Source organism: Mustela erminea, chromosome 9 (assembly GCF_009829155.1).
Source record: "Mustela erminea isolate mMusErm1 chromosome 9, mMusErm1.Pri, whole genome shotgun sequence".
NCBI classification, from domain to species: domain Eukaryota; kingdom Metazoa; phylum Chordata; class Mammalia; order Carnivora; family Mustelidae; genus Mustela; species Mustela erminea.
This window is the reverse complement of record NC_045622.1, coordinates 95,123,266-95,195,061: the sequence shown is the minus strand read 5'-3', so window position 1 is coordinate 95,195,061 and position 71,796 is coordinate 95,123,266. Positions and strand designations below refer to the sequence as shown.

Genomic DNA, 71,796 nt, shown 5'->3' with positions numbered 1-71,796 from the left:
AGGATGGTTGATTTAAATCAAAACACATTAGTGATTACATTAACTGTAAATGGCTTAATGCCCCAGTTAAATGGAGAGATGATCATTCTGGCTAGAAAATCAAGACTCAGTTATATGCTGCCTACAAGAAGATAATTTTGAATAAAGACTCAGATTCAAAGTAAAAGAATGAAAAGAGATATACTATACCAGTAACACGAGAAAGTTGGAACAAATATATCAGTACAAGGCAAAATAGACTTCTGACCGAGGAATAGTAACAGGCCAATTCAAAGAAGACATAGTAATCTTATATATGCATGTAATAAGAGAGCTCAAAATACCTGAAGTCAAAACTGATAGAATTGAAAGGGGGAAAAAATAAAATCTGTACTTATAGCTAAAGATTTTTATATTTCTAAGTAATTTATAGAGCAAGTAAACACAAAGTTAGTAAGGATATGGAAGACCTGAAAAACACTAGTAAAAGTTGACTTAGTTGACATTCACAGAGTACGCCACTCAACAATAGCATGATACAGACTCCTTTCAAGTGGCCATGGAATGTTCACCAACTCAACCATAAAACATGTTCCAATAAAATTAAGATGATTAAATCATCTGACCACACCTATAACAGATATAAATTAGAATTCAATGACAGAAATGTTTAAGAAAAATCTTCAATTGTTTGAAACTTTATTTTTTAAATTATTTTTTAAGATTTTATTTATTTGTCAGAGAGAGAGCACAAGTAGGGGGAGCAGCAGGCAGAGCAGGCAGAGGAAAAAGCAGGCTCCCTGCTGAGCAGGGAGCCCATGTCGAACTCAATCCCAGCACCCTGGCATCATGACCTGAGCCAAAGACAGACACTTAACTGACTGAGCCACCCAGGCATTCCATTTGTTTGGAACTTTAAAAAGAACACAGATCAAATCCACAGATCCAAAAAAAAAAAAAAAAAAAAAAAAAAAAAACAAGCAAAATTTAAAGTTACTTAAAATTGAATGAAAATGGGGGCTCTTGGGTTGCTCAGTGGGTTAAACCTCTGCCTTCGGCTGAGGTCATGATCTCAGGGTTCTGGGATTGAGCCCCACATCGGGCTTTCTGCTCAGAGGGGAGCCTGTTTCTCCCTCTCTCTCTGCCTGCCTCTCTGCCTACTTGTGATCTCTCTCTTTGTCAAACAAATAAAAAAAATCTTTTAAAAAAATGGAATGAAAATGAAAACGCTTAATGTCAATATTTATGGGATGTACCTAAAGCAATGCTTTGAGTGAAATTTAAGCAATAAATATTTATGTCACAAAACAAGAAAGGTCTCAAACCAGGGATCTAAGCTTCCAAGTTAAGGAACTAGGAAAAAAGGGCAAACTAAACATAAATAGGCAGATGTTAGAAGATAGTAAGGAGAAGAGCAGAAATTGAAGAAAACAGCAGAGAAAATCATTGAAATTGAAAGATTAATAAAATGACAAGCTTTTAGCCAGACTCATAAGGACAAAAAGAGAGAAGAGAGAGGACTAAATTAGCTACTACTAGAAGTGAAAAAGGGGACATCACTACAATCCTCATATACATTAAGAGGATAATAAGGGGGATATTATGAGCACTGGGGTTGGCAACTTAGATGAAATGGACAAATTCCTTGAAAGAAGTAAGTTACTAAAGCTCATTTGAGAACAAATAGCCAAATACCCCAAATAGCCCTATAGGTACTAAAAAAATTGAGTTTGTAGTTCATGACTTTCTTATGAAGAAATCTCCAGGCCTAGTATTCACTAATGAATTCTACCAAACATTTAATGAAGGCATAAAACAATTCTGCACAAACTTTTCCAGAAAACTGAATAGAAGGGAAGATTTCTCATTCTTTAAAAAAAAAAAAAAAAAAAAAAAAGATTTATTTATTTATTTATTTATTTATTTATTTATTTTAGGGAGAAAGAGAGGGAAAGGGTGAGAGAGCAAGTGGGGAGAGGGGCAGAAGGAGAGAGAATTTCCAACCAACTTCCCACTGACTGGAGAGCCCTATGCAGGGCTCAATCCCAAGTCCCTGAGATCATGACCTGAGCTGAAATTAAGAGTCAGACATTTAATCTACTGAGGCACCTGGGTACCCCAGACTTCCTATTCTTTTTATGAAGCCAGCATCACCCTGGTACCAAAATCAGATGAAGACATTACAAAAAATGAGAACTACAGACTGGTATGTCTCATTAAATTAGATGCAAAAATAACTCTATTGGGGTGCCTGGGTGGCTTGGTTGTTGAGTGTCTGCCTTCAGCTAGGGTGGTGATCCCAGGGTCTGGGGTTGAGCCCCAAGTCGGACTCCCTGCTCAGTGGGAGGCCTGCTTCTCCTTCTCCCACTCCCCCACTTGTTTCCCACTCTTGCAGCCTCTCTTGCAGTCTCTCCCTTTGTCAAATGAATAAATGAAATTTTAAAATTAATAAAATAAATAAACTATTTTATTTATGTAATATATAAATATATAATATGTACATAGATAAATATAAATATATAATATATAAAAAACTTCGAAAAATAACTATCGTGTCAAATCTGGCAATACATTAAAAAGATGATAAATCACGAAAAGTGGGCTTATCCAAGGAAACAACTTAAGTGTCATTCAATAGGCAAATGATTAAACAAACTGTGGTGCCCCCCATGATACTACTCAGTAACAAAAAAGAACAAACTATTGGTATATGCAACAATCTGAGATGACTCTCCAGAAAATTATGCTGAGTGGGGGCCAAAAAGTAACAAATAATACGTTTTGTATGATTCCATTTATATAACATTCTAAAAATAATAAAATTATGGAATTGGGAAACAAAGGTTAAGGAAGGAGTGGGGATGGGAGGGATGTGGGTATGGCTGTAAAAGGGCACCATGAGGGGTCGTGGTGGTGACAGAAATATCCTGCATCTTGACTGTATCATTGCTGCCATCCAGGCCATGAAATTGTGCTGTAGTTGTATAAGATGTTACACTGGGAGAAACAAAGCAGAGGGCACATGGGACCTTTGTATTATTTCTTAAAACTGCATGTGAATCTACAATTATCACAAAATTGAGTTTAATTTTTAAAAAAAGTGAAAAAGAAATGACCACACACAGTGTTGGCAAGGATGTATAACAAATGGAATAGTCATTCACTGCTGGTAAGAATGAAAAGTGGTGCAGCGATCTTGGAATATTTAGCAGTTTTGTAAATAAATGAACAGTTTGCACTTCTGCACCCAAGAGAAATGAAAACATGCTTTCATGCAAATTCTTTTTTTCATGCAAATTCTTATATGCAAATGTTAATAGCAGCTTTGTTTACATTAGCCCCAAACATTCATTAATAGGTGCATGGATAAATAAATGGTGGTATATCCATGAAATGGGATACTACTCAGCACTGAAAAGGAACAAATCACTGATACATACAATAACATAGATGAATCTCAAAAGTGCTATTTATGCTAAATGAAAACAGTTGGTCACAAAAGGGTATAGACAGTATGCTTTTATTTATATGATATTCAGAAAAAGGCAAAACTGTAGAGATAGATCAGTGGTTGCCATGGATTGGAGTTGAGGAGGAGATTGTAAAGGAGGAGGAGGGGAATTTTGGAGATAATGAAAATGATCTTGACTTAGGTGATAGTAGTTACATGACAATATTTGTTAAACTCATCAAATTGGACGCTTAAAATTAGTGAGTTTTATTATTTGTTCCCTATACCTCAACTATACTTGTTTTAAAATCCTATGATGGTGAATCTGGAAGAGATCTTGGAGATCAGCTAGTCTAACCACACTCATTTTAGAGGAAGTGAAAGTGACCAGGGATGTGGATGGGGTGGACTGTGTCAGGGAAGTCCCAGGTTGGGCACGTAGGCAGGGCAACAGAGGCACCTGTTTGGCTGGAGCAAGGTGAGTGGGACGTGAGGGGTGGGGCTGGGAGACGAGGCTTGTCACATGGGAGGGGAGACAGGATCCAGAACCCTGGAGTGCTGTTAGCTCTATGGCACCTTTGTGCAAATTAGGGGAAAAAGGCACCTTTTCTGGGTTGACCAATTAGGAAAAGAGAACCTGTGGGCGGATTAATCAGTGAAAAGAGCCAGAATGCAGAGCTGGGGAGCAGACTTCACTGCCACTCATAACCTTTCAGCTCAATGTCCCCATGCAGTGCTTGGTTGAGAGGCAGGCATGCCTGAATACCCAGTGACATTATCTGGGCTGGTGCCATCGGGTGGTGACAGCAATTTTCTTAGTGGTGTGCAATCATCCCATTTACATATTCTCAACTTTTGTTCCTCCCCTGGGGTACAGATTATAGCTGAACCCCTGTTCTTGCCCTCTAGCTGTTGGTATTCTAAATGTTCCTCATCAGTGCACCCAGGTAGGTTAGAGCATTTGGGGCAAACACAGAGCAGTGTGTGAACTCTGCAAGACCCTCTCCTGCCTGAGTCCATTACAGAGTCCTCCAGCACATCACGGGTCCCTCTGGGAACATAACAACATTCCTGGTCCTGTATCCCACCCTGGGCCTCATCCCCTGAGTACACCAGAGCATTCCTCCTACTGTATGCAGTGTAGCTGTTTCCGCCTCTGCCCCTTGACTTATACAGGCTGTAGTTTTCCCTACAATCTCCCTTCATGGCAGACATGGTCTTGTGAAAAGCCAGTGTGTCCAATCAATTGGTTTCCCATTTCAATCAAAGGTATTTATTCTTTTGAAAAAGCGACCAGTGCCTGGGTTTGCGCATCATTGCCAACACACATCTGGAGAGTCTCTTTCTCTTCCTTCAAGTCAGATCTCCTCAAAGATATCAGCCTCTGTTCCAGGATCCTAATCTTGGGGACAACAGAGGCCACAGAAACCCTCACTCTTACCCTGGACCCTGCTCCAGGGTCCTAGAGCTCGGGAGTGATACAAGCCCAGTCTCCAGAGTTCCCACTCTGTTTCTGCTGCCGTAGGGAGAGAAGGTACGGGATCACAAGCCTATGGGTAGATACTTATCAGAACCATGTAAACCAATTTTCCAGAATTTCCCCAGGTGGGCTTTCTAATGACTCCTAACAGGCAAGAAGGCCTTACTACAATCCCAGGCATTAAAAAACTCCTTGCCTGTTTCCTGTCAGTTTCCTGGGGAGAAGTGGGCCTTCTTAATGATAGCTGGGCCAGACTTTGTGGTCTGAAGATCAGACCAAGGGTGAATGATCTCTAGGAGTTGCCACATGTCCGCCTTATCAGGAGAGCCTATGGGAATTCATTTATTAATTCAATAAAGACTTACTGAGTACCTAGTATGTGCCAAAGACTAACTGAGTGCACAGTATGGTAGATTTTACATGTCAACTGGACTGGGCCATAGAATTCACAGATAGCTGGTTATGCATTATTTCTAGGTATGTCTCCATGTGCCAAGCAGTATTCAAGATGCAAGCATACAGTAGTGAGCAGAATATACAAAACGTCCCTGGATGCAAGGCACTTCCATTGTGATGAGGAAGAGAGGGAGGAATTGATAAATCAACATCTGTTAGTTGTCATAGCAGTTATGGAAAAAAATAGGTCAGGATGCTGGGGGAGGGTACTATTGTTCTCAACAGCAAGGCCAGAGATAGTCTCACCAAGGAGCTAACAGTTGAATGGGGTCTGAATTGAAGAAATGGTCCAAGCCAGTGTCTAAGGGAATAGTGTTTCAGGTAGAGGGACTAACAGTTGCAAAGACACTGGAGTCACAGCATGCTTGGAATGTTTGCAGGGCAGCAGGAAGGCCAGTGTGGCTAGAATGAAGTGAGTAAGGAAAAATGCAATTGTAGTCACTCCCTGTCTAACTCATCATCAACTCCACTGTCAGGAAAATGTTGTCAAGATCTGCTGAAATTTTGGGAGTTGCTTGCAATGAAGTATTATTGCAACAATGGCTGATTAATGCACTTGCCACTGTATTTATAACAAAGTCCAAACTCTATGTGGACTACCAGAGCTGCATGACCTTGTTCCACCCTGCCTACCTGCTATTCCTTCTCCCTTCCACATGGTGTTTTGCCCATGCAGTGTTCTCATTAGCTTTTGAACACACAACTGAATACTCCCCCCATCTCAAGCCTTTGTACATTAAGTTCTTTCTGCCTAGAAATCTCTTTTCCCAGATTCTGCATGGTTGACTCTTTCTGGCCTGCTCAAGTGTCTCTTTTCAGTTGTCTCCCTCTTCAAGTAAGCAATCACTCTACTTTCTTCTCACTGTTTACTGCAACTTACTGAAAACTTCTGCTTGCTGAAATCATGTTTTGAAAAATTATGTTGTTTTGTTTATTGACTCTTTTCCTCTTCTAATATGTAAAAACCATGGGACCAGTGACATTGATATGTCCAACTTTTATTCCCAGTACCTATAAAAATGACCTACGAAAGTTAGTTTTTTGAAAAGATTATTAAAATTGATAACCCCCTAGCAACACTGAATAAGAGAGAAAGTACATATTACTAGTGTCTGAAATGAAAAAAGGATATCACTGCACATCTTACAGACTAAAAAAATAAGAGGATATTATGATCAATGTAATGTCAACAAATGCAACGATCTTAAACAAATGGACAATTCCATGAAAAACACAACTAACTGAAAAGAAACAAAATCTGAATAGCACCGTATCTATTAAAGGTTGAATCTATACTTTAAAATTTTTCTACCATAAGGAAAATTATAGGCTCATATGGCTCCACTAACAAATTCTTCCAAACATTTAAGGAAGAAATAAACTCTTCCAGGGAATAGAAGAAAGAAAGCATTTTTTCAGCTTGTTTTTATGATGCCAGCATAACTTTTATACCCAAACCTGATAAGAACATTGTATAAAATCCATTGGGACATAAAGTGAGTAATATATCACAACCAAATTAATTTTATTCCAAGAGTACATCGATTGAGATGATTAAGGAGATTTTTTTTTTGTTCAATTGATGCTATAAATTATAAAGACTGGGTTATAAAGATTAAACCAACCTTGCATTCCTGGAATAAACCTGAACTCAGAGAAAAGTCCATTCTACATGGCTGCATGGGTTTTCTATCACCTCCTGGACCCCACCTCCTACTGTTCTCCCCCAGTTTGTTCTACTCCAGCTACATGGCCTCCTACTGCTCCACAAGCACCCAGGCACTTTCTTGCCTCAGAATCATCATATGTGCTATTCCTTTGCCTGAATCACCTTTCTTCTAGGCAATCACATGTCTAGCTCCCTCATTTTCTTTTCTCAAAAGTGACCTTCTCCATGAGGCTTTCCTGATTTCCCTATCTAAAATGTCTATTCCTCTCCCACCCCTGATGATTTCTAGCCCCTTTTCCTACTTCACTGTTTATCTTTAGCCTTTACTACTATACCTTTTATTTATTTACTTTGTGCAATGGTGAATTTTACATGTCAACTTGACTGGGCCACAGAATGCATGGAGATCTGGTTAAACGTTATTTCTGGGAATGTCTGTGAGGGTGTACTCAGAAGACATTAGCATTTGAATTGGTGGATTGGGTAAAGCTGATATTTCCTAGTGTGGGTGGGCATTTTCCAAATCACTGAGGCTTCAGACAGAACAAAAAGGCAGACACAAGTTAAATTCACTCTGTTTCTGACTGATGAGCTGGGGCATGGATCTTTTCTTGTCCTTGGAGCTCCTGGTTCTCAGGACTTCAGACCCAGACTGGCTTCTACACCACCAGCTTTCCTGGGTGTTGAGGATCAGATGCAGACTGGAAACTGTGGAACTTCTCAGTCTCCATAAATGCATGATCCAATACTATAATATATAGTGTATATATATATATAATATGTTACAGTATATATAATATATAATATGTTACACACACACACACATATATATATATATTATATATATAATGATATATATACATATTCTTTCTGTTCTATTTCTCTAGAGAACTCTGACTAATGCACTGCATATGTTGATTGTCTTCCCTAATTAGAGCAAAAGCTCCATGAGGTTAGGGATTTTTATTTGTTTTTGTACTGCTGTATCTCCAGCATCTAGAACAGTACTTGGCATATGGTAGACACTCTTTTTTTTTTTTTTTAAAGACTTTACTTATTTATTTGACACAGAGAGAGAAAGATCACAAGTAGTTAGAGAGAGGGGGAAGCAGGCTCCCTGCTAAGCAGAGAGCCCGATGTGGGACTCGATTCCAGGACTCTGAGATCATGACCTGAGCTGAAGGCAGAGGCTTAACCCACTGAGCCACCCAGGCGCCCTATGGTAGGCACTCTTAATAAATATTAGAGGTATGAGTGAATGTCCTCAGTGTCCTTCATAGTAGGACATACTTTCAGCAGTTCAGTAATGAAGGACCTACCATACCCCTAGGAGTGCTGGCAATGTAGAGATGAGTTAGGTCCCATCTCTGCCCTCCAGCATGTGGTATATTGGTGAGGGGCAGCATAGGGAAGATTCAGATACAGAAACTATTCAACTTAGTGAGTCAGATACAGTTGATTTTCATTGTTTGAAGCACTTATTCTCTATAAAGTCATTGTGACACTGAATTAAGAGTACCAAACTACTGCTCCTAGGGAAAATACAGGGTTAGTTTCCTGTGGGCCTCCAGTTACAATACTTTTGTCATCGAACCAATACATCACCTTGTTTTTTGTGTTTCTTCATACATATTGATGATTCACTAAAACTGAACTCACAACCAACAGAACTAGTATCCACGTCTTGATGAAACTTAGCTAACACATGCGTTTTCTTCATGAGGTGCACCACAGCCTTCTTGCACTTGGGAACATGAGACAGTAAAGGACAAAACTACCAAACAAATGCATAGAAAGATAGAAACAAAACAAAACAAAACAAAACAAAACAAAACAGGGCACAAAGTAGACCATGAAAGGACACGTTCACAGCCTGGGAGCTGGAGCAAGAAGGGAGAGCATTCTCAGCTGAGAATCCACGGGTGGAAGGACTCAAGCTTTTCACCACTCTGCACCAGTCTATGAGTGATGGTATTGATTTTGGGGTGAAGGCCTAGGGAGTAGTGAATTCACAGATATGGAATCTGCTAATAATGATGATCCACAGCATTTAATGGCACATCTGCAACTTACTGGCACCCTCACAGACCAAGAAGGGAGGTGAAAGAGAAGCAGTTGACAAGGTGGGGTGGGCCCTGCTGGAGACCTCGAGTCCAAAAAAGAGGAGCACATTCCCAAAGCTCCTCCCTGAGACAGTTTCCCCCATACCCTCCCCTCTGTCCCCTTTGGACAAACACATTTGCAATCTGCTAACCACGGCTGGTTTGAATGACTTGAGTTGTCAGGTCTGATTTTGTTCTCTGAAAGTCAATTTTTATTCTTAATACTTCCAGTCTCTCTGCAGAGCTGACAGCTCCCCGCAGTGTGTGTGCCACAGCCAGGGGAGATCTTGAGGGGGAAAAAAAAAGGCCCTCTTCAGGAATGAGGCTGCTTATGTGGATTTCCTGACAGCTTGGACGGATTGACTTTTCTTCTGCTCTCTGCACTAAGAGTATTTACGTAGGAACAACTCAGAGATTTTAAGTCTGCAAGTCCATTCCCAGGGCTGAGAGCATACCCGAAATCCTCATCTCCCATCAGTGATACCGCAGGGTTTCCAGAGCAACCATGGAGGGTGGCAGGGCATGGGGGAGGGGTTCAGGTGAGGAAATCACAACAGGAGTCCTCCTCAGTGTGAGCCCTTTCTCCAGCTACTCCCATGGCAGGAAGCAGATGCAAGGGAGGCAGGAAAAGTTGAGGAGGGTGTGTGTCCCATACAAAATGATCCCACTTGTTTTCCCTTTTTCAGTAGTGGGATCAGATGCTCGGGCTTTGTGGTCTGCAGGATGGCCAGATGTTTATAATGTTCAGAGAAGATGGGTGGTTTCTGCATTATTTATCTTTTTCTTCATTATTCCCAAGGTCTCATATCCATTAAAGCATTCAAACATCCTATCCATCAGTCAGCAAAACATTTACTGAACATCTACTATGTTCCCTAACCTATGCTAGGTATTGGCCACACAGAAGTGAACAGGTCAGATGTGGTTCCTGTTCCTGTTAAGCTAACGGTCCAGAAGTGGAGATACACAAATACTGACTCATGTTGCTTTAACTACAAACGAGTGAAGAGTACAAGGAGAAATTTAGGGAACAGAGGAGGATATTTTAAGAGAAACTAATTTAGTTTGGGGGTTCTGAGAAGGCTTTCTGGTGGAGATGGCATTTACATTGAGATTGGAAGTGGGAGTAGGAACTGGCCAGGTAGAACATGACGTTTCCTGACTGAGGGGAATAGCATGTACAAAGGTCCTATGATAAGAAGGCAAACTTGTAGACATCTTAAAGGTCATCTTGACCTCTTCCTTTCCCTATTTTATTGATGAAATACCTGAAGGGGAGTGAATTGCTCAATGTCACACACTGAATTAGAAGCAGCACAGGGGTTTGATCCTGAGAGCCTGTTCTCAGTATAGCTCTTTTCCCCTGGTTTCCATCAAGGCCTGTTGGCCCATCAGTTTCTCTCTTGGATCACAGGTGATCCACTTGACTTCTCTTCCTGAACCCATAGCCCTTGACACATTGACTTGGGGTAGGTCATTCAAGAATTGTGAAATAAGAGGAAATACATGTATGGTCCCTGGCCCCAATACCTGCCTGACATAGGGCTTCTAAAACCCTTGTAAACAGGGACACTTAGATCTTTTGCTCTAATATTTAATTTTTGACACAGAGACTGGCACAGTTACTGACACAGATCTCCTAAAGCTCTTGTACTTTTCTAAGTGATAAGAGTGTTAGGAACACCTTTTGTTCTACTATTTGGTCTTTGACTCTGGTTTCTAACACAGGGCTCCTAAGTCCCTTTGAATTTCCTTGGTATTAAGAGTTTCTTTTCTTCTAATGAGGTGACCCTGGCTGGCTCCTGGGTGGGGACTGGTCACTAGAAGGAACCAAGACATCATTAGAAATTTCAGATCTTCAGCCTCACCCTTCATTCTTTAGAGAGGGGAGAAGGCCTGGAAATGAAATTAATAATTGATTTTGCCCATGTCATGAAGCCTCTATAAAAATCCCAATGGTATGTGTTCAGAGAGCTTCCAAGTTGATGAACACATCTTCATACCAGGGGATGATGTGCCCCAACTCTAAAGGGATAGAGCCCCAGTACTTGGGACACTTCCAGACCTTGCCCTATGTACGTCTTCATCTGACAGTTCATTCATGTCCTTTATTATATAATCAACCTTTAAACATAAGTAAGTATTTCTTTGAGTTCTGTGAGCTGTTAGCAAATAATCAAATCCAAGGGGGAGGAGGTCATGGGAACTTCTTGCTTTGTACTCACAAGAAGTTGTGTGTAACCTGAGGACCTAGCACTTATGATTGGCATCTGACTTGGGGGTGCACAGCCTTGTGGGACTGAGCCCCTTACTTGTGGCATCTGATGTTATCTCCAGATATAGTTCAGATAGAGAGTATCTGAACTGAGTTAAATTGTAGGATACCCAGCTGGTGTCATAGAATTGCTTGGTGTGGGGACCCAGCCCCCAACATTTGATGTTGGAAGTTGTATGATAGTAGTGTGAAGGTAAAGGTGAAACACCCAGGCAGAGTGAGGTTTTTCTTACACAGTAATATATTGCAGGGCATAGTCAAGAGAGGAGAAACCTTTGTCCTTAGATACATGCTGCCCATGGCAGTACACAGTCCCCAGGCTGTTGATGTTGTAGAAAATGGGACCAAGGGTATGTGTGTGTGTCCTCACCAGCATCTGAACCAATGTCTTCCTGTCTTCTTCCACAGACATGCATGTGGCCCTGGGGTGGAGCAGGATACCCGGTGTCAATTTCCTCCAATAAGGAGTGTGCGCAGTGTGGAGTGTGGAGCTCCTTGGTTGGAGGCCTCGCCAGAACAGCCCCTACAGCACTTGGGAATCCCAGAGGGTGTAGGGACTCTAGTGAGGGACAGACCCAGATCGGAGCCATGAAACCCCTCAGGAGGCTCTGGTAGGGTTTAGACATCCCCCAGTCTTTCCTTGTTGTCCTATTGATGAGGCCCACAGAGGGAAAGAGATATATCCAAGTCCACACAACAACTCAGGGGCAGAGCAGCGGTCCTGTGACTCCTGAGAGCTCCAGGGCTCTCAGCACCTTTGAAGCAGAGGATTATGGAAACCTTTAAGACTCCATTGACCATGGAACTAAAGGTGATGTCACCTTCCCTCAATATTTGCAATAGCTAAAGACGGGCAATTCAGCATTTCGGTCAGATTCTGATGGCACTACAAGAGCAGACGAGGCAACAGAAAACAAGAGTTAGAACCTAGGAGAAAGGCCTACAGGCAACATCCTCACCTTTTCCTTATAAATGCAAATATCACTCAGAGACCAGGAAGCATCGAATCACCAGCTGTGTGTCCCAGGGTAAATCACTTACCAGAGGCTCAATTTTCTCATCTCTAAAATGTAAATAGCAATCCCTCTCTGATAGTGTGGCTCTGAGGATGAAATGAGATGTGAGCTTCCATTATTCCCCCCCCCGCCCCCGCAACTTTGGTCTATAGTTAGCAATGTCTTCTCTCTTCCTCCCCGTCTCTCCCTCTGTGATGATTAATTTTATGTCAGTTTGACTGGGTCATGGGGTACCCAGACATTTAGCCAAACATTTTGAGTCTGTGAGGATATTAGTGGATGAGACTAACATTTGAAAGGGTAGACTGAGTAAAGCAGATTACTCTCCTTAATGTGGTGGGCCTTGTCTAATCTGCTGAAGGTTTGAATGGAGCAAAAAGGTTGAGGGAGAGGGAACTCCTCCTGCCTGGCTGCCTTGAGCCAGGACATTGGTCTTTTTCCTGCCTTCAGACTTGATCTAGAGCATTGTCTTTTCCTGGGTCTCAAACCTGCTGGCTTTGGGAGTAGACTTTACATTACTGGCTCTCCTGGGTCTGTAGATTGCTACTTACAGACTTAGGACATCTTAGCCTCCATAATCTCATGAGCCAAATCTTTATAATGAATCTCTTTCTACAGTCAGCCCCACACACAGCTGAAAATCCACATAGAACTTTTTATTCTCCCCAAACTTAACTACAAATAGCCTACAGTCGACCAGAAGCCTACTGATAACATAAACAGTCGATCATCTCATATTTTGTATGTTCTAGTATTAAACACTGTGTCCTTACAATAAAGTAAACTTGAGAAGAGAAAGAAAATCATGAGAAAAAGAAACATCAGTACTTTACTGTCAAAATTCTCCATAGAAGTGGACCTGTACAAGTCAAACCCGTATTATTCAAGGGTCAACTGTATACGTATATATCCATCTTATTGGTTCTTTCTGAAAATTCTGATTAATACACCCTCCCTCTGCCCCTTCAGGTTCAGGGACTCAGAAGCTCTTGGACCTCCAGGTCTGATATCTGCAAAGAGTCTCTCCCCAGAGAGTCCCCGGCCCGACCCAAACCCTTCCCTGACTCCATCTCTGCCCTGGAAAATATCCTTTCACCTCACCCACAAGGGAATAAAAGATATGGTGAAGCATAACCAGTCCAGAATCCTCGGTTCAAGTTGTGTTGTTGCCACTTAATTCTCTAATCGAGAATGAGGACTGAGCCTTGCCGTCTTCATCTCCTAACAGGCTTGACGATCCCTCACTGCCCGCCCCACAGGATTATTCCTAAGGATGAAAGCAGAATTATGACTCTTCTCCCGCCCCATCCCTTTCTAAGGCTACAAGGTGTGTGTCTACAGGGTCTGTAGCTTTTTATTCCTATCCTAAGCCCCGGGCTTCGGACCTCGCTCCTGTAACGTTCCCCGTGACCAACTGAAGGAGCATTTGAAGAGTCCCTGTGTAATTACAGGAGACACCTGTCAGAGGCTCGAAGACCCGGAGATGTCCGAAGACATTCTATTAAATGAGATGGAAATTGAATGACAGACCAGGTCGGTGTGCTGGAGGCAGAGGACAGCACTCAGGAATCCAGGGGCGATGGCAGGCTCGATTCCAAGTACATTTTTGAGCGAGTGGTGGAGCCCAGTGAACCTTGGACATGAAGCTCTTTCCAAATGAGTCTTTAATAAAATTTAGTCTAATACAAATTGAGCCTAATTAAATTGTACCCGTTGAAAATGCACTGCTGTACATCCGAATGATGAAATCGGGATCAAAAAGCAATAGAGAATAGAAGCTAAGGTAATTTTCCACTTGTACTAAGCAAGCTGGGATCTCCAAATTGCAGTTGCGTTGAGCGCCCACCCCGGATTATTAAAGGGCCAGGCCTCCAGGTTTATGGGTTCTCAAGGTCAACACCATCTCACCCACTTCCTCCCTCTGGCTGCCTGCCCCTTGTCCTCTAGAGGAGAAGGCAGAGGAAGGCAGGAAGGGCTACCAGAATTCTCTCTGTCCCTGGAAACATGGAGCGTGCTCTGTCCTGGAGGTCTCTGCCCCTTCCTAGAAGGACTGTCGGGTAGGTGTTTATGTGGCTGACTCGTTTTCACCGTCTATGCGAGGGCTATGGACAAGCTTCCTTGGCAGCTTCCCATGCTCACCCACATCACCTTCTCCCCTGCTTTGTTCTGTTTGCTTCCAAGCTCGCACTCTGGGACGCATCCCTTGTCTTGGGTCCCTATTTTTCCATTTCTTCCCCCACCCCATCCCGCTATCAGGATGTAAACTCTGAGAGCTCAGGACTTTGTCTGTCCTGTTCTCTGCTCTCTCACCAAGACCTTGACACTGAACAGGTGCTAAGTGAGTCCTCATCAAATAAATGGGCATCAGAGCGTAGAGCGTCCTGAGGTCAAGTAGCCAACCCCATTTTAAAGCCCAGAGAGGGGAAGGGGCTTTCCAAGACCACCCAGCGGCTCTTGGTCAAGACACTCTTCTCATTGCTTGTCTGATCTACCAGTGTAGTGTAGGAGATTGCCCAGGTCACTGGAGGGTGTGGGCTCTGCAGGCAGACCACCTGGGTTCAAGCCCCTCCTCTGACTTCACTAGGTGTATGGACCCTGGGCCCGTTTCAGAACCCTGGTTTGCTCTTGTAGAAAATGGAAATGACAGCAGTACCCAGCTCCCTGGAGCGGTGCCATGAATCCTGCCAAGCGGTGGCACATGGCAGCCAAGAAGCCAAGGCTCAGAGGGTTCGGTGACTCGCTCAAAGTGACACAGCCAGCAGCAGCCGGGACAGGACTTCTGGACTCAGGTCTCTGCCCTTGACACTGCCCGAGGACTGCCAATCCCCACCCCCGGGAGCCCTTCCCTCCCCCGACCCCTCCCAGTCCTGATTGATGGGCCTGTGACCCCCCTTCTGCTCACCAACCTATCTCCTGACAAGGCTGCCTCCTGTCAGGTCTGGAAGCAAGTTTACAAGATAGATTTAAAAGCCTCCCGGACAGGGAAGCTGGTTCACATGCCTCCGGGGCCAGTTCAGCTCTCTCTGCTTCTAATGAAAACAGACTCCTGGGTCCCGAGTGGGCTCCGAAGAGGCTCGCCCCTGAGAGCAGGCGGGAATAGTTTGCTGCAAGGAGGCGCCCGGGGTCCTGAGTCTTGGGGACCTGGGGGTCCTCCCCTCAGGACCCCTTCTGTCATTTCCCTCCTCTTTATCTGTTCTGTCTCCCCTTTCCAGAAATGCGGCCCCAAGGCTCTCAAACGGGCAGGGGAGGTTAAGTAGGTTCTGGCCGGTAGACAAGACGGGATGACCCAAATAGTGATTTGTTTTTTTAAGAGAATTGAGCCAATATTTAAAAGCCAGAAGATTTCTTATTTAAAAAATTGGATTTTTACCTTCCTTGTAAAAATATCTGAAGATAGCAACCCCACCACACACGCGCCCTGCTCCCATGGCAACAGGGGACTGGGGCAGAGCAGCAGCCCCCTCTCTGAACAAAGCAAGTTTTTTTTTTTCCGCTTTCCCACCATTCCCACCTCTCCGATGCGCCTGGGCTCCTTCTCGTACTTGGATTCGCTGCTTGTTCCCTGTAGGCACCTCCGTTTGAGACCCCCATCATGCTGCACAGCCTGGTAGGGACTTAAGCCAGTGATGAGGACAGTGAGGTCCAGAGAGGGAAAGTGACTTGCCCAAGGTCCCCCCCGAAAAATGGATCACAAGCCAGGACTAGGTCCCAGGGTGCTCTCTCCCAGGGAATCCTGGGCAGCCCTGAGCAAGGCCTACACACTGGTTTTCTGGGGCTTTTCCCCTGTGGCATCTGAAAGCGGCTGCAGCCTCGCCCACATGGCTCCCGCCCCACAATGTGGCTGCCAGAAAGAGCTTTGAGAACTCAGATCTGATCTCATTATGTCACTCACTTCCCAGCTTTGAGAAGAAAGAACATTTTTACTAGTCTAGGGATGCAGCCAGCCTCCTTGGGATGACATTCAGGGCCCGCACTCCGTGGCCCGGCCTACCTTTCGGCCTCACCCTGCTGACCCTCTGCCCGGCCCTCCCTGGCAGCCACCATCCTGTTGGACCCTTCACTCTCCCCACAAACACCCCACTCCGCCCCTTCCTCAGGCTGCAGGCCATTTTCCTTCCCCAGAAGAAATTCTGCTCAGCCTTCAAGGACCCCCGCCTCCCGCATCACTCCCCACCAGAAGCCTTTCTTGACCCCGATCCCGCTCCAGGGTCCCCACGTCAGGGTTAATGACATCCTCCTCCTTCGCCAGTCTGTGCACTCCCCCACGGAGCATTGAAGGCTTCGGATTCCTGCCCTGAGGTGCCATATTTGCCCTAGTCATCTGCCTATTAATAGTACCATTTACAGAGCGCCTAGTGTGTGCCGGGATGAGCCTTTCAGCTCCTAAATCCAATGGTCTGTTTTCGTAGATAGATCTCCCTGCTTGTTCAGACAGAGAAACTGAGGGACAACAGAGTGAACTAGCATGTCTAAGGCTGCTCAGCCAGTAAGTGGCCACAGCAGGCCCCAGGTGGGATCTGGGGGGTCCCGTGCTGTGAGTGGGGGGTTCTGGGCAGCAGAGTGCATACCTTTCTCATCTAGGGCACTGTGCCTTTGTCAAATGAGCCCAGAGGGCGTCCTCAGGGTCAGGGCCAAGTGGGGCAGCGCCTGGGGCAATTTCCTTGGTTCTCAGTAGTTCAGGCCCATTGTCCAGCCCCCATTTCCTGCCCTGCCCAACTTCCCTCTTCTCCCTCTCCCTCTCTACCTGCACCCCTTCCTGTCATCAAAGCCCAGAAAGCAGCTTTCCTCGTGGGTCCACCACAGACCAGAATGAACTATTGGACTCTCCCCGCACTGTCCCCGGACACCAGGCCTCTTTACACAGCCTGTTCCCTCTGCCTCCCACACTCCTGGCCTCATTCCAGAACTCTGGCCTGTCCTTTTAGAGGTAACCACCCCAGCCCTCACCTGGCCACTGTCTCTCCGACCTCAGCCGCGGGCCGTCTTCTCCTTGCTGACTCTGCCTCAGCAGCACGGGCCTCCCTCTGTTCCTCACACAGGCCAAGTCCTTTCCTGCCTCCGGGGCCCTGCACTTGCTTCCCCTCTGCCTGGCATGCCTCTTCCTGCCTGGGCATCTTCTTGTCATTTAGGTCAGAGCTCAGATGTCCCCAGCTCGGGGTGACACGTGCTCTGTGTGCGCCTTCATAGCAACCCGGCGCTGTTTCTCATGTCTGTTGTCTGTTTCTGCTGCTTTTCAGCCCTGGGGTGGGGGAGGGTGGGGCAGAGGTCTCATCTGTCTTGCTCACCATATCCCCAGTACCCTGCACAAAGCCCAGCAAGAGATAGGTGCTCAATAAATATTTGAGTGAATGCGAGGAAAGGAAAAGGGAAAAGAGAAAGCCAGAGGAAGGGAGGGAAAATAAGGAAGGAGGGAGCAGGGATGGACAGAAGGAAGGATAGAAGGATGGGTGGAAGGAGAGGGAAAATAAGAACGAGAGCTTGGTTCCTGTGGCTCTGACCGAGTTGCCAGGTTGCACTCTGAAACTAACAAAGCATCTTGTCCCTGTCCCCTGGAAGAGGGGCATTGAGAACAAGAACAGGGACAGACATCTCTCTTCACCCTCCAATGGCAGCATCTGTGTGATGCCATCATTCTCCATTGTTCTGCCCCTGGGAGCCCCTCCCCCCTCCCTCCCCCAGAGAACAAAGGCAACAAACCAGGACAGGCAGGCTTATACGTCCTGTGCACTCGCAAGGGCCAGATAACGATCAGGTTCGGCCTGACCGGAGGCCAAATCCAGGACAAGAAAGATTAGAGTGCAAAGAAGACAGGTGTCCTAGGGAGGGCAGGGGGGAGGGGGAGCGGCCCCCAGGAGGCCCCAGGAGGGGCCTGAATGGCTGTCCACAGCCATGGCCATGAAGTGCAAGTGAATGGCCTCACTGCCACCTGATTAAATACGATGGTGACCCGGATCACAAATTCGAGCCAGGGGCCCGGATTAGCACTGGAATTAAGTACTATGAAAACTCAAGGGGAGAAAAATTCACATAAAATTTAATTTAAGGATTAAGCAATGATGCTTTCTGGTGGAGTCATTTTCCTGTGATTATTAAATCTCCTTGCACTTGAGCAAGATCTCCTCTGCAGGTCCCCGAGCTGGCAGTGGGTGGCACAGGGGGCAACACATGGTGCTGCCAGTCTCCGGGCCCCTGGGGAAGGAGTGGCTCTGCCTGCTTGACCCCTGCCCAGCAGTCCAGCCTCTAATCAACTTCCAGGTCATGAAGGAAAAGAAAGCAAGGAGGCGCAGTGGCAGGGCATGGGTGGGGGGCCCTCCAGGTCAGCCTATCACCCGCATGGGCAGTGGTGAGTCTCCCAACAGCACTTAGAGCGGGCAGGCTATATGCAGGATTGAAAGGTAACACCTCCAGGAGGCCTCAACGATTCTCAAGTCTACGCCTCCCGGGATGAGGAGAATGAGACCCAGAGAGTAGAGGGAGTCCTGTTAGGCCACTTAGTTAAATGTCAGGGCTGGAACAGGGCCCCACGGCCTCTTTACAGATGGGATTCATTCCTCAGTGACAGCACAGGCCTTTCAGGCACATAGTTAAAGCCAACCAGCATCTGCCCCAGGACTCTGACTGAAATTCTCAGAAACAAGGCATTTTTCTCCCCCTGAGGTTGCCTAGCTGGCAAGGGATCATTCTGGATCTGCTGGAGCTCATCTTTGTCATCAGTTGGGCAGAATTCCTTGAGGGTTAAGCCAGGGGAACCAAAACTAGGAGAAGGACAGAGATGAATCCAGATGACATCATTTGAGCACCTGGATCCAGCCATGCCTGAATGCATAAACATGGGTGGTCTCAGTTACCTGAGTCAGAACTTTCCAAGTCAAAGGCCATTTAAATCGGATTTCTATCATTTGAAACTATAAGAGTCCCAATTAGTACAATTTCCCTCTTCTGGAGCGAAGTATCCAGGCTTCTAAGAATGGCCCTCAAAGCTCATCAGGATTCAGCACACAGCTCCATATTCTTCCTCTGCATCCCTACAATATAAGCTTCTTATTTCAGCCACACCAAATGGCATGCTCGTTCCACCCAAGACTTGTGTCTCCATGGATGCCTTTGTCTAGAATGTATTTTCCACTTATGTGCCTGGAAGGCTCCTCTTTAGTTTCCAAAATCCTTCCCAATAATCACTTTTTTTTTTTCCCTCTCAGACTTCTGCAAACGGACTCTTTCTTCCTTGTGCCATGTCTAACTTGTGATATATGAGGTGTGCTTTTTCTCCTGGTTTGGAATGGGCTACTTATTCGTTTGCTTCTCCTAGAGGTAAGGAGCTGGTTCTCAAATGTCTTGATGTCTCCAGTGCTTAGCACAACACTTGGTACCCAGGGTGGAGCTGATAAGATGTTGCAGAACTGAGCAGAATGCAAAATGGAAAGGCACTAAACAGATATGATTGGCTGATATCTCTCAAAGCCAACCATAGGAGTGCCCATCTCCAAATACCTCCTCAAGCCCTCTGCCAAAACTGGCCAGAAAAGGTGATCAGAAAGATGAGCCTTTGCATATGTTTCCTTCAATTCCTGACTTGCCCAAGAGCCTTGGTTCTAGAATCTTATCACTTGGGCTCAAAGCTTGACTCGGTCTCTTCCTACCCATGTGTCTGCAGGAAGGGCCCTTAACATCTCTGGGCCCCAGGCTTCTTTTTGGTCTTTGGGATGCAGTTAGTGACACGGTATCTGTAAAGAGCTTGAAACAGCGTCTGGCACTTTGTAAGCACCCAATAAATGTTAGGTGTTATTATTCACTGCAGAGAAAACGAGGCGAAAATTAACAAGAACTTTGACGAGGACCTCTTGTACCTTTCACTACGACTCTGTTTCATATTAAACGGTATTTTATGTGAGTACTTACTATGTCACCCTGTTTAATTGATTTAGAAGCACTTCTGAAAGCTTGCTCCTGCTCAGAGCACAGGTATGCTGTTTAAATGTGATTAACAAAGATGTTTGTGGTCATTTTATAAAATGTTGAGCATCAGGTCTTTAGTGAGGAACATCATTACTTCATTTCCACGGGAGAATTAGATTAGATTTAGATCATTTCAACTAATAAATGCATTTTACAAGCCCAGGCTCTCCCAAGCTGGGGGGGAGAATTAGTTCAGAAATGGAGGAACTCACTAGGGATCAGCCTCCAGAACTAGGCGGAGAAGTTTCAGGTACACACCCTCGTGTAGCCAGATAACACCCTCAGCTCACGAGAAAGGAGCGTGGCCCCGATAGGACTCTTCCTAATGATTTAAGGGCTTACCTAAAAGGGCTCTGGGCTCCCCTTATCACAAAGTGTTCAGAGGGATGAGAGGGGCTTGGTGAAATCTCGGTTATGGCAAGCCTCCTGGGTGCCAGGCAATATCTCATTCAAACTCACAGCATCTGTGAGAAAGCAGATATGATTAGATCCATTTTACAAATGAGAAAACAAAACCCAGTGAGGCATGCTGACTTGCCCAAAGTCACCCAGCTCCGTAACATGGGGTAGAGGCCAGATGATTTCACCCCAAGGCCTGTGCTCCTCCCATGCCTCAACCTCTGGGTCCCAGGGTCTTGTGTCTGGGAGATTTTCCCCAGCCTGATGCTGGGCTGGCATCTGCTTTAGTCCTACTGTACCCTACTGATTCCTACGTCCAGCCCTGGTGGAAAATTTCAGCACAGGCTATCTCTCAGGGAATGCAGAAATGACCACTCCTTGCAGTTCTTAAGCTACTGAAGTCAGCTTCTGATGGGGTCTCTTTCATGAATACGACAGCCCATCCGGGGAAGAATAGATCACAGTTCATATCCTACTGTGACTTATTCCAAGGTTATGACAGATGACAGGTGAGCTATATGACCCCTGGAACATTCCTCCAAGAGCATTATTAGATGAACTCGGGTTGTGGGTTCAGAGAGGCCAAGGGGGCCTGGCCATCTCGGGGTTGGCTGCCTATCTGGGATTTGTCTCGCTTTATGGGGAAGAAGGACTCTGTTTCCATCAGGATGTCGGGAGAGCCTCTGGGAACTCCAAAGAGTGAAGCCATAGGCTGACTCAGGCCCCTTCTCCACCACCCATCAGCCAGGAAGGTCAGCCCCTCTGTCCTGACTCCTTTCCCCCTGCATGCGGAACACCTCATAAAAGAGGCAACCCCCTGGGCTGGCCTCTTAAGATGACATCAGCATCCTCTCCTTCCCGGACTCTCTTCTAGAGGGAGAGGACTTCAAAGACCTTGAGGAGAGCAGAGCTATGAGAAAGAGGGCTCCCGGCTCCCTGAGTTGCATGGATCAGTGCTCATGTTCTTCTCCCGACCTGCTTTGGACTGATGACATGAATGATAAACAAAATTTTCAGGAATCCATGACTGGGATTTGGAGATGTTTGTTACAGCAGTTATCCTATACTGACTGATACACTTTCCCTTTAAGACTCAGGCCCGAACCTCTTCCTCAAGTGCCTCCTCCCACTGAGTCTAAGTTTTTGCCATCTGTTTCCTGGTTTCCAAGCTCCCTCATCCTGGAGAAATTCTCGTCCTACCCTGATGGCCGTGCTAGGGATTGGTACTCCTCTTGGATGCTTCTAGGCCTCCTGGGAGGTAGCTGCTTCCCTCCAAAGATCAAGTGTTGGAGGAAAAAGCAGACTAAAGTCTCTGGACTGAGAGCTGAGTTTTTGAGGCCAATCTGAGCTCCTTCACACACCTGCTACATGACTGTGGATAAGTCATTTTCCTTCTCAGGGTTTCAGTTGCTCCATCTACATAATACAGAAAATAGATGTTTAAATTTTCATCCTGCCAGCCAAGTTGGATTCGATTGCCAAAGAAGATTCACAGGACCCCAGATGACAACACTCATGAATCCACAGTTTGTTACAGGAAAAGGATGCACAGCGTGACAGTGTGGAAGCCAGGCTATGCTTCCCAGCTGGGGTCGTGGTGTGACCAAGTGAAGGCTCCTACCAGCCTCCCTCTCTAAGGCCATTGGCACAGAACCCCTCCCACCTCGGGGCGAGTCTTGGTTTAGGTATTTTCTTATTTGCTGGTCAGGTAAGCATTTCCCTGCTACATAACCAGTTTCCTGGGCAGTCCTTCAGGGGGCTCACCAAGACCAGGTGGGAATCATTGATCTCACTGTTCCCCATTAGCAATGCTCACAGGCTAGACGGGGCTGCTCTGAACCCCCACCATCACCCGGCTATAGAGTGACACGATTGCCCCCGCGTGTTTACTGCCCGGCCTTTGGTCCCTGTAGACCCACGCAGGGGCACTGGCAGAACAGCTCACAGAGGAGCCTGCCCTTTTGTCCCACAGGCCAGGTCTTTTTATGACAAAACTACCATAGTTTGACAGCAATTAAAATGCTCAGACATCAAACATCGGTGATACCCAGTGAGGGCATGGGGACAGATTTAAACAAACTGAATTATCCAATAATACTGGCACAGATTTTTTCATAGTTTTGTGATTTTATTTTGCCTCCCTGATCTATGGCCACTTAATGGTATGTTTGTTGAGTGATTAACTGTAATCCATCTATTGGTTTTTTTTTTTATCTTTTCCGAGAGAGAGAGTGAGTGAGCAGGGGAAGAGGGAGAGAGAGAATCCCAAGCAGACTCCACACTCACTGTGGAGCCCAACGCTGGGCTCGATCCCACAACCCCGAGATCATGACCTGAGCTGAAACCAAGAGTTGGAAGCTCCACCGACTGGGTCACCCACGGACCCCCAATAATCCTCCTATTATTAACCAAATCTCAATCTTCAGGCCAATTCTCCTCCACATGCATAACATCCTGAAGATGTTTCGATTCCCTCACCCAAGGCATTTGATCACAAGCCTCCTTATGAATTCTATTAGCTTCTACAATATTAGCTCTACCTCCAAGTCCCTATTACACCAGAGAGCAGTACCCTGTGCCATCCTGGACATGGGGTTATGGCACAAATAAGACATCACACAGTATAATTACTTTATCCCTCCCGACAAAGCCTACATTTTCCCATAAACTACATATTACTTCTTGCAGGAGTTTAAGTTACAGACCATGTCTCTATTACTTCACGACTCCAAACCTCTTGAGGACACCACAAAACTCCTTTTCTCAGGTTGTGTCATTTGATAGACACTGGTTCCCAGGGAGAGGGATCCCCAGAGGGCTCATTTATCCCTCAGGATGGGAGTAGGAAAAGTCCTTGGGTCATTGTCCTGGGCTCTACTGTTCTTGAATGCTTTGACTGGAAGAGAGGAAAGATTCTGGCTTGGGTGGGTGCCCAGTGAGTTAAATCAGTAGATTGGGCATGCCGCTATTCAGATCTCAGAAGAGCAATTATTCCCTCCTCTTTTTGTGCAAGAGGCCTTGGATCATAAACACATTGATTTCCTATCAGGCAGACAAGCTGGGCTGTGGCATGAACAAGCTTCTCAGCAGAAAGGGGAGGCCTAGCTAAGCCCCCTGGTTTTGCTGAATCATCTTGGAAAATGCTAATGCTGGCCCCAGGAAAGGCCTCATTTGGCTCAGAGCCCAGAGCCCCCACTGCCTCCCCAAGGTGGGCTGTGCCACAGTCCCCTGCTCCTTGAGCCAGTACCAGGACACCTGGTACTCTTGCCCTTGGCGTTCTTTTGGCTTAAACCCTGCCCTGAACAGCGTTCTCAGAACACCTGCTGTGTGCTGGCCCTTCCACCTGCACTTCACCGCATTCAGTTCTCACATCTCGCCCCAGGGGAGGCAAGACCGTTTATGCTCTATGGAAGGCGTGTCTGAGACCCGGGAAAGAACAGTAACTGACCCAAGGCACTGACCTTGCAGGAGCTGTGGTGGAGACTCCAGCTCAGGTCACTGACTCTACCGTAAGCTCCCCATTCTTCCTGCTTTCCCAGATCCGACGGTCTATGAGGCTGGGGTCTGCCCCTGGCATCTGCGCAGCCTGAGTCAGAGGGTTAATGGCCATCCAGGGCCCGGGAGAACTGCGAGCTGGCAGAACGAGTTTCTGAGAAAGTTACCATGCCCTTCTCATGCTGGATGGCTCTTTTTGATGTCTGCCATCGGTTGACAAAGGCCTTTCCCAGAACAGTAATGTTTGCAGCAGGATGAGTGCCCATTTTACAGACGAACAGATTGAGGCTGCAGGAGGTGATGACTTCACCATGAACCAAGGTCAGGTCCAGGGCTCTTCAGGGTGATTTCCCCAATGCTTGGCATAGCACATTAGTAGGCCCCAATTCTTGTTGTGAAAAGAGTAAGTGAACAAAGTACACATTTCCCATTTCTTTACAGAGTTTTGGGGCTTCTAAAATGGTGACATCAACGACTATTGTGCATTAGAGCACAAAGAGGTTGTACAGATCATCCAAACCCCTTACTGATGAAGAAGCCCGAGGCTTAGAGAGGCCTAGTGACTTGCCCACCATCACCCAGCCAGTCAGAGGGAAAGCAGGCAGTAGATTCCTTGTTTGGGCTTAGTGACCTGATTGATCTCAAAGGCTTCCTATACAGGGAACAGTAAAGGACCAATAGAAACACCTTTGCAAACGGCCCCTCTGGGTGGTGAGCAGGCTGGGAGAGGGGATGCTTTCCTTCTCGGAGACGCTATAATGAAAGGAGGGTCAGGCCCGGGGCTGGGAAGCAGCAAGTTTTTCTGCGACTCCAGGGGAGAGTGAAGGGGGAGCGGAAGGCCTCCCAGGGGCTTCACGAAGGACTTTGCAGGGTCTCAGAGCCAGAAGGATCCTGGTACCAGGAATCAGGCCACCCAGTTCACGTCTGCAGAAATCACAGGGGGAAAACATGGGGCCTCACCCTCATGGACCTTGTGGTCTTGCCCACTGCCCATCGGTGAGAAACAGTGGGAGGGCAGATTCCCCTGAGGAGGGTGGGTTGCTCCAGCTCCCAGCTGGTCTGCTTTCTGTCTTCTATCCCCTGCCCGCCCCCAGTCTGCTTTGCTTCCCTTTATCTCCTATTGTCTCCCCTTCCAGAACCCTCCCTCCTTGCTCCGACCTCCAGGGTTCTAACCAGCAGCCTCCTCTTGCCTGCAGCGCTCTGTCCATCCCTCTCTCTCTCCCTCTCTCCCTCTCATCTCCACCACGTGGGGCCCTCGGCTGGGCCAGGGCACCGTCCGAAGTCTCCACAGGACGCCCCTTCTCCCTTTCTCTCTGACCTCGGCCTGATGGCCTATCTCTGCCTCTGCCGGTTCTCTCTACCCCGCTACCACCGTCCCGGTGCCGGCTAGCCTACTCTGGAGGAGCCCTCCCCGCGGCCAGCCAGCGGGCTGTGAAAACACCCGGGCCTCATAACCCGAAGGGCAGGATTGATGAGAAAATAAATTCCTGATTAGTGTTTTAATTTTAAGGATCTTTAGAGGGGACTAAACAGCAAGGGAGACTGGTGGAGAAAGTCTGCATTATTAAAACCATAAATCCTCTGTGGGAGGGATGGAGGGGAGGGGCAGAAAGGAAAGCAGAGGGGAGCCGACAGGGCTTCCTTTGGGATGGGGGATTGAGGGGTTATGGGAGGCGGAGGCCAAGGGTGGAGATGGTGTTCCCTTCCTCCTCCACCCAAAGAGTCTTCCCTAGGATGGGGGATGGGGGTGGGGGGTGACAGACCCTCTGGGTAGGCCACAGGGTGACTGCCAGCTCCTGGGGGTCGGTAAGTGGGAACCGTGTTGGCTCAACCCTCTTTCCAACTGACCTGCGCAGCCTGAGCCCCAAAAGCCTGAACCAGCGGGAGAAGGGAGAGGGCGGAGAGGGAAAGTGCAAGGACGGGGTGTGACTCCCCACCTGAAATCCTGGCTCCGCTCCCGGCCTCGGCTTCCCCATCCCTTGGGAGGGGAAGATCCCAGCCCCCTGCCATCCACGTGGGTGACAATGAAATGAAATAATGTGCTTACGGTGTGGGCTCCCGGCCAATGTTTAGCTTTGGTTCTTAGTGCTGGCAGAGACCATGTTCCCCTCCACCATTTCAATTCGAGTCTCACTCCCTTTTACAGATGGACAAACTGAGGTCCAGAGGGCCCAGCCCCTTGTTCTAGGTCACAGGGACCACAGCCCAGCTCTGAAGCCAAGTCCGCTTTGGGTGTCCCTGGGTCTGCCTTCACAAGGGGTTGTACTCTATATGGAAGGAGACATGGTCCAGCTGGCAGCCCTGCTGTGCAGGTGGGGAAAGCAACACCAGCAAGTGAGACCGCTTGCTTTCAGGGACCGAGGGGGCCACAGGGCATGCTGGAGGCAGGGGATGGTCTACCCTCTTCCCTGCCCCCACCCAGAGAAAAAAAAAAAGCCTTTGGCCCTGGGCCAGAAGCCGGGCTGCAGGCTGTGTAAGTGTGGCCAGCAGCCCCTGGAACATCTGCGCATCCTCTACCCCTCGCCCCGGGTTCTTCTCCTCCATTTGACCCCTCAGACTCTCCATCCTCCCCTGGGTCACCTTGAACTCCCAGGGCAATCACTGTCCTAAAGGACCGCACACCTTGCCTTGCACCTCTGGGGCCAGTGTTCCCATGGTGTAGAATGTCATGCAGGGAGGGCTGGGTGCCCTACACGGTAGCGAGGAAGCAGCCCCTCCATGAGATTTTCTTCCCAAGTCTTCAGGCCCTGCTTTAGAGAGAGGAGGGCTATTCTTCCAGAGAAGGGAGCCTGGAGAGCAGGGCCCCCTGTGGATAATTCAGAGGAAGGGGCTTGGGGGCCTTCTCGGGGGAAGAGGCACGGGTGGTCTCCAGGCTTGAAGGCGGGGTGAGCTGGTGAGCCCAGCCATGGGACATGAGGAAGGCTATGGCCTGCTGTGCCAAGAGGAGGGGAAAGAATCCAGCCAGCCAGCCAAGGAAGCCTCTGGGGGACTGGGGTGGCCTCTCCCCTCCCCTTTCACGGCAAGACCGTTCTCACTGGCCAGAAAAGGTCACTGAGTCCAGAGTCATGGTCCTGGGCGGAGCTCTGGGACCCCCAGCAGCACATTCCTGGCTGATGGTGCTGATTTGGTCCCGAATTCCTTTACAGGCTGCCCGGGGGCCCCCAGCTCCATGAGTCTAAACTTAATAAGGAAGCTTGAGTGTGGGGGTGACTAGGGCCTGCTGCCAACCCACCCCCACAAGTTCAAGGGCCCAGGGCCCCTCCTGTTCATTTAATTGTTTCCTCTCTTTAGTTTTTAATTGTTAGAAATTGTCTTTGGAGCCTGTCCTCTTTCTAGTGCTCCAGGGCGGGTCAGAGGGAGGAAGAATTTGGCGGCCTGGGGTAGAAGGGGGCTGGCTGGCCATCAGCCTGGTTTTCCTGCTTCCCTTGGGAATGTGTCTACATCCTGGCTCATCTGAAGTTCAGGACAGAGCACATAATGGCCTGCTATGACTTCATTTCCAACCCATGGTGGGCTGGCGTGGAGAGTGTTTGATTAACAGACTGCTTGTGTTCTAATTCTGGATTTGCCACTTTCTGGCTGGGTGATCTTGGGAAAGTTACTTACCTTGTCAGTGCCTTGCTTTCCACATCTGTAAGGTAGGGACACATATGCTCGGAGACCTGTTGTGAATCTGTCCCCTAAACCTCAGCCTGGTGACCAGGTCCAGTGTGGTACCCACTACCCCCCTGGGCCCTATCCACCCGCCGCACACTTGGCCACTCCTTCTGGGGCACCAGCTGCTGCCTGCTGGCTGGAATGCCTTACTGTTTGGTCTCACTCAGTTTGGTCATGACTGATCTCTCTGGCATCTAAGCCACACCCTCCTGGGTCTGCCCTGCCCAGGCCCCAAGCTGCCCTTGGCCTTGTGAGTCATCACCTCCACCCCTTGCCGCTGATACCAGGTAAGGCATCATCGGACTGTTTGACGTGCAGTCTTCCAATATCCCTGCAAGGGAACCTGAGGCTCAGCAAGCAAAAGTGACTTGCTCAAGGTCACATAGCTCAGATAAGGTGCAGAGGGATTTGAACTTCTATCTCCCTGCAAGTGGGCAGGATTCTGACAGGTGGGGATTGGGAGAGGAAGTGTCTGGAGGGACCAGTGCGACCATAGGACAAGAAGAAGAAGGAAGGAGTGGGGGAGACAGGGAGGAGACTGGGGAGGGGAGGGCTCCTTTTCCTCTGTGTCACTGGCAGCTTGAAATGGCTGTGAACCTTTCCGGCAAAAGATAGGGTAATGGATGGCCCATGGAGAAGAAGCCCAGATTGATGGGTTCAGCAGACGATCTTCCCCAGGTTTTCCAGGCGGTGGCAGTGGCGAGAAGATCCAGTCAATTCGGTGGGCAGTCCTGGCCCCATGCACTCCATATGCAGTTGACAGGATGCGACAGAGAGAGAAGAGCACTGGTTCCGGAGTTGGGAGGGATCTTGTTTAAATCCCTAGACCGTCACTACCTATGTGGTCTTAGATAAACCACTTAACCTTTCTGTGCCTCCGTTCCCTCCTCTGGAACGTGGGAACAGTAGCACCCACCTTGCAGGGCTGGATGGATGATTGGGTGAAAGGCAAGCCATTAACACAGCTGTTTGCCCTGCCACTCTTCCATCGCTGAGTTCAAGGTTGCCCCCGACCCCGCTCTAAGCTCTGGTGTATCTGGATGGAGCCCTGCCAGTGTCTGCATTTCCACTTCCTGGTCTTTGACAAGCGGGAAGGGGACCAGCTGGTCCCAGGGGTCCTTCGGGCCAGGATCAGTGACTTTAGTCTGGGCCAGCCTTCCCCTGGAGCCACGGGACCATGGACAGAGAGCTGCGTGGGGCCAAGGGGCTTCCTGCAGTGGCGCAGAGTGAAGGGAGCCATTTGTCCTGGGCCCAAGGGGCTGCACATTGAGGAAACACCACTGTGTGCACTGAAGCAAAGGATCAGACCGTGGGGAGGTCATAGTTACCACCAAGCCAGGAAGAAAGCTGAGGCGGGAAGACTTGACTGCTCTGTGTGGGGCCCAGGGCCTGGGATGACCTTGCATTGGGCCTGGGCAGGGAATCGTGTCAGCCCCTCTGGAACCACGTGCCTGTTTAGGCCTGTTTCACAAACAGCCAGAGACCTCCAAGCTCAGGCCAGGAAGTCGGGACACAACCATGGTTCCCAGACTTTAAATCCGGGGATCTCTGTAGCCCTGATGGACTGACAGCTCTCACTGATCCCTCAGGTTCTGTGGGACCTGACTCAGTTTCCCTGACCTAGTGAGCCTCCATTTCTGTGTCTATAAAGTGCGGTTAATGACAGTAACTATTCCGTAGAGGAATGAGACATGCGTACAGGAGTGACTAGTACCTGGCCAGGACTTCCTAAACCCTAGCTAAGAGTGCTCATCCCCTCCTCACCACACCGCAGCATGGAGGTTGCTGCCCCCTTGCACAGATGAGAAAACTAAGCCTGGAGACGGGAGGGATTGCCCGAGGAGGGAGAGCTTGTACGTGGAGCAGGAGTGGGACCCCAGGGATGGCTGACTCCCAGGAGACACCCTCCTCCATCCTCACCCTTGTGTCGGGTCCCTGAAGCTCTGAGCAGAGGTGGGAAGGGAGAGGGTTTTTTCCCCTCAAAATTCTTGCAGCAGCGCTGAGAGAGGCTATTGGGGTCCTGGCTGGGTGGGAGCTGTCCTAGGGTTAGGACATCTGCCCAGCCCCTTCTCCCATTTTTAAATAATTTCTCCCACTTCCCGAGCCCTGTCCTAGGTCAGCAGCCACACTAGGCATGCCGCCCATGCCTTTTAAGCTTGACGACAACCCCGTGAGGTAGTGACCCCTTTCCTGTTTCGTGGTTGAGGAAGCAGAGAGATGAGTGCCTTGGCCCAAACCATACAGCAGGTCAGAACAAGCAGGGCTGAGACAGGAGATTCCTGCTCCTTTGCCTTCCCCCTGGCTGGAGCACTAGAGTGTGATCATGATGTAGGCGTGCTGAGCCTCAGTTTCTCCATCTGTAAAATGGGAGTGACAAGCATGGCCCCTATGTCTCTTCAAAGACTACTGTGAGGATTGACTCAGATAAAGTACACCGGAAACATTTGGGAGAGTGAGTGCTCCTTAAGTAAAAATGAGCTGTTTTCAGCCAGGTCTTAAAGGGCTGAGCTGGGTGGATGTACTTGGCGTTTACTTAACATTCCTGGGGCATTGGTGGGATGTGGACCCTGCACAAACAGTAGTTCGTTTACTCCTCACGAGGCCCCCCGAGGTAAGTAAGAACTGTTCCAGGCATCCCCTGTTTACAGATGAGTAAACTGAGGCACAGAGAGGTTAAGAAAGTTACCCATGGGCAAGCAGGGTTTGAACCCGTCCTCATGTTCTCGAGCAGTGGAAGACACCATGAGCCCCGACAGCACGGTACCCAGGGCAGGTGGTGACTTTGCTTTGCCTCTCGCCTGTGGCTGGCCAGGCCCCCGGTCCCAGTCCTCATGGGTCTCGCTGTTCAACTGCTCAGGGTTGGGCTGCCTGGTAGATTGGAGACTGGCGCTGGGAGACCAGGTTCTGGTCTCTGCTCTGCTGGTTTCCAGCTCTGAAGCCTTGGGGAGGTCTCCCTGAGAAGCCTCAGTTTCCACACAGAGGTGTAGGAAGTATTGGCAGAGGGGCTGGGCCCTCCCTGTATTTGTGTGGCCTCTTCGAGTCAACTCAGAATAAACACAGCATCTTCTCTCTATCGACGCCTCTCGTGGGGCTGTGGCAGGGAAGGAACATGGGGAGTCTAGATCGTCCAAGTCCCAGCTCTTGGCGCTTTCTTTGGCTCCAGCTCTGGGCCTGTGTATCAGTCAGCTAGTTCCATGATAATGCTGTGAAACAAACCATTCCCACACTCCAGCAAGCAGGAACTCTCACACTTGTGGGCCTGTAGGCTGACCACCATTCTCCTGAGCTAGGGTGGGCTCAGCGGGGCACTCTGTCTCAGACTGCAGGTTTGGGTGCGAGTCGCTCCTCAATGAGTCCATTCTGTGAGCCCCACTGGAGGGCAGCAGTCTCCCCCCACCCTGGGATTCTCCTCTCACAGGCACCCTCAGAGTGCAAGGGAGCAGCTCCATCCACACTAGCACGCTTCACACCTCTGCTCTGCCATGTCTGCTAATGTTCCTGGTCAAAGCCAGCACACGGCCAAGCCCAGCTTCCACAGGGAGGGGGTCACTTGGTGCCCAGTGGGACAGGAGTGTGCTAAGTATTTGCTGAGTAATAATCCAATCTGTCACGGCTAGAAGACCCCCAATCTGAATGTACAAATAGGGAGAGGCCCCTCCTGGCCACTGCTGACTTGCAACCCTTTGCCCTCTAGGGTTCAAGTGTAGAGTGAAGAAATAAGCCCGTGCTGGGCTAGGAGGCTGTGGGGTGGGGGGGCGGGGTCCTGGTCTCAGTATGGGGTGTTGGTTTCACCGCATGACCCTGGGCGAGCCCTTGACCTCTTGATGCTCCTGTTCTACACCCACACATTCTCCTTGGCTCCTTCCTAGGGCCCTGCCGGGGGGGGGGGGGGGCCCTCCCTCCCTGTCCCTCCCTGCCTGTGGCTGGCTCCCATGGAGTGCAAAGAGGCCCCGCCACACCCAGCTGGCTGGCATTTCAGCTCACAACACTTCTCCCTGAGAAGCAGATCTAATTTCCGCCCTGTGAAAAATGGTCGTCTCGCACCCAGGCAGCCCCCGCCATGGGGCAGCCAGCTGCTTCCACCGTGGAGGAGGGGGACAAAGGTGGGGTAGAAATCTGGATCAGGACCCATCGCGGGCACATGGATGCTGACTCATGAGAAACAATTATTCCTGGTCTTGGGGTGTGGAGTCTGGTAGGTGAGAGCCGCAGGGAGGCTGGCGATGGCTAGGAGTGCTAGGCTGGGCCAGGCCAGTCCTGAAGTTCTTGAGCAAACTACGTCCTGATCTGGGCAGTGGGACTGGGGTTCTGGAAGGCCCTTCCTAGCTCTCAAGTCGTCTGGCTCTGAAAGGACCTACCTTTGTTCAGAGATGGAGTTTTGCAGCTTTTTTCCGGAGCTTGACACAGGCCAGGGCCTTGTGGGGTGGAGAGGGTAGGGTCCAGATGGGGCCCTGGTTCCTGGAAAGCCTCCCCGCCACCAGGGGCTTGGCTCCAGGGGCCTCAACCAGCCAGAGCCCTGGGGATGAACAGGCTTTTCAAAAAAAGAAGGTCACTCCGTTCCCAGACCAAGAGTTGGCTGATAACCCTAAAGGTAGCCCCACATGCCCCCGCAGGGAGACCAGAGCCATCTCCCCAAGGACAGACCTCCCTGCACAGAACCCCGTCCCTCTGACAAAGGGGGTGGACACGGTGCTAACCGTTTCCAGCCAGGAGTGTGAGAAAGAGAGGCTCCAGCCCCATTCAGCCCCTGCTGTCTGACTGGCTCCCACCCTCTGGGGATAAATGTCAACCTCTCCCTGAGCTCGGTCCCCCAAGCTTCATCCTCTGTGCCCGCCCCGGGCTTGTTCCGCCGCCACTGTGACGCCGGGCACCAGCACGATAAGTTGCCGCCTGCTGCCCTTGCTCCTGAAGGCCAGACTCACAAACCGACCCTTATGGAAAACTGGGGTGGCTGTCTCCACCCCCACTCTTGAAAGGGCAGGAGGGAAAGCAGCTGCCAGAAGGCGCACAGGCACAGCGCAGTGTGGGGGAAGGGTGGGGAGGGCCGCCTGAAGGAGCTGTGGTGTCAGTGGGGGGACAGCGCCTGCCTGATGGGGAGTCACTCCCTCTCCTCCTCCCCTCTGCTCTCCTGCCCCACTGAGGGCAGAAGCCCTTTCAGCCAGAAGCCAGCGGGTGAGGACCGGGGAGCTGTGGCTGCTATCTGTGTGGTCAGCCTCCCCGGACACAGAGTAGGGGGAGAAAGAGGTGGGCGGGGATGACGCCCAGCGCAGGGATGCTGAGATCCGGGAGCTTTTAGACGGCTAAACTGCCGCCCCGTCTATCGCTCCACCCTCTGGCGTCTGTCTCTCCCCATGGGCATCAGGGTCTGGGATGTATCAGGGCTTTGGATTCTGATGCACCGGAAGCAGAATCCCGGTGCTATGCCTCACCGGCTATGGGATCTTGGGCAAGTTGCTTAACCACCATTTCCTCTCCTGGAAAGTGGTCACGAGAGCACCCGACTCAAAGCATTAGTGAGAGGTGAATGAAAACTCGCTCGGCATGTGACTGAAACACAGTATGTGCTCGATGAATTGGCTTTATTTTTATCCTCCTCTGTCTGCTCTTCACCTCGTGGCTGGGTTTGCAGGACCTCGGAGTTCCCCCCTGCTCCCAGTCTCAGCCCTGCTAATTCATCTTCTACACGGCCCCCGGGAATGACCTCCTTAAGACCCTGCTAGATTATGTTATGGCTTTTCCCTGTACCCAGAGAATGAAGTTCAAATTCATATAACAGCCCAAGTCACTCAGCTTAATTCCCTACCCAGACCCTGCCAGTCCCTCTCTTGGTCCCCTTGATCAAGCAACATGGATCTACTCTGTCCCCACTCTCCCCAAACAGCCTTCCAGTCTCCAAGCCTTGCCAATACTGTCCTCTCCACCTGGATGACGTGTCTTCTCATCTCCCTCCGGTGACAATCAGGTGCCCATCTTCCCTGAAACCCCCCTCACTGCGCCCAAGTATAGTGGTCCATGGCATGACCCCGTGCTTCCGCCCTCACTCCATCTTGCCTACTAGAAGGAGCAACTGTGACATGTCTGTGACCTGTCTGTCCCTCAAGGGTCTTTGAGTGTTTTGAGGGCAAGGTCTTGGCCTTCTAATCTGGCTGTCTACAATTCCTAAGCCAGGGCCGGACATGGGTGAGGCCCTTGTGTGCCAGGGTCACCTGATCGTGCTGATCCTGAGGGCAGCTGCATTAGGTGGGGGTGCCATTATTCTTTCTTACTAATAAGGAAACTGAGGCAAAGCCATCTCCCTTTCCTAGGCAGTGCAGGAATAGCCTCTGGCCCCGGGTTCTCTAGGCTCTGAAATCTGTGTTTTTCCCACTCTCTAGGGGATTCAAGAAATATTTGAAAACTGGACCAGCAGACAAATGAATGAAAAGTTGGCAACAGCACCATGCCATGGAGGTCAGAAGCAGGAAAGACTTGGGTTCAAGTCTAACACTTAGGACTTTGGAACTACCTTGGAAGTAACTTACTTCTCCAAGTAAAGAGGTGCTCAGGGAAGGTTTCTTTTCTACCCTTCCCAACCTCCCCGCATGCCCCATCTTTCTGCACAAACTGTTCTCCAGGGCCTGTTGGTGAATCCCACTCTAGGACCCAGACTGGCAGCAGGGGCCTTCCCAGGGGATTGGGGGGACAAAAACCCCCATGACTGAGACTAATGCTGTGTGAAAGGCCCCCAGCCTTAAGGGAGGACAGGCAGCTGCCGCAATAGCCCTGGGAGCCCAGGCAACAAGCATCTCAAGAGGTCTACTCCGACACCCAGCATGGGAGAGGCACCTCGTACACCCCCTCACTTCCTGCCCGCCTGCCCACCGACTGTCAACACGGTGCCTCCCCCCTTTCATTCTTACTCATCAACCATCAGCCTTGAAGAGTAGATCCCGGGGGCTTGGCTGGACAGCCTGGTTCTCCCTGGAAAGACGGGGGCTTTACAAAGAACCCCAAAGGGACCCCCCCAGTTTACCTCCCTAAAGGCTGGCTTTGCTGAAGAATTTTGCCAGGAGGGTCTGGGCAGCAACTGGGGCTCTGCCTGGGGCAGCTGGGGCCCGGGCCTGGTCGCAGAGTCCCCTGGCCAGACGGCACATGAGCAACTGAGCAAGACTGCCCTTTACCCTCCCCTGCGAGGGGTGCCGGCGACCTGGGTCATAAATTAATGACTTCAATTCTCATCAGGGACAAGTCTGGCAAGAAGGCGTCAGACTGGGTATGAATGGGATGAAAAGTCAAAGAGCGAAGAAGGTTAAGAATGGTGTCTTGCCCCGAGGCTGGGAAGTGCCTGCCCGCAGGGCCCGAGTCACCCTGTGGAATATTTCTGTTAACGAAGGAGACATGACAGGAAGACTTTTGATATGTGAGGTGCTGGTTTTAGTGTCCTTCGAGCCTCAGAATCCACCACCGCCAGGGAAGGGGTGGGGAATCTAGACCCAAGGTTGTTTTGGGGCTGTCAGGGATCCGTTCATTCATTTCTTCACCTGCTGGAATCTTCTGTCCTAAAGTCTCTGCATGGCCGGCTCCTTCTCCAGATTCAGGTCTCCGCCCACAGGCCACCTCCTCAGAGAGGCTGCCCTGACCACCCTTTCCGACAGAGTCCCCTCCTCCCGCCCCTCCCTGATGTTATCTAGTACTCTCTGTGTTTCATTCCCAGTAACTGAGGCTCTCTTGTTTGTCTGATGGTGGGTGGGCTGTCCGCCAGGCCTCCTGGACAAAACTCCTTGAGAGGAGGGGTCTTGCCTTTCGGTTCACTGTTCCATCCACCAGTGCCCGGCTCCATGCCTCATCCATTGTGGCCCCTCATCCACCCTCCATCTGCCAAGAGCCCTCTAGTTGTCCATGCTGGGGCTCAACCATGGCCACTACGTAGTGTGGCCCTCGGAAGAGTCTGGCCAATGGGTTAGGGGCATGTGCATTAACTGTGTGTTTCTGATGCTCTGACATCTGGGCCTCAGTGACCTGCAAAAACTGCCCTCCCCGGGGGTTGGTCAGTTTCTTGAGAGAACAAACAGCTTACCTGTGAGTGCTCCCTTTAGGCACAGTCCAACCAGAGACCTACTACAACCACCTTGTTTATTCCTCTGTGGGTTTCCCCCCTCTGAGCCACCATCCACCTGTCATGATTACCCCAGGGCGGGGTACCAGACAGCTAGGGACTGGCCCTAAGGCCCCAGAGCTTACTGAAATTATTCAGACTAGTCTGCTTATCTGCCCACCCATTCCTTCCAGCAGAAACCACAAGAGAGGCTCTGGCTTATGTTTTCCTCTTGCTGTCTCCTGACCCAGCCTGGTGCTTCCCTGCAAGACTCCCCACGATGCGGGTGCCCCTCCTCTTGGGATCCGTGAGTAGTGAACTATGTCCTGACCTGCTAGCATTACCGTCTGTGGATAATACTAAAACCTGCATTTTACAACAGGATGGGGGAGGTGGAGGGCCTTCTAAGTGAAGGGCACAGCCCAGGCAAAGGCCTGACAGGCTAGGGAAGGGACAGAGCTTTCTGGTCATTCAAATGGCCCCCACATGGCGGGAGAAGGATTGGGAGGCATCTCCCAGGTGGGGGACTGGAGGAGGATGGGGTCATCCTGGAGGACTTTGAATGAGGCTGGGTTCTATTTTGGAGCAGCAACAGGAAGGGGGTGGGGGGCAGGGATGGAGGGAGAATGGGGGGTGCTGTGGGCGGAGCTCATCGGATGTGTAGTCCCTTGATGTTTTTCCTCCAAGCAGTGCCCATGTGGCTGCTGGCTTGCATGCAGGGGGACATGAGTCCCCCCCTCTCCCCCCCACCCGCCCCAGACTCCTGTCACTCAGCTCCAGTCCCAGCCCACACCAGCCCTCAGCACTTCCACCCTGCTCTTTGCTGAGTCACAGAAACAGCTGCTGTTTCTGCTGGGGGCCCTAGACTGAGTCACACCTGCCCACATTCACCCATCTCCCACTCTCTCCGCTCCTGCCTCCACGGGTGGGGCTCCACGGGCTGGTGGAATGATCGGGGCACATGGCACCCGGGAGCTCAACTCCCCTGAGATTCTGACTCCAGTACCAATTTCCTGAAAGAGACCGAAGTGGGGCTGGAATGGGGAGCGGGGCCACACGGACAGGTGACAAGTGAGGACGTGGCCCTGTCTGGGTCCCCAGAGGCCTGATAGGCTTATCCATCTTCCTCTCCTATTACCTCCTTACGGGCCTGGCCTGAGATCTAGGAACCACGATAGGGCCACCTCCGCACTGGCTTGGACGGAGCATGGATGTGTGGAAGGAGGCCCGGGCCAAAGGACAAAGGCCCATGGGCGAATGCCTTCAAGCCAAGGTCAGGATGGGTAAAGACATGGACCAAACCCTTGACTTTCGGCAGCCTTGCCCTGGAAGAAAATAACACAGGCTCCTGGAGAGGCAGCTTGTGGCTACAGACATCCACTGGGCAGCTGCCCAATTTATTCTTTCAGTCATTCAGCCCATGTTTTTCCAGGACCTTCCGTGAGTCAGTCGTGCGCTAGGCGCCAGACGCCTAGCTGTGCACACAACACCCCGAATCTCTGTCATCTGGGAGCCCAAATCCTGTCCTGGGAGATAGCCAATAAGCGAACAAGGAAGTAAATTTAACGTCTGTCAGGGATGCATATTAGGGAGCAAAACGAGCAGGTTTGAAAGAAGGATTCAAGAAACACTGGGCAAACAAAAGGGAAGGGGTGGGAGGGTGCCATTAGATGTGACAGGGCATAGAAGGGACACAGATGGTCCCTCCTTGAGGCAAGGGGCCTGGCCTCTTGGATTCATGTGTTCCTCAGCCACTGGCTCCTGCTGGGTCAAGTGTGATTCTCCAGGCAAGGGGATAACTGTGAACCATTAGCGGCCGATCCTCACAGTAAATGAGGAATAGGGCATGGGCCCAAGAAAGGGATCTTGGTGGAACCCCACCCACACCCACGACAGCCTGGCCTCTGTCACAGTGAGCCAAGCCCACCCTGGTCTGGCCAAGGGTAGCTGCTGTGGGATCATCACTCAGATGGCCTGGGTGATTTGGGGGTCCTGTGCACCAAGATCGGCAATAACTCGTGTTCCATAAGCCCCAGGGACATGGGCCCCGCACTGGGCTAAAGGCTTTGCTTGCACTGCCCAGTCACCCATGAGAAAGATGTTTCATTAACTCCCTTTCTCAGGTGGAAACACTGAGGCTTCCTTACTCAAGATTAAGCAGCTAATATGAGGGATGGAGTTAGACCCGGGTCTGCCTGACATCAGAGCCCAAGTCTTAACCTCTTCTCCATCTGCCACTCAGTATAGTTGTGGGTGACGAAAGCTGTCAGTGATATTTGGCTTGGCTGGATGCCAGGGGGCCAGCTCTCCCGGCCCGCAGAAACCATCCTCTGACCCCACCTAGCACACCTCACCCCACGCCAGTCCAAATATTTTAAAAGAAGTAAGCAAGAAAAGGAAGGAGAAAAAAAAAATCTTCCATAAACTCTCCAGACCCAGGACCCACAGCCCAAGCCAAATGTCACTAACAATTGGGTGGCCAAGGGGACCCCAGGCCCTTGATTCCATCTGGACCACGGGATGAGAGGGCTTTTTCTTGATGTGGATCACCACCTGAGCGAAGGTCTTTCTCTGGGCTCTGGTGCTGTGTGGATCAGCTATTCCATAGGATTCTCCCTGGAAAGGGTCTGGGGTCTTGTTAACCCCTGGGAGTCCAGGGGTGGTGGATGAAGAGTGAAATTGTGAGAGATGGCTGGATTTTGGTTAGGAGAACGAGGTCTAAGAAGACAGGGAATAAATGGAAAAGTCTAATAAAGCCCGGGCTCAGTAGAGAAAGCAATGGCCTAGGCAAGGAGTCTGTTGCCAACTTCCCTCTAGTCACCAACTGGCCATGGGACCTTGGAAAATCCACTTCATCTCTCTGGGATTCAAAGTTTACTTTTAAAGTTTCAAATAAAATGTTTGCTAAATAGACTTTGTCTCACAAAAAATTGGATACCTGGGTTGGGAAGGATGCTGAAGTATACACTGAGCGTTATGGGACATTCCCATGATTGATTAGTAATGTCTCTCTTGGGCTTTGTCAAGAAGATGGGTGTTGTTTCTGCTGGGTCAAGGGTGATTCTTCAGGCAAGGGGATAACTATGAACCATTAGTGGCTGATCCTCACAGTAAATGAGGAATAGGGCATGGGCCCAAGAAAGGGATCTGGGTGGAACCCCACCCACACCCACGACAGCCTGGCCTCTGTCACAGTGAGCCAAGCCCACCCTGGTCTGGCCAAGGGTAGCTGTGGGATCATCACTCAGATGGTCTGGGTGTGTCGGGGGCCCTGTGCACTAAGATTGGCAATAACTTGTGTTCCGTAAGCCCCGGGGGGTTATCTCTCATACTCTCTTTCTCTCTCATATCTCTTATACTATCTTTCATACTTTCATACAGAGTATCTTTCATACTCTGACATTTCACAATTCTATGACTCCAAAGAGCAAAAGATTAAGAGTGTGCGTGCATCGAGGGAGGAGGGGTAGAAAAACAAGAAAAATAGGTTAAGAAACTTGATTCAGACCCATGGAGATCTCCAAAGTAGATGGAAAGAGGTCATAGCTTCAGTGCCCACAGAAAGCAAACTCTAAGACAGTGGTCTGTTTTTTCAGACTGACTTGTTAACATTAGCGGGTTTTGGAAAAAATCTATTTGACTACAACAAATATCTGAAGAACAGAATGGAACAGAGTAAATTCGAATAAAATTGAATGGAATATTTAGATTTTACTGTGATGGGGTTCAAGACACACTATCCCAAAATATGCCCCCTTGGCATATTGAGTATTTAAAGCTGAAGGAGTTTGAGAGAGTGGCAGGTGCAGAAGGGTAAGTGTGAGCCCCTTCCCTCCTCACCCTTCTTTCCTGAAACAGATCATGAAACTCTCGTGACCTGCATGTGAGTGGTGCCCTCGTAAGTGGAGCCTTCTTATGACTGAAGACCAGGGAATCACCCAGAAAAACACCAACAAGCAAGCATTGGTAGATGCCTGCAGTTTACAACACCTACCTCACACTATCATGTCACTCCACGGCTGTCTGCTCTTCATCAAACCTTGCATAAACATACACAAGTCCATTCCTCTGGGTCTTCATTTCCTTTTGGAGGCTCCCATGTCACACAAAACTTATATTAAATAACTTTGCAAGTTCTTCTTCTGTTAAACTACCTTTGTCAATTTAATTTACAAACCCAGGCAGGGACTCTAAGAGGGTTGAGGAAAATTCTTCCTCCCCTGCAAATGTAGGCAATAAGGTTAAATGCTATTCTGTGAGTTTTGTTTCAATTATATAGGTATATATGAGGAAAGTCATAACTTTTTTTAAAAGATTCTATTTATTTATTTGACACACAGAGAGAGATCACAAGTAGGCAGAGAGGCAGGCAGAGAGAAAAGGGGAAGCAGGCTCCCTGTTGAGCAGAGAGCCCGATGCAGGACTTAATCCCAGGACCCTGAGATCACGACCTGAGCTGAAGGCAGAGGCTTAACCCACTGAGCCAACCAGGCACCCCGAAAGTCATAACTTTTAACTGTAGCTCATGGTCCAAACATTTGAGAGACTGTGAAGAGACTGGATGACCAAATATGCTTTGCACAGGCCAGTCCTGGTTCAAATCCATCAGTCTGGTGTAATTATATAACAACTCCCTTCACTTACATGGTGATTTATAAATATGTCAATGCTTTCTTGGATACTTTTTCCTTCAAAACGTGGGGTCTAATTCTCTTCTCTTTGAGTGTGGGCTGGACTTAGTGATTAGCTTCTAATGAATAAAATATGGTGGAAGTGGCAATATGTCGCTTTAAGACTATGTCATAAGATACTGTGGCCTCCTCCTTGCTCTTCCTTGGACCAGGCACACTGTTGAAAGCCTGCTGTTGCATCATAAGGGAAGTTGAGTGTTGTACAGAGACACATGGGGTAAGAAATGGAGGCCTCCTGCCATGTTTGTCAGCCATCTTGGAAATGCATCCTCCAGCCCAGGCAAGCTTTCAGATGACAGCAGCCTGATCAACATCCTGGATAAAACTTCAGAGGAGACCCTAGTCCAGAACCTCCCAGCTAAGCTACACCAAAATGCCTTACATACAGAAACTTTGAGCTATTAAATATTTATTGTTTTAAGTTTTAGGGTACATTGTTACACAGCATTTGATAACTAATACACTCTCCAAATTATCTCCTTTGACTGAAAATGATATGGTTACTTTATATAGGAAAGATTTCCAAGATCCTGCAGGGCGTCTAGGAGTCAGGGAGAACAGAAGCATCGCATGGAGGCAAATTTGTCTTGGTTTGCCAAAAAGCAGGGAAGCTGGGAGAGTGGATTCTGATCACAGCAAAAAAAAAAAAAAAAAAAAAGGTTTAGATTGCTTGACTAGACAGAAAGCGCAGAACATCTGGAAAAGAACGCGGCATGGTCCAAGGGCCAGACCGGCTTCATCAGTCAGGTTTCCCCTGATTAAACATTGCCCCCCTTTCCTAGGATGACGGGATGACAGATCAGAGGATACAGAGCAGGTTCATGGCGGTTTGAAGAGTCCTCACCCAGAGAGTCTGTGCGGAGGGGGATGGATCGGGAGGGGGGACTGGCAATGTGCCTGCTGCCTCAGCTCTAACCTGTCTAGTGATTTTGCCAGACTTGGATGAAGAGACAAAAGATGTGTTCATCCAAACCTCGAAAGTGCAAGTTCCTCTGATAGAGCTGATTTATGATCCAAAGCTCTTCCCAGCTGGGATGCTGGGCCAAAATCAACAAGAAGAAATCTAACAGTAATCAATGTAAAATCAGGCACTTTCAGATCCAAAAAATCAATGGTCCCAGGAACAAGCCCAGGATGGGTGGATGGGGCCTGATTGGCAGAATTCCACTGGAAATGATCTGGTCTTTTTTATTTGACCCCCTCAAGTCAGTGTAAGCAGGAACAACATGATGTGGCTGAAAACAGTGGACACTTCCTAGCTGAATGGGGAGGGTGAGATCCCTTCTGTGGCACTGCGGGTTCAAATCTGAACCCTGCACTTCGTAGGTGCAATGTCCAGAGGGGAGACCCAGGAGGGGGCAGTAGGATCTAATGTCTTCGTGTGAGGAATGATGGCAGGAACCTCAGGGGAAGCAGTGTGGGATGTAGGACAGGAGAGGAAGCTGAGCAGGGACTGCCTTGGAGCCTTTGGGGACGGAGCTGGAGAGGAAGGAGGAGCCAAGACTGGTGGGTAGAGGGGACAGGGTGGTGGGTTTGGGGTTGCTTGGAGGAGGGATGTTCTGACAGGTGGGTTCCTTTGTGGGTGGCTGGGCTGCAACTGCAGTTGGTGCTTCCATCCCTGGGGTGGGCGACAAGAGGCCAGGTGGCCCACAGTCTGGTCCCAGCAGGAGACTGGGCCACAGGAGTCCAGAGTCCCTCCTTTGCTCTGTCCAGACTCAGCCTTGGTTGCCATGGGGGCCTTTCCGCTGGTGAGAGATGTTCCTTGGTCAGGCCTGGGGAAGGATGAGCCAAAGAGAGAGGGGCAGAGAGACAGGCAGAATCTGTTCCGGGGTGGGGTGGGGCCTGCCCCATGCGGGGCTCCAAGGTCACTTCCCACAGGCATCCATCACATAGGCCGGTCAGCAAGAGGGAGGGAGAAGCCGGGGGACTGGGCAGCCCCAGCTGTCAGCTCCTACAGGGCTCTGCGGGGCTGCAGGGAGCACACTCTCAGGTACGTGAGCACACTCACCTGCACATATGCACAATCCCGCTCAAGTGTGTTCAAACATTGCCTTCATGCTGCTCACTCACACACCTTCATACACAATCACATGTGTTCTCCCCAGCTAATACTCATCTGTGTGCACGCTGGCTCAACACCCCCCCCCCCCACCTTTCCCCCACCATGTGCACAGGAGCAGCCCCTGCAAAGGAGTGAGGGAAGCAGGACAAAGCAGACAGAGGAGTTGAGCCCCAGTGCATCACAACAGGCAACCCCGACCCCTGCCCCCTGCCCCTGGACATCTCTAGGGAGCTCTGAAGCTTCAGGGCCCTTCAGAGAAGTCCAGAATTGAAGTGAAGGGGCTGGGCCTTCCTGTCCCTGCATGAACCAGTCACTGAGTACAGGGAGGGGGGGACTGCTTGGAGGAGGCGGCTCTCTCCCAACAGGGGCGGTCTTCAGAGATGGAGGAAGGTGGTCTCCAGAGATGGACTGGCTGGTAGCTGGGTGAAGGGTGGGCCCAGATCTGGGCAGCATCACAACATCCACGATACACTGGACACACGCTTGCATGCACAACCCTGGCTGGGCGTCTCCTCTCCAGCCCTGGGCACATCTGCTCTGGGGACTAGACCTTTGAGGAGGGGAGGAGGCAGAGGGGCCCTGCTGGGAAGGCTGCCTTCCCCACCAGTGATGGAGGGGGTTGTGGGCCACTGTGGGGGGAACGAAGGAGAGATGGGGAAGGGCCAGGATGAGTGCCTGGTGCCTTCCTCACCAGTTCCATCAGCTCTCCGAAGAAATCTCCACGAACTGCTCCCTCTGCTCCATTCTTTGGTGCCTTTGATCTGGCTGTGGGCCCAGGAATCACGGAAGCAGCTCTCCAAATCTTTTTTTGTTAAATATTTCCTCGGCAACTGGCCTCATTGCAGCTGCTGTCAAGAAGCTACAGTCTTGGGGTCTGCCTGGCCAAGGCTCGGTCCAGCTCTCTATTGTAACATCTTCACACCAGCACGGTTTGGAGCATGTCCCTTGCCCTTGACCACCTAGGTATGAAGGCCAGCTCTGCCCTCACCATGGAAGCTTGGTCAGACTGCTCCATCTGTCTGCGCCGCACTTACCCAACCTGTAAAATGGGTTTAACACGCACACAGGCTCTGGTCCGCTAAGACGCACGGAACCACCCGGTGTGGGAGGTGCTCCTCCAGTCCCTCCTGACCCACACAGCACAGAAAGCTCATTCCCTCCCCGATGGCCTCCCCTCCCCTCCCTGCCTCACTCTCCAGGCTCTGCGCTGCTCTGCTCCTAGAATAGATCTTGGCCGACACTGGCCTTAATTGTGTGTGTTTGATAAATGATTCTGCTAGATCTCTCCAGGGCGGCAGCTGTAGACCAGAGTCAGGATGGAAATGGCTACAAGGAAGGTCGGAAGCACAGATTTCAGCCTGGGCGAAGGATGCAGGGTCCCTGCCCCCTCGGATCCAGTGCCCTGCGGTCGGGACTGCCCACTCATCGCCCCTCTGCTGCTCTTGGGGTGGCAGAAGGCGTGGCAAGCTGAGAGAGCCTAAAAGTTTCCTTGGATACCTGTTCCCACCACTCCTATTTTCCCAAATGAGGATGTTGAGGCCCAGAAGGGTTGAGCGACTTATCCAGGAACACACAGCTGATATAAGGCAGACTTGAAAGTCTGATTTGGACCTCTTGACCTCCAGGCCAAAACTTTACTCACTGGCCCACCCTGCCTCATTCCACAGCCCCCCAGCCAAGATGCTTCCTCCTCTCTGCTCATTTGATTTGCTGGCTATGTGAGATCGTCCTCCGCCACCCTTCTCGCTTCTGAAATACCCAGAGTGGGAAACGTTTCCTGCGGCACCTGATGATGGAAGTTCAAGCCCTGGACCTTTCATTTGTTTTCTATGTGACTTTGGCTGATTTACAGCTTCTGTGAGCCTCAGTTTCCCCATCGGTAAAATGGAGATGCTGCCGATGGTTATCTCCCTCACAAGGTAGGTGTGGTAAATGCGATCGTACAAGAAACATACAGAGCAACGTGGCGGCACAGAGGAACTAAATGCTGGCCATTCCTATGACTGGGTCAAAGAACGAAAACTCATGAAATCAGGCAGCAGCCCACCTAGCAAGCAGAGGGAAGATCCAAGGAGATACAAAAGGGATGGTCTTTATAGGAATGTCAGCGGGGCAAGAAAGTTACTAGCAAGAAAAGAAAGGATTGTTTCAGGCAAGGTCACTTTCTGTTAGGGGGAAGAGCAGAGGGGATCTTATCATGCAGATGACCTCATCTTCCTTGGAGGAGGTTGCGGGGAGGGGTGGGGATAGAGAGGGCCCTTATGACAGATGACCTCACTGGCACTGACCAGAAATTTCCTGACTGCCTGGTAAAGACTACATTTCTGGGGGAGGTTGAAACTGAAGTCAGGCTAGGTCCTAAGCCTGGGTTTGGTGACTTGGTCCAGCCTATGTGACTCCATCTTGCGCTTGTTGTTTTCTTTTTAACACTAGTCAGGATTCTTAGGGCTGCCTTGTAAGGCTGGGCAGTTTGTACACTGCACAAAGGTATTTAGTAGGAGTATGTAGGGCTGAAAGGCAGCCTGTAATCATCCCCAAGCTGTGTACCTTTGGAGCTGTTGTCTGTTCCCAGGAAGTTCCATTTTCTGATTCATCAACCCAGCAGGGACATCGTTTCTTAATCTGTGCAAAGGGGCTGTGCAGTACAGCCCTGTATGCCCCAGCTAGAATTGGAAAGGTACAGGGCAGGATTCCAAACTACTCTCATCTGGAGACCACAGAGCCTGAACTCCACCATTTAAGCTTCCTCTTGGGTCCCATGGTCATTTTGGATGGCCCAAAAATCCTATTTAAAGTGAAACACCCTCTGGAACAGTAACATCCTAAAAATACTGACACCTTATCCTCGTTGTCATTATCATCCTCACCACTGCTCCAGATCTTGAGTGGATCAGTCTTCATGCCATGGGGATGGGGTTTGGGGGCAGGACAGGGACTCAGGATAGGGCGGGGGAAGCAGCCCAGGGTGGGGAGCAGGGTGCCGCAGCGTGAGGCCGGCCATGGCCAAGACCCAGTTTTCTCTCTGCCTTCACCATTTTGTCCGAGCCCGACTCCAGCAGAAGGAATGAGCCCACTGGGTCCCCGGTCACAGCTGCAGCGGCAAAGGCTCTGATTTACTGGGGAGCCCCCCTCCAAGGAACAGTATTGATGTCAGCGATAAAGCTGATCCCCCGAAGCAGCTCCATTTTAAGGGGAGTGAGGGACACATTCCAAGGGAATGAATGTCAAAGGGTGGGATTTCAGACAACTTAGAGGCAATGTGGAGGAGCTACGGGGCCCCTGGTCCTTCAGATCACCCCACCGAGGGGGCTGCCAGCGTCATACATACGAAAGGTCTGCCTTGCGTGTGGGGTCCAAGTGACATTCCAGACATGGGGCGTGTTGGGGAGCCCCCAGACGCACTTGGATGCAAGTGATTTATCAAGAGAGCGCTCTCCCGAGGAAGCCTCGAGACAGCTGGGACTACAGGAAGGGAAGCTGAGGAAGGTGGACAAGGATGTGACCTCAGCCCTGGTCTGGTGGTGGTGGTGGTGGGGGGGGCAGCTTCAGCTGGCAGCTCAGAGACACCTGGGGTATAAATTGTGCCCTGACGTTAGTTAGGATGCTGGAGCTTTCATATGCCGAACCCATTAGTCACTGGTGAAGTGCAGCGCCTGGCACTTCGGATCCCTGCCTTTGCAGCAAATGGGCATAGCTGGAAGACAGGACGGTCCTCTGAGAAGGGACAAAGAGATGAAAGCACTGGCTCTTGGCAGAGAAAGCACATGGAAGCCCAGCACCGACCTCAAAAAACGGGGTGAAAGGTAATAGAATTTGGGCTGGGTGCCTAAACTATCTGCTAGATGGGACAGAGGGGGTATGTGTGTGTGTGAAATCTTAAATGTCCCCTCTGTGGAGGAGGAATGAAAGGTTATCTAATATTCCAGCCCCCATTTTCTACTTTCTCCATGCCACAGGAAACATACTATTTGTCCCGCTGCCTCTTTGTGGAAGGCCCAAGGTCAGGGGGCAGATGTGGAGGGTTTGCCCTGAGGGCCTCGATGCTGGGTTATTCTACCTCAAACATCTAAGACCTAGGGCCACCTCAGCTCTCCCACCATTGCTGCTTTTTTCTCTTTTTTGGAATGATCATACCGCAAATGAGCTGGATTACTGATGTGATTTTTCCCTCCTCCCCAAATCTCACACACATCAGAAAAGGGAGTATCACAGACACGCCGTATGCTCTGATTTTCAGTCTCGTTGGGCCCATGGCAGCAAGGGCTGCATTTTAACGCGGGTTCCCAGGCCAGGCTGGAGTAGAGCAGGATAAATGGAGCCATTGAAGGTTGTTATAGAACAAAAATTCAGCCGAGTAAATTGTAGAGATCTAATTGGCTTTATTAATTGATTCATGAATCAGGCAGTGGCATATCCAGCGAGTAGAGGGGAGCGTCAAAGGCTCCAGAAAAGGAAAGAAGCAGAGAAAAGGAAATTGCTCCGAAGAATCCACTGTGTGAGGCCAGGTTGTCCTCCTAGAGGGAACAGAAGGGTTCTAAAATAAACTTCCTCGGGCCAATCAGGAAATTCCCATGTGGAACTGCTTAAAGGTGACACTGCAGGGGGTTGAAGCTGCAGTCAGTTTAGGTATGAAATCCCAGTTTACTGACTTGGGGTCTTAATCTAAGTGAGGCCATTTTGGGTCTGTGGTTTTCTTCTTTAACAAGGTGAGGGATTGCTCTCCTTTTGCCCTGGGGCTCCATTGCCCCAAACTCCCCCACACAGGTGTATCGGATTGAATGTGTCCTCTCACTTCTGAACTGATGTCAACCCAGAACCTCAGAATGTGACTTGTTTTGGGGGCACCAGGGTCTTCACCGATGTAGTTAGTTAAGATGAGGTCGTACTGGTTTAGGGTGGGCTCTACGTCCAGTAGCACTGGTGTCCTCAAAAGAAATGAAGTAGAGACACACCTGGGGAGAAGCCACGTAAGGTTGCAGGCAGATTGGAGTGCCGTGTCTGCAAGCCAAGGAATGTCAAGGGTCACCAGCACACACCAGAAGCTGAGAGAACCATGGGATGGACTCTGCCTCAGGCTCCAGGAGGAACCCACCCTAACTGTACCTGCATTTTGGACTTCGGACTTCCAGAACCTTCAAAGAATAGGGTCCTGTTGCTTAGAGGGCATCCAGCCTGTGTTATTTGTGGAGGCAGCCCTAGGAGACCAATGCAAGAGGAATCCAGAAGAACCAGGAGGGGCATCAGCACTCAGCCTCTTGCGGCTTCTGTCTCTTGGTGGCAATGCAGACCCTGCAGGCTCCAGGGGGCCTGGGAAAAAGCTCAACTGAGCCTTCTTTGCGGTACCCTTTGGCCAGAGGCTGGAGAGAACTTAATGTCCTTTGGATGCCCCTAGACCCTGAGATGCAGGCACTGGCAAAATGGCTCTGCCTGGACACTTGAATCAGTCAGTGTACTGAAGTACCTAGTTTCTAACTGGATTTTCTGGGCCCCTGGGGGTAGGGTGGTGTGTTAGGGTTTTCCAAGGAAACAGAACTAATAGAATGTCCATGTATACATGTACATGTGCGTGATATATCACACACATCTAGATCATAACAAATATGACATATGTTATCTCTCTCTCTCTATCTGTATCTATTTAACAGATATATAACATATATATCTATATATAACATATAACATATATATAACATATATATCTATATAACATACACATGTTATATCGATACAGATATAAGGAAGAGATAGGCTCATTTTTATTTTAAGGAATTGGCTCATTTGATTAAGGAGGTTGACAAGTCCAAAATCTGCAGGATGGACAGACAGAGGGAAGAGCTGAAAATATGATTCAAGTCTGAAGATCATCTTCTAGAATTCCCTCTTGTTCAGGGAAGGTCAGTCCTTGTTTTGTTCAGACCTTCAACTGATTAGATGAGGCCCTCCACATTATGGGGAGCAATCTGCTTTCATCAAAGTCCGCTGATTGAAATGTTAATCTCATCCAAAAACAACCCTCACAGAAACATCCAGAATATCATTTTATCGAACATCTGGACACTTTGGCCCAGCCAAGTGGGCACATAAAATTACCATCACGATGGGCAGGTATTTTGATCTCCCTTCTAGAAAGAAGAAAAAAAAAAGACACAGAGAGGGTGAGTGATTTATCCAAGGTCACAAAGCAAATTAACTGTGATGAGGAGTCACAGTTACAGAGGAGTTACCAAAAAGGGGTTGAACTGACAATGAGAAAAATGGATTTAATTCACATGCCCTGCAGACCAGAGCTCTAAATCTGCTGCTCTCCCACATGGCCCCAGTGGATAAGGATAAACATTTCCCATCCATATTTGTATTCATGTAGTACATTTTGCTTATATAAGGCCCTGCAAGGCAGGAAAACAGAGGCCACTGTGGAATGAATATTGTTTTGTGCCAGCAACCATATTTGTGAACACCCAATCATCTCGATGACACTTTGAAGTGACTATCATTACCTCCCTCTTATTGATGAGGAGATGGAGGCCCAGAGTACTGAGGAGGCTGGCTAAAACCTCACAGCTAATAGGTTGTCTGCTGGACTCTAGAGTCTGCTCCCTTGTCTGCATATGGCCCACTCTCTTCCTCAGGGTGTCTTGACCAAGCACTTGGGAACTGAGTCTTCCACAACATGGTGCACAGTAGCTTTACCTGGCAGTCACAGCAGCTCTGTTAAAAACAGGAACTGGTTCCATCTTTCAGAGGAGGAGGGGAGGTGAGGAGAGGTTAACTGACTCATGCTGGGTCACACCACTAATCAGCATCTTGCCCAGAATGGAACTCACTGAAGAACTTAAGAAGGCACAGTTCCACATTAGTTGAGTAATTACTGTATTTGAGGCCCACAAATCAGCTTAGCTAATCCTTCCCACAACATAAATGTAATAGTCGACAAGAATTCAGCATCCTTCAATGAGTTTTCATTTGACCCTCCCTACAAAGCCAAGAGATAGGTGTGGGTATGACTCTCATTTTACAGATGAGTAAACTGAGGCACTCAGAGGTCAAGTGACTTGCCCAAGGTCACTACCAAGCTACCAAGGAAATGGCTGGGATTTTAAAGCAGGAAGCTTGATGCCAAAGCCTGTCGTAGGATGTGTTTTTTCACTCATTCATTCAATAATTTATGAAGTGTGCTATATGCTGGGCCCTCTTCTACTGAGGTGACATGCCTTCTTCTTCTGTTTTCCCTACCATTCAGAGATATAAAAGAGGCAGAGATATAAACTCAGCCTTGAACTCTCCCAGTTTAAACCTCTTGGTCTCTTAGTGGGTGACAAAGCCAAGAAAAAGCAAACAAAAGCCTTTAGATAGTAGAAGTGTGAGAAAAAAAATAAATGAAGGAAGTTTGAGGACAAGCTTAGCTGTTGGGAAGAGACTCTTTGGGGTGGAATCTTTTAAGCAAAGCTCTGAACAACAAGAAAGGTCCAAGCATATGGATATCTGAAGAATGGGTATTCCCGGTAAGAAGAAAAGCAAGTGCAAGGGCCCTGAGGTAAGAATGAGGGGATATGTTTGATCAGCAAATGAGGGCCAGAATGGAGGAGACTGGTGAGAAATGTGAGGAGTCCAAGATGAGGTGAGTGAGTAACACAGGTGCTTGGTCATGTAGAGCCTATGCTTCAGATGTTCTTGGTGCTGACAGCCATTTTCCCCTTTTAGTGGCTAGTGGAAGTCTGTTCTTAATCAGATGGCCCTCTTTCTTCACCCCACAACTCAGGCTTTCATGATGTTTAGTCTAAGCCAGAGGTTGGCCAACTTTGAAGGCCCAGGTAGTAAAGATTTGGGGCCTTAAGAGTCAATCATATGCTCTCTGACACCACCACTCCGCTAAGCTCATGTCCACATGCTGGAGGTAGAAATCCTGCCTGAAGAAAAATCTTCCCCTACAGAACTCTTTGTCTGCTTTCCAAAGTATATAAGAACTTAAAATACAGGCCCTCAAATGCCTGACATGTAGATGACCCTGACTAGCACGAGAGCAGCCACAGGCAGTGTGTGAATGAATGAGCACTATGTGTTCTAATAAAACTTTATTTACAAAAGATGAGAGAGGGATTGCGGATGCGGCTGGGCAAGTGGGTCCGTATAGGAGCGAATCCTTGAGAAGGTGGCCGCCTGCTTCCCACAGCGTCTCCCTTTGCTCTCTCCCTACTCTCTCTACATTCCGAGCAGCTCCCACAGGAGTATGAGGGGAGGGCCTGGGGTCTCAAGGAGTTCATAAAATCCAAACAAACGAGGCAGTGGCAAACATACTGGTGCTGGGACATCCTCAGGACCAATCTGAACATCTCCTCGCCATCCACCTTTGGCCTCTTCCCTCCCTAACAAGTGAGAGGCAATGGAGTATAGGCAGAACGCAGGAGGGCGGAAGAGAACCCCTCTCCCTGCTCTGGCAGCTTCTGTAGTGAACCTTCCCCACGTGACAGATGCTTAGCGCTCTAGACAATGAAACGGATCATCACCTTCTATCTTAAGCTGGGGTCATTACCCCTCAATTCTGCAGAGGCGCATCCGAGCCTTAATTTTTTTGTTGTTTGCATATGAGATCATTTCAATTAAAGAGAACTGGAAACACTTCCCTCCATTTCTTTAGCAAACACAGCCTTATTGCTTCCCACCCCAAAAAGCAAAGAAGCCAATATTACAATTAAAAAAACAAACAAACAAACAACTCTTAAGCAGAGATGGGCAGGCTGTGGATAAAAGGACATTTGTACATATAGGGATTTTATCAGGAAAAACACATCTGTGACCTTCGCTCTAAGTCAGTGAGCAGTGGAACTAATTAAAACAGCCTAACATAGTGGGATCACCCTTCTTTTTTCCTTGGTGTTACTCAGGTCTTCTGTCACTCTGATTTGATGCCAGGGAGACTGTTCCATATGATGGAAGGGAAGTGACTCAGGGACAGGCACAACGTCCCCCCAATCACTGGGTACAAGAATCCAGTGGGGTGATTGCTAACATATGGATTCTTAAGCTCTGTCCTTGAGAATAGAATCTCCAAGGAAGCATGCCAGAGCATCCGTATCTTTAACATTTGCTCCAGGCAGGTGTGGGGAGTTCAGTGTATGATGTAAATGAGGCACAGGCAGAGCAGGGAGGTTGCCTGGGTCCTGAGAAGTCAGGAGGAGCCAAAGTTGTAAGACGGCAGATCCCGTAAATAAGCAAATACCTTGAGGCAGGAAAAAGAGCTGAAGGTGAAACGCCTGTTTGTGGAAGGAGAAACAGACCCATAATAAGAAGCAGGGACTGAACCTAGCTGACTCAGTTGAGTGGAGAAAAGCGTCGGAAGGAAGGTACACGATACTAGGCATGCGCAAGATCAAGGAAAAGCAATATGCAAGCAAGAGGGTGGGACAATGTTAATAGTCGGCAAAGTAGAATTGGAGGTTAAAAGCTCACGTGAATACAAAGAGACAGCATAGGATGCAAGGCCTATTTTACAGAGAAGAGACTATGGTCATAAACATGTATGTAGCCAACAATGCTGCAGCTAAATACAAAGGCAAAAGTATTAGAGATGAAAAGAGAATTGCCCCTAAAATAGACAGTTTCAGTGGAAGATTTTTAGTACACCCTTTTCAGAATTGTAGATCAAGTAGATAAAAAAACAAAAAAAACAAAACCTGTCTTGTTTTGGTAGCCACTCACCATATGTGGCTTTTGAGCATTTGAAATGTAGCAAGTTGAGATGCGCTGTAAGAGTGAGACATAAATGCCAGATTCCAGAAACCATTAAAAAAAGAGAGAATGTGAAACATCTCATTAACAGTTTTCATATGGGTGGTTTGCTGAAATGCTCATATTTTAGATATACCAGTTTAAATAAAATAGCATCAAATCAATTTCACATGTTCGTTTTTACTTTTTTTTTATTTGGCCAATAGAAACTGTAAAATGACCTAGGGGGCATGCATTGCATTTCTTCTGGATAACGCTGCCATAACGGACCCAAGAACATCAAGTGGTTCTGTGGGAACCCATCAGCTTCTAGTTCTCATCCTTGGATTCTAAAATCTTCCTCTTATTTCAAACACATCCTTAAAACCATCGCCCCTTCCTGGGCCTTGGCAATTAGGAAGTTTGTTGTGTTCCAAGAAGCTGTGGACCCCATCCTACATTGTGACTCCCTACTGCGGGTATCTGGGTCTTAGATTTGTTACTTATAAGATAAAAAATAAATCTTACCAGCAGGGTTGTTGTGAGAATTAAATGGGAAAGCATACTCTCCCGTTTTCTGAAAAGATAAAATTAAAAACCAAACAGAGATGAAGGGGGCCCTCAAATTCTACTTCCTGTCTCTGGGCCCCATGCGTGTGGAGCGATCAGTGAAAACTCTGAGGCAGATCCCCGCAGGAGACAGAGCCCAGTGGAAGGTGATGTGTGGGAATGGAAGATATCTCACCCTGAGGATTTCGCACTGTGGCTATCAGGAGTGCACGAGTCAGGAGGCCTCAGTCCGCCTAGAATTAAGATGCTTTCTCCTTTCTAGATGCCTTAGAACCAAGACATTGAACCTCAGCCACTCTTAGGGGAAATGGCAGATGATGGTCATTGCGGATTCCTAGCAAGTTCAAGCCAGAAAGCCCCAAGTAGTTGATGGTATGGTTGAGATTACCGAGTTGTCCTGGTTTATCTGGAACATTCCTGGTTTTAGCACCTAAAGTCCCACATCCTGGGAAATCTCAGTCTTGAGCCAAATAGGATGAGTGGTACTCCATGTCCTCCCCAGGTTTTAGAGATGTTCCCTTGTTAAAAGAATCACTATGGGATGTTTGTTAAGATCTGGATCTCCGGGCCCACCTCCTCATTCAGAATCACCAGGGTAGCAGCTCCAAACTGGGGACCTCCCGCTAATATCCCAGATGGCTCTGATATCCAGTCAGGTGTGGGAACACAAATGGGAACAATGATTTTGTTACGTGGATGGGAAACAGAAGTCTGGAAAGGGGCACTTAGGTGAAGTTGATACCTTTCAAGGCCCTCTTTCCTCATAATGATTCCCAGTGACAAAATAAAATGGGCTGCAAAGCAGGTATAAAAAAGTTAATGTGCTGGTGTCCCCCCCTTAGGGTCTATTTCATCTGGTTTTTTTTTTTTTTTTTTTTCATGTAAAAATCATGTTGTAGGTGTCCTCTTCCTTTGCTGGTTCTCATGGCCCAAACATGGTCTGTCTCCTGGTTCATCCTTAGGCAGTGCCATGCCTAAGGCACCCAGTGGAGGGCTTGGACCCCAGCCCCTTGCCATGATAGACGGTACTCGAAACCACAGCTGTCTAGAGAGTTCTGAGTTCCTCTCTCTAACCTGGGAAGTGGGGTTTCTGCTCAGGTTTGGACACACTCCTTCCAGGTCCTTCCATCATGGGCAGTGCAGAGTCAGGAGTCTCTCCTCTGTGGGAGTGGGGGCTGGTGGTGAGAAAAGTGGAGGGACCCGGACTTTGTGAAGTTTCTGTCCCCACGGGACACCCCAGGGCAAACTTTGGGACCCTTTAGTTACCAGTGCAGTAAAAAGAGAGTCATCATTTGCAACATGCAGACCGTTTATTGCACATCCATTATCTGCTCAGCTATGCTCAGTCCAACCTGATACTCCCATCCTTTTGGTTTCTTGGTTGCCAGAATTTTCCTCTCTTGGAAAGGAAACCCTCTGCTGTTCTGGAGCTGGACAGTGTGGGTCCCAACTTCAGTGTTGCCACCTTCTCACTAGTCACTTAGCCCCTCTGGCTCTCAGAATCTCCTTGAGTGAAATTGGGTGACAGTACCAGCCCTGCGACATTGTCCTGAGGATTAAGGGACAGTGTGCAAACATCTGAGGCACACAGGAGGAATTCATAAATAATAGTAGCCACATAATCAAAATAATATACAGAAAGTGTCTGGTGTGTATTAAGGGCTCAGCTCCTGTCTTTGAGAAAGACTCCTCTCCCCAGCAACCTCGAGTACCCAAGGGAAGAAGCTACACGAATGAAAAGAAAGGTATGCTACCCAGAAAGGAGCAAACAGACAAGCAAAGACATCCAGGCAGTTGGTGTTTTCTGGCTGTGAGACCTGCCCTAGTTTATTTTGGCAGCTGCCTCCACCATCAATATGGATGGAGAAATGGCAGCGAAAACAAATGGATCGACCAAGGAGGGGAGGCTGTTTGGTTCCAGCTTCCAAAGGAGAACCCAGCTGTCCCTGTGGTTGAGATGTACTGGGTCCCTAGTTGCTGGTCTGGTCTTCCTATGCTCACCCTCAACATAGAGGGATGTTTCCAAAGTAGCTGGGCTGGGAGGAGTTCAGGTAGTTCAGGTAGTGGTGCTGAATTCGGGCATATCAGCCATCTATTTGCTAGTGATTCTGCAGTCTGGACCGGACGCAGGGGCTCCACAAAAGGTCATCTGGAGTCCTTCTTGGGTGGTGCCTTCCTCTGGCAAATGGGACAAAGATCCAAGACGGACTCTTGGACGTGTCTGGCACTTCAAGGAGCTCCGACTGATTTGGCTGGGAAAGGTATGTCTCTCTCCACGTGGCCTCTCGTTCTCATGGAGCCCAACCCCAGCTTCCTCAAGGGAAGTCTTGGGGCAGCCAAAGACTGTGATTTGAAGCTGCACACCCTTGAGGGCTCAGGGGCTCCCACAAGATCACTCCCGCCATGTTCCATCAGTCAAAGCAGTCACAGGTGAACCCAGATTCAAGGAATGGGGAAATAGACTTCATCTCTTAAAAAAAATCCACACTGCAAAGGATATGGGTGCAGGGGGAAGTGGTTCATTAGAGGCCATTTCTACAATAATTTACCACAGCAACACAGGACACTTTCTAGGATTTGACATTTGAGGCCCTGGTCCTCTGGTTCCAATCCCCTTTCAACTTCCCGGTGAGCATCTGTGCTCCAGCTCCTTCTCTGAGTGTGTCAGATGGCTTCCCTCCTCCAGGCCTTTGTCAGTGGGTCTCCTTTGGTCAGGTTCAGTGGGAACAAGAACACAGCCTAGAGTCAGGCCGCCTGGCTCTACCCCTCACTCCAAGCTGTGTGACCTTGGTCAAGTCTCTCGGCATCTCTGAGCTTCATTTCTTCCACTGTTAATGAGGAACAGTTTTCTGCCTGATGAACACCTACATGTTTTTCTATGGCACATCCTTTGAAAATTTCCCCAGGGCCCTTCCAACCCTCACCCCAAGGAGAACTGGTCACTCCCTTCTTTCAGCTCCCAGGGCCCCCTGCCACACCCCAGTTCTGTCCCAGCCCACGGTGACATGTACACACATGTCTCACCCAGAGAAGGAGTTCTTGTGTCTAGGAGTCACATCTCAACAACATTTTATCTTTAGGGCCCAAAACATGGTATGTGCTTTCAAAGAATGAATGAGCAGTTGCCTGGGATCCTACACCTCAGGAACACGCTCGTTTGTCTAGGACCCATTTCTCTCACACCTGATTGCCGTAGAAGAAGAGTAGAAGAAAAACAAGCATTAGGCTTTCGTGCCAGGGATGTGACCTTTGGACAAGTGATCCAGGGGGATGCTGGCTGCCATGACTCCTGCAGCCCTGTCTGCCATCCCTAATTCCAGAGAAAGGGCACAGTCTTCCTGCAGGGTCATGATGCATTATAAATTAAGGTGTCAAGCAGGAAGGCTAGCTCAGTACCCAGGAGATAAACATGCATTACTCCTTTGCACGAAGCAGACATCCCAGATGCTGTCAGCCGGATTGGACCACAGCCTGGGGACCAAAGAGGAGGGCTTCAGATGGGCAAGCCCCGCCCCTCTGGCTCAGCAGGAAATACGCCTTGCTGCTGAGACTTCCGGGGGCGGGACGGAAATGGGTTCAAATTCTAGCTCCATCACTCAGTTCAAACCTAGGCTAATCTCCTCTGCTCTGGTTTGTTCATCAACCTCCATTTGTTCATCTGTAAATTGGAGATCATGGTGTCTCTCTGGAAGGGCCCCGAGAGGATTAAATAGGGTAACAGAGGTGGCATATGATGGGCACAGAACACCTGGTTTTCCTGTCGCTCCAAAAAACCTTCTCAGATTCTCCGATCTGGGATCATTGCTTTGGCGGATAAATTATTCCATAAAATAAATGACTGAACTTGTTAAGTGTCTTCCTAGACCCTTAACAGAGTTTATTGGATTTGGGGACATAACAAAGTGTGGGTGCTGGGAGGCGGCTAGGTTCACTCACTGAACCTAGTATTGGGAGGTAACAGATGAGTACTTAACGTGAGCCAGAGTACTTAACGTGGGCTCACGTTAAGTATGTATGTATTTTACATACATTCCTTACATACAATACAAAAAAATGTAAAATACAAAAAAAATGTATTTTTTAATTATTTTTTTGTATTTTGTAAAATACAAAAAAATGTATTTTACATACATTCCTTCAGGCTTGCTAACCACGCTGTGAGTTCGATGCTATGCTTTTTCTAGTTCTACAGAGGAAGAAACTGAGGCCCAGAAAGGGTCGAGTTCCACCCACAGTTACACAGCCGGGAAGCAGCAGCACTGGGATTCAGACGCAAGGGGTCTCGCTCCCTGGAGGCTGTCCTGCCTCGGCTGGCTCATTCTGGTTTACCGACCTGATGGCATTTACAGGGCTAACTATGCAGGAGCAAGCAAACGACAACAAGGAAAGTACCAGGTGTTTGCAGAGCGCTTTACCATGTAAACACTCCTTGCCGGGGCATCTTTGAGTTGTTACGATGGCCGTAGGAGGCCAGGACTCTTATTTCCATCGCAGAGATGAAGACAGGGAGATACAGTGAACCAGGATCTCTTCCAAGGTGACACAGGATGGAGGGTGGGGCTGAGATCCGAATTTTGGCAGAGCCCACCTTCCACCATCATATGGTTATTAATACGTGGAAGACGGCAGGTGCACAAGTATCCGAAATGGTCCAAGTTTTGTCCTGGCATGTTATTAGTCAACTGGCGTGACTCTGTTCCAAGATGGTGTGCAGGGCAGCTGAGGCAACCCACCCAGCCAGCTGCTCCAGGAGGGCACCTCTCCTTCCTGAGCCCCTCCCCCTGGCCCCTTACAGCTGCTCCTGCTGGATCTCTCAGCATCAGGCTCTCCTTCCCTTCATCAGAGGGTCTCCCTCAGGCAGGACTTAGCCACCTGGGTCCAGAGGCTCGTTTGGAGAGAATTCAGGCGGTCAGAGAACTTGGAAGGGAAAAATCACATCTCTGAGTTCACCGCTCTCAGCTGAAATGGAGCATTTCTTTTAGTTGTATGTCACCTATAGAAATCACAGATAAATTCCTCTCACGTCATATAGTAGCAGATGCCTTGAAATACCACTTACACCTATCACCACTTCGAAATTATGGTGCTTATTAGACCTGCCATGGGATCTTATAATTGAATGCTTTAATAAGGAAGCACGTATATTGCTAAATTATAATGTTGTGTTTTTAATATTTTGATGCTATTTTTAATGTAATTAGTACACTTTCTAATCCTATATATTTTTATTGGCTGCCTTGAAAAACAATATTCCCAGGAGTCTATAGTCTGCTTCAGACTTCCAAAGAGTTCCCCGGCTCATGAAATATTTATAGCAATTCTTTGAGGTAAGACTCTATTATAGTCTCTCATAATTCCCATTTTACAGAATATATAACTCAGGCACAGAGAGGACCAGAACACAGCCCAAGGACACATTTAATAAGTGGAGAGCGAGGAAAGGAGTTCAAGGCAACCTAGACCAGAGCCTGCCCTTTTGGCCAGAGCATGTGGTCAGGCCCCCTCGGTGCCCATGGAGGGCCCCAGCTCGTTCTTCACCGGAATGCAATCGCTCCTTTATCCCTTGGCAAATTCCAAAGGACCCTGATCCTCTTGAGGGTTGGGATAGTTTTATTCCTCTCTGAATCCTAGAGCCTGATCCAATGTTGAGCCCAGAAAAGTTTCTAAATAAAAGTTTTTGAATGAACGTGTTTCCGACCCATAATGTGTCATACATTGTTGAGCAAAGACCCCCTTCTCCTGCCAGATTCTTTATTGCATTAACAAAAAGGCCCCAAACCAAATAATCCGTCCACATTTTATAATGGCATTAGTACAGAGTCGTGTATTTTTATAGCACTTTTGACGCTGCCAAGAATTTTTATATCCCTTTGACTTGAACCTCGCGTGTAAATTAGTCTGGACAGGAATGAGGTACCTTAGTTTCACAGAGAAGTAAATGGAGGCTCGAGGCGATTGGTTCCAGGCAGTAAAGCACATGGGTGAAGGGCAGAGGCAGGGAGCCCAGCGGTAGCCTGGGTTCAAGCCCAGTTCAGGCACTCTCTGGTGGACCTCGCAAGAGCTTCTCTGAGCCCAGTGACCTCACCCACAGAATGGGGACAGCCATAGCTACCAAATGAAATTGCTGCCAGGGTGACATAAGAGGATGCATGTTGTCTAGAACAAGTTTCCGGGATGCTGTAAGGACACAGTCCACAGTATCGGTCCCCCAAGATCAGCGGAAGGCTAGTACAGTGGTGGTGTTATCACCAAGGGCAAATGCAGTGGGGATCGGCTGTTCTAATAGAGCTGCGGTGGCATTCTCATCCCAACTCAGCCACACGCCCAGAATAAAACTCTGTCCTACCTTCCCTGCATCTTGGTTTCCAAATCTGCAAAATGGGCCGGTAGGGGGCTGGGGAGGACAGGCTCAGGAGGCACGGGCTCAGAGTTCCTCCTTCATAGGAAAGTCTGTGCGGAATCAATTTGAAAAACAAAACTGAGGGCGGCCCAGTGTGTAGACAGGGTGGGACCCCTCACCCTGAGGGCACTGCTTGAAGTCAGCTGGTACAGCTGGGTTTAACTGGAGCTCAGCACGAGAGAGTAAGAGCCGGATTAGACCTGCAGACCTGTCTTGTTTGGAGGGAGGAGTTAGAATGGAAGGTGCATGCGCAGGGTAGCTGGCGGTTAGCGGGTTTCGGTGTCTTTAGGGGAACCTCCTGAAGGTAACCCCGTTTCATCCATGTTCAAATTTCTCCAGCCCAATGCTTTGAGTGTGTAAGACTTTAAGGAGAGTCGGGATCTCCCCCACATGTCCTCAACTCCCCTACCCCAACCCTGAGCTGTCCCCTTCTTTGCTCTGATTATAACTCTCGTGGTGATGATCCTTGAAGGCTCCTGAGAGCGTATCATTCATGCAAACAGTTGAAGACCCAGGGTCTCTGCCGGGGGACGCTCTTGGGAGAAGCCAATGAGCCGAGCTGGTGGAAAGCCCCCTTCTACAGACAGGTTCAGGAGCCCCCCCCCCCATATAATTGGCCTCCAGTACTTCATATTGTCAAACCATGGTAGGGGAGACTGGAACCACGTGGGAGACGGTAGTGGGGTCAGCCCAGGCCATGACGGGGCTCTGGAAAACCTATTGAACAGATCTTCTTCACCAAATGACTTTCCTCATGTAAAATTGTCTTCTATTATTGCTGGAAAACGGGTTTTTAAAAGAGGTTAACATGCAATTTAATGAATATGAAGTAATAATGTTCCTTGTATCAAATTAAAATTCTAAGACTGCCACATGAAACAAGTGCATTATGAGTATCCACCATTATGTATTATTATTATTGGACTGCTTGATTGCCCTACATACTTGGGAGTAAAAGAAACAGCTCCAAGCCTTGCATTTGAATTGGCAAGCATCACCCTCAGAATGAGAATCCGGGCAGACTGGAAGCATGCCCACCTAGCTAAGGGAAGTCTTGGGATATTAAGATATTAATAGTCCTGAGATATTAAGATAATATCTCCTGATAATGCAGAAGGATAATGGAGCAGATAGACAACAGCCTTGAGCTCCTGGGAGCTGCAGAAAGAGAAGAGTATGTATGAATTTCGGTTCTAGTGCCTCTATCCTTATGCTGTGTGACTTAAGGCAAGTCACTTTACCTCTCTGAGCCTCTATTTCTCCACACTATTATTTAGTTTGGATGTAGGACCACTCTGAGGGTAAACTGAGGCTATAGATGTGACAGCACTTTGGAAACTCTAGTGGGCTACAGAGTTCTGGGGACTGAGGATCACGGAAACGTATCCGTGATGATTTCCTCCCTACTCCCTCTGCTCCTCTAACTTCTGATGCCTGGCTGCCGTCTGTAATATTTAGTAATAGTCACCCGCACTTAGGAAGCACTTAGTAAGGACCTGGTATTATTTCACGCCATTCTACTGTAACTTTAGGTGCCAAGTGTTATTATTAACTCCATTTTATAGAGTAGGAAACAGAGGCTCAAAATGGCTTGTAAGCCACCCAAGGACACAGGACCAGCAAGTGGCAGGGATTTAAATCCAAGTCAGAAGACTCTAAAACCTCTTAGTTCACCTGCTGTATTTGCCTCTAAAATATGCCTGACAAGCTGCTTCCAAACTGTGTTTGAACACCTCCAGGGACGAAGGGCTCATTACAACCCTCGCCCCTCTCCTCACAATGAGTGCTCTCCCCTGACGCATAAAGCATTATTATGGTGATATTATTATCTGTAAAATAGAGTGATTGGAGTAGATGCTCTCTTAAGGTCTATTCCAGAAACATCACTTGAAGAGCACGAGCATTTACCGACAAAGCCAGCCGGGCTGCAGAAGAAAGGATTAAACACCTCCGTATGAAAATGGAACACAGCGAGTAAGAGGTGTGCGTGAATGGGGGCAATTAATCCTCTTTTGCCGATCACTGTAAAAAAAACATTTGCCGGAGAGGAGGCATTTATTCCCTGCAGACACATGGTGTGATTTTGAAATATTTCCACAGAAGGCAAGATGACGGAGGAAATACAAATCTATTAAATGTACAGGGCAAAAGAAAAAGGGGCTTCCATAAAAGGATTTCTAAACCATATCAAAGGCTTCTGGGGTCAGGGAGGGCTGTCGGAACACTACCAATTAGAGCTAAATGGAAAACCGGCTTAAATCTCAAAATTAAAGATGAAGAGCAGCAATTAACCTGTCTTCCAACAGGAAACATAGCCCTTAATGCTCAGTGTAATTTAATATTTCAAAATTATGACCAGAAGCATCTAAGGCTCATGTTCGACAATATAAAATGGACAATAAAAATTGCGGGGGGTGGTGTTTGGCTCTCGTGGGCAACATGGCGGTGAAGTCCGTGGGCAGAGGGTGGCTTGAAAGTCACCATGGCTGGACTGGCCCCCCCGGACACAGTCAGAACCTGCCCAGGGACACAGAGTCTGCAAGTTCAGGCCCGTTTTCCAAAGACCGATTCTCTGGCCAGCAGGAAGCTTTTGATTTGTGTTTCGTGGGCTTTCATAGGGTGGATTATGCTGATATGAGTGGAAAGGAGCACACCCCACCCCTGCCCCCCCAACAGTGCTTCTTCACCTCCTGGAACTTTGAAAATGCCTCACCCCTGGGCCCTACATACCCCAGGGCCAGGGGCTCAGGATCTTTGAAAGCTCCCAGGTAGTTTCCACTGGCACCCAGGCTTGAGAATTACTGCTCTGAAAGACTGTGGGCCCATGGAGTAAGAGCAAGCGGATGGACGTCTGAGACATGGTCAAAGATTATGCTAGAAGCACTAGGACGAGGTAGCCATGCTGACATTGAGCTGTGCAGGTGAGGAGATGGGCCCACGGAAAATTGCCTCCTGGCAGGTGGGAAAGGGGAGCTGAATAGGACCACCATAGAGAATGCAGCCCCTGATGAAGTCTCGGAGCCTAAAACCAGGAGTATAAAACCCATGACTGAGAATCTAGGTTTTTCACGGACACCCCAGATGCATGAGGGCCCTGTGGTGGCTGGCCTTCCCTGGGAACAGTGAAACTGTACCCCCTATCATTCTCTGTGAATCCTCTCCCATGGCCCGGGTAGCAGCGCAGAGTCTCCGGAAGGTTCCCAGCTCTGCAGACAGATGGGTGAACCACCACTTAATAAGTGATCTTGGGCCAGGAGTTCTCCTCTCTGAGCTTGCCCAGTTTCCTCAAGTCTAGAAAACCCAGATCAAGAGAGGACCACGAGGTTAGTGTAAGGAGTGCCTGAGATCATCTCTGCGGGCCCCCAGGGTGGTGTCTGCCACACTCAGCCACATATGTGACTTCATGGATGTCCCTTCGTAGACCTGCTCTCAACACCTTCTGTGCACCTGCCCTCCTACGCTTCCCTGCCTTCATGCTTTTGCTCAGCCAGCTCTGATCCCCCCCGGAGCGCCTTTTTCCTCTCGGTCCATCACTTCCTGTCCAATTCTACAATTTTTCACCTTGATCCTGGGTTAGGTGCTGGACTCTACCGCTTTTTTCTCTTGATTTCTTCTCCATTCTAGAATTTAGGTTTTAAACTCTCTAGCAGGACAGCTCTCTCCTCTGACCATTCACCTCATCTGTGTCCCGGGCCCCTACTCTGCAGTGACCACTGTCTGCCCGAATCACACCATGACTCCCAACTACACTGAGCATTCCCCTGAGCAATGGACGTGTGACATTGCATCTCCTGTCCTGGGCCAGGGTGGAGTCTCAGAAAAGGGACGGGCTTTGCCACTGATCCTCCCAGGAGCCCAGTGAGTTCTATTAGTAGCCCCACTTTATAGACGAGGAGACTGAGGCAGAGGTTAAGTCACTTGCCTCATGTCAAATAGCTTTTCAGACCTGGGGCTCGAACCGAGCCCTGTGGCTCCCGAGTCCTGGCTCTTTGCCAACCTTGGTATACATCCTTGCAGAGTGCAATGAGAATAAATAGGAGGAAGAGAGGCAGGACCAAGGAGACTGGGTTATAAAGACAACCTGAGCACGAGCAGGAGCAGGGAGGCTGTCGTCAGCATCAGGGACCTTCAGGGAGGCCAAGTGAGCACCAAGTGTCCTTTCCTGTCCCCGTCTGTGTGGACCATCAGGGACAGGCTCAGAGGTCATTGATTAGGTATCCGGCAAGACGCTGGTGCCTGGACGCTGCCCAGCCTTCCTCCAACCTACCTGAATGGGTGGGTAACTGAGTCCAACAGTCTAGTCTACTAGAACTTTCCCCCAACCAGAAGGCAGGGCCCTGGGCATCTAGAGCGATGGTGGTGGCATGAAGAAGGGGAAAACCACACCCCTGGCCAAGGTCAGATGAAAGAAGAAAGAGCAGCTGGAAACCTCCCATCTAGCAGGGCTGGCATGAAGCACAAGCAGCAACATACCATGGGGCCCATGAGTCCGTGGGCCAGGGCTCAGCTACAGCAAAGCAGCCCTCGTTTCTCATGACTGGGCTCTAGTGGGCCTTCTCTGACACCCCTCTGACACCGCTGGCACCCACAGCCCTTCCCACGCCTCTCAGTGTCCACTCTGCTTCATGCTTATGCTTGTGCTCCGTCCTGCAGCCGGCGCTCTGCTTGAATTAAGGGTCCACTCTTCCTCCTCTCTGCCTTCCCCATGCCATCCCCCAGCATGCACCCAGCAAGACCTCAACGAGCCAGGGTTGGCGGCATGGATGGTGTCCTCTGCTAGACAGCTGGGCCAACTGGTGCCCATCACCTTGACCTGGGGGGAGCATGAATTTATGAAGTCTCTTTCCTTATGTCCAGCTGAGGCAGGGCTGGGGAGGGGGGAGTCCATAGAAGGGACAACTGTGCCTGTCTTCCAGAGGTACTGGAGGAAAACAACAAGCTGCCGCTTAGAAGGAGCTTAGCCCAAGGCCTGGCAACAGTGGCTGAAAACTCTCCTCTGTTGAACTGGGTTTCATGGACAAAACCAGAACGGGAGCAGTTTGAAAACTCAGAGTGATCTGAGGCCCAGAGAACAAGAAACGTTCAGAACAGAGCACAGAGCAAGGTCGGCTCCATGGAGTGGGGAGGGAAAGCACTAGTCGTCTTTTTGTTCCCCCAAGTAAAACATAAGCAGTTTGGATTTCCCACTGCTTGTCTTCCTTAACACTTAATGGAGGGTCTGCTTCTGCTACTTGTAACCTTAAAAAAAAAAAAAGGCAAAAACTCCTCAAGGTGTTTTTCAGATTCCCAGGACAGCCCTTTGGGCTTTGTTTTTATATTCACAGATCCGTCCCGTTCTCCCAGCAATACGGAGAGGTGGTCGAACAGGGTCATTTTTCTTGATTTACAGATGACTAAGCGGAGGCTCAGAGAGGTCAAGACACCTGCCCCAGGTCACCCAGCTGGTGAGCGCTGGGCTGGGCTTCCACCACTAACTGGTAACTTTCTCTTTGCATCCTGGGGTTTCTGGGGTTCTGGGGCAGTGTTGTGGGGGGGAGCAAGCGGGTTCCCGGCTTTTTCCATGCTTATGTCTCTCGCCAGCTACAGCGACTGCAGGCAGAGAGCAGAGCCCTCGAAAGACTGTCTCGAAAGCAAGAGGCATGGCACGGGAGGAGCCTGGGGAGATGCACATATGGATTAATTTTTGGCTCCTGTTAGACGTTAGGGGTACTTAACTCTTCATATATCAGTTGGGCTTCCACGTTGACATCTTTTGAAGAAAGGGATAAACGGCTTAAAAATAATTGGAAACCAGTGCACCAAACCAAGTCCAATCTGTGGCTCCTCGTGGCTGCCGGGCTGACTTGTGATCAGGGGGTTTTCTGTGCGTGCCGCGGTGACACGAGGAAACTCACAGATCTGGAAGAGGCCGTGCAGCCGCAGAGGAACCAGTGTGAGAGGGGAGGGCAGTGCCTCTTCTGTGAATCAGAATTTAAAATCTTCCGCTATGAAGAGTTGAGCAAGAGTGGCCTTAATGTGGGCAAGTTCCATGTGGCGACCCAGGGCAAAACTCCAGGGAAGGTTCTATAAGATTCCGCACTGGTCTGAGGGGTGGGGCTTTGCAGTCAGGTCTGCTCCCGATCCCATGATCCTGATCCTGATCTCTGACCTCTGGGCGGGACTGAGAGGTTTTCTCTCATCCGAGCAGAATGTGAGACGTTGGCACCTCGGGTCACTCTGGGGCAGGCGATCCGGCAGGGCAGCTTAAGAGAGGCAGAAGTTTAAGAAAGTCTCTGAAGTCGCTCAAACATCTGCAGAGGCTAAAACAGCAATTTCCTCTTGGTGGCGGGACAGGGTGTTCCCGGAGGAACACGTGGTCCCCAGGTGCTCAAGGGCAGCCGCAGTAGTCCCTGACCCTCTTCCTGCCACTTGGCCCTGCTCAGAACCAGAGGGAACCTGCTTGAGAGGCGACAGTTCCCACATTAGGAAGGGCCAGGGCTGGGGTCACTGTGACCCATAAGACATGGTCCATGTTCTTGAAGAGCAGGGTACACGTCAGGAACCTCTGTCTGCTAGCTGGTGGGTTCTGGAAATAACGACTGCAATAGACACTACAATGTATCAAGAACTTACTGCATGCTAAGCGCTCTACATGCATTACCTCACTGAATTATTACCACCTACCACCCCGTGTAAGTTAAGTCCTGTTTCTAGCTCCATTGAACAGATGAGGAGACTGAGGCTCAGAGAGGTTGAGTCAGACAGTAAGAGGCACAACAGTTCTGATGCCCGAGTCTTTACTCTTGACCAAACTCTGTCCAGATCCAGCGTACCTGGGGTAGTAGGACCCCACTCCCAACAAGGACTCCTGCCTTAGTTTCTCTACACTGTACATACTCAGTGGGGACAATTCCCCCATCCCCACTCAGGGAGCAGCAGTTGATTCTGGGAGGAGGGGTGCCACCCACCCAATCCAACCCGGTCCACCCTCACTCCATTAGTGCCTGTTGTCGAGGGCCCCAGCAGGCTCTACGCCAGAGTCTCCTTGCATTAGGACCAGGTTCACCAGCACCCCCCCCCCAACATCCCTGGTTCCTCCTTGGAGGCCCTGACCCCCAGAGTTGCCTGTTGGGACTTGTTACAGGTTAAACAGGTACAGGCTTAGCTCAGCTCAAATGAAACTTGAACACTTCAGGTTCTTGTTGTCAATTCTCCCAACACAGGGAAAAAGGTAATTGTCAATTAGTGAGCCCATCAGCTGAGGCAGGAGGAAAATCAATAACATGGACCAATACAGAGGGTTCTAATGCCAGTCAGGAATCCAGGAGCGGGAGCCTTTCAAACAGGTACATGGAGTAATTGGCTTCTCTCTTGTGACCCGTCCCGTGGACTTACAACTCTCCAATTAACATGTACCGTTGACAGGCACACAATTATTTGGGTTCACTGTGCCCCAGCCGGTGTTTGTTCAATCAGAACTTGCAAATACACAGAAAGTGCACAGAATAACAAATGTGGGATGGCTCTGGGGGAAACCAAACAGCAAGTAGATCTTAAAGGAATCCTGGACTTGGGATTTCTCTTCCAGAGAGCTGCCCTCAGCTCAGATGCTGGCCAACAGCCCTGTTCTGGCCAGCCCCTGACTAGATCTGTCTCCATCCCCACTGAAAAACTCAGAGGGGGCTGCCCATGGCTTGGCAAGTGCCATCCCCCATGATCGAGAGAAGGTCACTACCTTCCTTTGCAAAGAAGGAGCCTTCTGCCAGGATGGCCATTTCTCATCTGTTGCACCTGGATCATTGTGATCCATCTAAGCCAATCTCCAGATCCTCAGGGATTCTTCTTGGGTCTCCCCAGGCTAAGTCAAAGGCCCTTTTCCCAGACACCATAGCATCCTGGGCTTGCTTCTTCCCTAGCACATCATTGGGTTACCCCACTGATTGATCTCAGTTTCCCTCACAAAAGAGTGAGCCTTTTGATGTCAGAGACCAAACATCTCGAAACTCTGCGCCAGCACAGAAGGCTCTTAGTAAACGGTTGTTGGACGAATGTATAGGTAGGTAGTGCACAAAAGAGTAGGGGAGTGGCTGGGAGGATTTATGAAGCATGATGGAAGCGGTAGGGAGATGGAGAAACTGGTGGAGAATGAAAATGTTGAGAGGGCAGAGGATAAATGGGGAGATCCATGGGGGTTGAGGGGGTCCATGGATAATGGATGGGAGGATGCCTAAAAAGACAGGTAGGAGGTTGGATGGATGGTGTTGGGCAATGTTGGAGGACACGGAAGGATAGATCGATGTGTAGATGGTCGCGTGTGTGGACAAGGGGTTGGATGGAGACTTGGCAAGGGAATGAATGGATGGACAAGTTAAGGCATACACAGAAGAGGGGATGGATGGGTGGTGAAGAGGAAGGGAGTGGAAGGAAGGTTGGACACAAGAATGGATGCTCTAAACCAAAGGTAGCAGATGGAACTATCGCAGGGAACCCTCCTCTGAACTTGCGCCAAGGTGTCAGAGATGCTCCCTGCCACACCCTCCGTACATCCAAGTTTTATGGTTCCTAATGGGAAATCCAGATTCCTCACTCCCAGATACCTAGGCCTGCTCCTACCATGGCTCTTGACAGTTCACAAGTCAAGCCAAGTTTTCCAAGGGTCTTTGTGGAACTGGCTAACTGGTAAGTCAGTGTCTGTCCTCCTATTGCAGAGCTGTGCCCACAGCCCAGGCAGAATCTTCTCCGAGATTATGACACCCATGGGCCTGGTCCGAGTCCCCTGGGGCTCCAAGTCTGCACTTGGACATCCAATGCTCCACCTGAGGCAGCAGGACTCAGCTCTGCCTCTATGACTACTTTTATGTCATGGAATTATCCTCAGCCTTCCAGGAAACCAAGAGAATTGACTGAGCATTTACTATGTACCAGACCCTTATCAATTATTATCATATTTAATCAGCATTACAAACCTAGAAGGTAGAGTGCAATTATCTCTGCTTTATACCGAAGGCAGGGGCTCAGCGTCACAGAGAGGAAGTGGAGTTAGGATTGGAACCCAGTCTCCTACTCCAAACACCAAGGCTCTTTTAACCACCTCAACATTCTTGGGGTCCTCAGAAGAGGATGGGGGGTAGGCAAACCGCTGCTTGGGGACAAAGCTGGGACTATGCCAGGATTCTGAACGCCAAGGTAAGCCTTCTAGAGATAAAATTATATTTCTTATTGATTTTATGGGAGAACAACTTGGCTAGAAGAAGATCCATTTATCTGTTTAAAGAGTTGGACAATTGCCTACCACCCCCAACCTTATTCCGTGTGATGGTGAAGAATGTAAACATACAGACAGTCCGTTGGCCACCAAGCGTACCACTACCTGATGAGATATCTCCCCAGTGGGAATGGTCCTGGTACTGGTGAAGTAGGAGAAACAACGCCTGCCTCGGGTTGGCAGCTAATCCTGAAATCGGCTCATGATCCACTCTCAGGGCTCCTTGGGTCTTAAATGGGACTCTTGAAAACCAGAAGCCTTCAAGAATCATGGATTCTTCAAGAATTCTTCCAGAAGTTCAGGATTCCTTCAAGAATCCCGAACTGTGGGATTCTTAGTGTCACCCAGGGGTCTCTCATATTGTCCCATGTAGGCAGTCTGACACACCTCCCAAGTGGGCAGATTCTCTTCCCTGAGCCAGACTAGATGCTTTTTGAGGCGATGGCTAAATATCTAAAATTTTGGAGTGCTGCCTGATGCTCACATACCACGGCATTGGACCTTGAAGTAGCTTCAGTACAAGAAAAAAGGAATTACAGGCCAATCTCACTTACAAAATTGGAGAGGAAATTCTTTTTCTTATTTTTTTAAGATTTTATTTATTTATTTGACAGACAGAGAGAGAGAGAGAGCTCACAAGTAGGCAGAGAAAGAGGGGGAAGCAGACTCCCTGCTGAGCAGAGAACCCAATGTGGAGCTTGATCCCAGGACCCTGAGATCATGACCTGATCTGAAGGCAGAGGCTTAACCAGCCACACAGGCGCCCCTGGAGAGGAAATTCTAAATAAAATATTAGCCAATGGAATTCAGCAATTCATATTTTAAAGTACGTCATGATCAAGGAAAGTTTAACCCAGGAATGTAGGGTTAGCTGAATATCACAACATGTATTATATAATATAGCACCCTAACAATCTACAAGAGAAAAATCAGGGTATCAGCTCAAAAGACACAGAAAGCACAATATAATTCAACATATACTCATGATTAAAACAGAAACTCATGATGAAGTAGGGGGAAGGGGAGCATTCCTACTCTGATAACATGTGTCTATAAAAAATTCAGCAAATATTTTACTCAATGATGAAGCTTTAGGCATAGTTCTGTTAAGTCAGGAAAAACACAGGGATGCCCTCTCTCACTGACTCTGTTCAGCATTGGCCCAAAGACACTAATCAACACAATCAGGAATGAAGAAAGAAGCAAACTGTGTAAGAATTGGAAAGAAACAAAACTGTCTTCATTTCTGTTTCTAGAAGTTCCCAAAGAAGCTACAATCTTCTAGAACAAGTAAGAGAGTTCACTATAATTGCCCAGTACAAGTTCAGTATCTAGAGATCAGCTATGTCCCGATTCATTCTTAGTAAACAATTCAAAACTCTTAATAGGGTGGGGGACTTGGAGGTTGGAGGGTAGAGCCCCAAGTACAAAAGAAGAGAAGATGCTTCAGCTGAAGACCAGGTCAAGTGTGGATGCAATTGCTGTTACACTGTCTCCCTGGCACCTTTCCTGGAGAATGTCTGTTCAGCTATTGGGGAATGCTGAACTTCCATCTGGGTTTTGGCCAGGAATATCCATTCCTAGTGGAGAGCTCTAACCTCACAGAAGGTGTGAGGACATCTGAAGTCATTCAGTTGTCTCTCTCACTCTCTCCCTCTCTTTTGGAAGTATATGTCACATAGTGTTATATTAGTTTCAGGTGTACAGTATGATTCAACAATTCTATACCTTTCTCAGTCCTCATCAAGACAAGTGTACTCTTAATCCCCTTTATCTATTTCACCCACATCCCCACCCACCTCCCCTCTGACAACCACCAGTTTGTTCTCTGTATTTAAGTCTGTTGATTTGTTTGTTTGTATGTTAGTTTTGTTTCTTCAATTCTACATATGAGTGAAATCATATGGTATTTGTCTTTCTCTGACTGACTTCTTTCACTTAGCATTAGACCCTCTAGGTCCATCCATGTTGTTGCAGATGGCAAGAATGCATTCTTTTTCATGGCTGAGTAATATTCCATTCTATAGCTGGATGGATGGATAGATAGATCAATAGGTAGATACCAATCACATGGTCTTTATATGGCATATCTTTTTAACATAACTCCCAGCTAGCAACTTAGAAACCCTCCCTCAGTTTTTGTTTACATGTGGGAGTCTGCCTTCTGGAAGGCAACTTGCTTCTGGCCCTTTCTAGCCCTCTCCTCATGGAACCAAAGGATTTTGGCATTCAAAGGGAAATCAGAGGCATGTCCTTTGTCACCAGGGAAGCTAGAGCAAAAAGTAGTGAAGGGACGGGTCCAAGTGCTTACAATTGGGAGCGGCTGAGCCTGGATTCTACACCCCCCAACCCCCATCCACCGGTGTGGGCGTGTGACTCACTCAGAGCACATTCATGGGCACCCATTGGATGCCAGACACTACACTGAGCCCTGAGGTTGCAGCTGTGGTTAAGACAGACTTTCCTCTTCTCTGAACCCTCACAGTCCCATACAGAAGACAGCCATGAACGAATAATTTGCATTAGTCAAATGCACACAAATAAAGATATCAAGTGCACAAAAATAAAAACTGGGAGAACCATAAAGGAGACCCCCAGGGTGCCGGGAGTGGGGAGGTCAGAGACCGCTCCAAGGAGGGGCTATCAGAGAAGCTGTGTCCTAAAGAATGTACTACTCAAACAAACAGTGTACAAGACAAAAAAAGACTTGGTTCGAAATAGCAAGACAATCCGAAAGATACTTAAGGAATAAATTGAGCAAGAGACGTGCCCGACTTTTATGGAGAAACTTAGAAAGCATTACAGAAGGAAATAAAAGAAGAATCGGGACCCTAAAGGCATGATGGGAAACGTGAAGGGGGGGCTGGAGGCTGGCAAGAGGGCCCCCTGATGCCCACGTCAGGTGGGCTCTGTGTGGACAGAGCAAAAATTCAGTGGAAAAGCAAAGAACAATTGGGATTCTGGGCTCCGGGCACTTGAGTGAGATTTTCTTTCTGGCAAGGGGCTGGGCTTTCATGCCCACTTGTTACAGGGAGAGCTAATGCACATGCAATTTTGTAAGCAGCTTTTTCCCACTTAACAACATAGCATGGATATTTCCCACATCATTAAGTGG

General features: G+C 49.0%; 1 long non-coding RNA gene across 2 annotated transcripts; it reads left to right on the top strand.

The window, feature by feature from the left end:
* The first annotated feature begins 34,341 nt into the window (after positions 1-34,341).
* On the top strand, positions 34,342-40,115 carry LOC116600228. 2 transcript variants are annotated; one of them, XR_004289552.1, is made up of 3 exons: positions 34,342-34,385; positions 36,207-36,316; positions 39,868-40,115. It is a non-coding gene; the product is annotated as an uncharacterized LOC116600228 (long non-coding RNA). The 2 variants fall into 2 exon arrangements; XR_004289553.1 differs by lacking the exon at positions 34,342-34,385 and adding an exon at positions 35,462-35,512.
* Positions 40,116-71,796: the final 31,681 nt, after the last annotated feature.